This window comes from Sus scrofa, chromosome 5 (assembly GCF_054392235.1).
Source record: "Sus scrofa isolate SSC_HxYL_T2T_F1_AM1 chromosome 5, Sscrofa_HxYL_maternal_Yorkshire_Landrace_v2.0, whole genome shotgun sequence".
NCBI classification, from domain to species: domain Eukaryota; kingdom Metazoa; phylum Chordata; class Mammalia; order Artiodactyla; family Suidae; genus Sus; species Sus scrofa.
The window spans coordinates 19,799,936-19,868,816 of NC_139387.1; the positions used below are offsets into that span (position 1 = coordinate 19,799,936).

At 55.4% G+C, this 68,881-nt stretch overlaps 2 protein-coding genes and 2 pseudogenes across 5 annotated transcripts; 3 read left to right on the forward strand and 1 right to left on the reverse strand.

Annotated features, from left to right (window-relative positions):
* The first annotated feature begins 1,763 nt into the window (after positions 1 to 1,763).
* On the forward strand, positions 1,764 to 30,625 carry NR4A1 (nuclear receptor subfamily 4, group A, member 1; annotated as a pseudogene).
* Positions 30,626 to 40,317: 9,692 nt separating this feature from the next.
* On the reverse strand, positions 40,318 to 42,952 carry LOC146403184 (uncharacterized; annotated as a pseudogene).
* Positions 40,566 to 48,186, forward strand: ATG101 (autophagy related 101). 3 transcript variants are annotated; one of them, XM_021091675.2, is made up of 4 exons: positions 40,566 to 40,646; positions 40,902 to 41,029; positions 43,662 to 44,023; positions 47,349 to 48,186. In XM_021091675.2, the coding sequence occupies exons 3-4, from the start codon at positions 43,772 to 43,774 to the stop codon at positions 47,751 to 47,753; spliced, it is 657 nt and encodes a 218-aa protein (XP_020947334.1). In that variant the 5' UTR covers positions 40,566 to 40,646; positions 40,902 to 41,029; positions 43,662 to 43,771; the 3' UTR covers positions 47,754 to 48,186. The 3 variants fall into 3 exon arrangements, with proteins under 3 accessions (XP_020947334.1, XP_020947333.1, XP_084881164.1); XM_021091674.2 differs by having other exon boundaries at positions 43,694 to 44,023; XM_085025038.1 differs by lacking the exon at positions 43,662 to 44,023.
* A 1,845-nt stretch (positions 48,187 to 50,031) lies between these two features.
* On the forward strand, positions 50,032 to 54,044 carry SMIM41 (small integral membrane protein 41). Of its 2 annotated transcripts, none has more exons than XM_085025039.1 (2): positions 50,032 to 50,465; positions 53,046 to 54,044. In XM_085025039.1, exon 1 carries the CDS (start codon positions 50,055 to 50,057, stop codon positions 50,352 to 50,354), a length of 300 nt encoding a protein of 99 aa, XP_084881165.1. In that variant the 5' UTR covers positions 50,032 to 50,054; the 3' UTR covers positions 50,355 to 50,465; positions 53,046 to 54,044. The 2 variants fall into 2 exon arrangements, 1 of the variants encoding a protein (XP_084881165.1); XR_014845398.1 differs by lacking the exon at positions 50,032 to 50,465 and adding an exon at positions 50,796 to 51,017 and having other exon boundaries at positions 53,046 to 53,417.
* The last annotated feature ends 14,837 nt before the right edge of the window (positions 54,045 to 68,881 follow it).

Sequence of the window (68,881 nt, forward strand, 5' to 3'; positions counted from 1 at the left end):
CCTCTTTGTCTCTCCAGGCCCTCCCCTGAGGGTTGTCACTGGTAACCAGAGCTGGATCGTCTGGTAAGAGCCGAGGAGCAGCGTCGCTTGGCAACCTGGAGAGCACACAAGATCCAGCTAATCTGGGCTGCTCTGGCAGGCCAGTCCCCTCGCAGCCTCCAGGGCACCTGCCTGCAGGTTAGCAGCAGACCCCCAGAGAAGGGTGCTTAAAAACGTCTACCTGGAGTTCTGGTTGTGGCTCAGCAGGTTATGAACCTGACTAGTGTCCATGAGGACACAGGTTTGATCCCTGCCCTTGACCAGTAGGTTAAGGATCTGGCATTGCCATGAGCTGTGGTGTAGGCTGCAGACTCAGCTAGGATCCCGAATTGCTGTGGCTGTGGCCTAGGCTGGCAGCTGTAGCTCTGATTTGACCCCTAGCCTGGGAACTGCCATATGCGGCAGGAGTGGTCCTTAAAAAAGCCAAAAAAAAAAAAAAAAGTCTATTTCCACTTCAGCAAACCCCAAGTTCTAGGCAAGTTCAAGGAGACCCTAAGGACTGGGCAGGGAGGACCCTTTTTCTCCCCACCCTCCTTCCCCTCCCTCCCTCCCTGTCCCTTTCCTCATTCTTGAGCCCTTTCTTCCTTCACAAAACAGTGAAAAATCTGCAGACCTCTGGGGAGCGGGGTCCTAGCTCTGTTGCAAGCTGTGAAATTTGGGGTAAATCCCTTCACCTCTCTGAACTTCAGACTCTAATCCAGGAGGCAGTCACTAGCAGTTCAGTGCCTAGACTTGAGGCCACACCAGCCTGGATACAAATCGTTGCTCTGCTATTTCTCAGCCATGTGGCATCAGGCATGTTATTTAGCTTCTTGGAGCCCCGGTTCCCCAAATACTAAAGAGAACCCACCTGAGGGCTGTTGAAAGAAGGAAGAAGAGACAAAGCAAGGAAAGTGCTTTGCTCAGTGTCTGGCACATGCCCTCTGCGATGCTCTTTCTCACCTCTGGCCTTTCCCACATACCGTTTCCTCCCCCTGGAACACTCCCCACCATGCTCCACCTCAAAAATATTCCTCACTAGAAAACTTACTTCCTGGGGAAGGAGAAAAAGTATTTCCCTTATCCACCACCATCCCTCCTAAATTACAGTTCCTCATTAAATAACTCGTAGGCATACTGCAGTTCATTTTCTCTTATTTGCAAGGTGGCTGAACAGCAGTTTCCACAACTGGGCTTGTAAGCCACGGCGTGGGGACAGGGGCTATGTCTGTTTTGTTCTTTGCTGTGTCCCCAGAGAGAGGGTAGACCCAGATGGTCTCCAAAGCACGGTCCAGCTTTCTGTAACTCTATGTTTCTTCTTTCTTCCTCCTCTTCGTCTCCAAGTTGACCTAAATAATTTTTGCATCATTTCTTAGGTTCACTGAATCTCCAAGAAGCAGGGTCTAACAGGAAAGATAGCTCAAGAATTCTTAATTACACTCTATTCTTCAGAGAAGTGGCTGAACCAGATTTGGGATGGAAAATCCCAAACCAGCTTCTCTACGGATTTCGCGGCCCCCTTCCTTCCTCAGCCTGGGACCCTCATTCTGGCAGAGAAGTCTGTTTGCAGTACCAAATCCAAAGGAAGAGAACGCCCTCTGGCTTATTTGCATACTCTCGTGCTATTGGTTGGAAGGGAGGCACGGTAGCCAATGGTTTGCAGCGGTGTTTACCCAGTCGCGGCTCCTGGCCGTCCTGTGATGTAATGGAATCCTGGCTGGGCCGCGCGCGACTCACTCCCGTCCGCCTCGTGACGTAGCGGCTTCCCCGGGCCCCACCCGGCGCAGCCGGGTCGGGCCCAGGGCAGCTCGGCCGCCCCCGGGAACGCAGCGTGGGGCACTGCCGAGGCCACACCGCTGCAGCGGGGTCCTGTTCCATCCGGCCTAGCATTCCGGTCCGGGCCCCTCAGGGAGGGCCCGCTGGGCCAGATCTGATCTCTGGCGACGTGGAGAGAATCTGGAAGCAGACAGCAGAGGATTACCAAACTCGATTCCTCTGGGAGTGGATTACTGTCCTCTCACATCGTAAATCACGCTGTTCTCTAACGTTTTGCATTTGTTTACAACGAGCCTGTTTGATTTTGTAATTTAAAAAATAAGTTACAGAGGATTCCTGTTTGTTTTTTAATAAAGAGCCTGGCTTAGATTTAGGGGAAATCTTGGTATTAATGCCAGCTCTGTCACTTCCAACCTGGTGACTTTGGCCACTTTTTGGTGCTGGCCCTGCCGGCCTTCCATGGCAACTAGGGAAGAAAAATGTGGAGGCACTTTGAAAAGCACCCAGCAGGGCCCCTCCCATCCTTATGTAATTTAGGTCATGTATTCCCATCGGAGAGGTGTCCATGGAAGGGCATGATCCCTGCCTGGGACAGCCCCAGGAAGGCCCTGTTTTGTGCCCCCATTTTTTTTTTTTTTTTTTGCCTTTTAATTGCTCCTAAACCTGGGGGTGGTGGGGGGACCCCAGCCAGCTATTTCTCAGGATGAGGAAGGGAACCACAAAGGGAATCCCCTCCATAGCCCCTCTTCTCATTGAGGGCTGAGACCTAAACTGGGGAGCCCCTTCAGGGCCCACATGGGCTGGGGAACCCCCATGCCTCAGGGTGGTGGTGGTGAGAGGGCCTGACTGGGTGGAGTTGGATCATGGGTTTCTACTACTTTGAGATGGAAGGTCATGTGGGGAAGAGCTCTGAGGATCTGGCTGAATGTCCTTGTGCTAAGACTTTCCACCCCAGGATCCCAATTCTGCGCCCACCTCATTACCTGTGAACCCCCCCCCTCTTTTTTTGGCCTCCCCTTGGCGTATGGAGTTCCCAGGGCAGGGATCAGATCAGAACCAAGCCACAATTGCAAACTGCACCACAACTGCACCAACACCGGACCCTTAATCCACTGTGCTGGGACCTGGGGCCAAACCTGTGTCCCAGGGCTCCAAAGACACCGCAGATTCTGGTGTGCCACAGCGGGAACTCCACACCTGTGAGCTTTGAGGCTTCTCCGTGGGATGCACTCCCTTCTCTCCTCCTTGCTGGGTCCTGTCTCTCCCTTCACAATGTGTCCATGTTCTCTTCCAGGAAGTCCTCTCGGATTAACCCTTTAGATTCCACCCTAATGCCAGCTTGAGGCCTCTTGGAGGCTGCCTCTTGGGTCTTCTGGCAATGTGTTCATCATTAGTGTTGGGTCCTGCCTCCCCGTCAGACTGGGACCCAGCTTTCTGTGGAAAGATCTTGTCCTTCTCCCTTAGGAATTTCCCAGAAAGTGGAACAGCCCTGGCCAGGGTCTCTGTTTTCCCATCTAGTCCTAGCTCTTGCGCTTCTCTCCCCTCAGTGTTCCCATCTGGAATATAAGCTGTGTGGAAGTTCCTAGAATCTGTATGGGAAAGAGGAGGGGCTAGGTTAGGAAGGAACAAGATGGGTAGAAATTAGAGCGCTGGTCTGCAGGCAGAAGATCGGGGCTATAGTCCTGGCTTGGCCACTGACTAACTGGGTCGAGACAAGAAGGATGCCGAAATTTGCTGGACATCTGTAATGACATAATGAGATGACATAGCCTTCATCTGTGCAGCTCCTCAAGCTCCCGGATAAACATACCAGCTGGAAAAAGCCAGAGTGAGTACTTTCATGTGCAGCTTCAAGACAAGGTCCCCAACCCTGTCTTCCCCAAGACTTCCTATGTGGAAATGGTGGGCCTGCTACTACATGTCACACTCCTTGCTACATTTTTTTTTAGTGGCTGCACCTGCGGCATATGGAAGTTCCCAGGCGAGGGGTTGAATCAGAGTTGTAGCTGCAGGTCTACACCACAGCCATGCAACACCGGATCTAAGTCGCATCTGTGACCTACCTCACAGCTTGCAGCAATGCCAGATCCTTCACCCACTGAGCAAAGCCAGAGATCGAACCCGAATCCTCATGGATACTATGTTGTGTTCTTAACCCACCGAACCACAACAGGAACTCCCCTGGCTGCACTCTCCTATCTGCTATCAAAGATACACTCTTCACAATTGGGCAAGATGAGTATATTGTTGTCCTCTTTGTGGTTTTTTAAAATGCAGATTCATGGGCCCAACCCACAAACTAATCAGAATCTCTAGGGAGTTAGGAATCTGCACTTTTTTATTTGGCTGCTCCTGAGGCTCGTGGACGTCTCCGGGCCAGGGATCGAACCAGAGCCACAGCAGCGACCCAAGCCACTGCAGTGATAACACCAAATCTTCAACCTGGTGTGCCACAAGGGAACTCCTCAGTCTCATGTTTCTTTTTATTTATTATTTATTATTATTATTAATTTTTTTTGGTCTTTTTCCCTTTTCTAGAGCCGCTCCCACAGTATATGGAGGTTCCCAGGCTAGGGGTCGAATCAGAGCTGTAGCCGCCAGCCTACACCAGAGCCACAGCAACTCGGGATCTGAGCCGCGTCTGCAACCTACACCACAACTCACGGCAACGCTGGATCCTCAACCCACTGAGCGAGGCCAGGGACCGAACCCGCAACCTCATGGTTCCTAGTCGGATTTGTTAACCACTGCACCACGACGGGAACTCCTCAGCTTCATGTTTCAAATGAAGAAACTGAAGCCCAGAGAAGGCAAGTTTCCTCAAGTCACACAGTTGGAGATGGTTAGAACCAGTGTCAGTCCTAGGCCTCTTGAGCCTGTGTTTCTTCTGCCACCTCACTCTGCCACCGCGAGCCACGCAGGTGTGTGTGCTTTTTAGCATTACATATTTTAATGTATATTTTATTTCATTATAAAACAGGAGAATATATAATAAAGCTAAGTTGTACTAAAGTATTTATAGACGGGAGAGACCTCTGTGGGCTGGAAGCCTTCATGGAAAAACTGGTAACTGAGCCTTTTAAAAATTTTTATCCTTCCTGTCCAAATAAATGTATTTCTCCTACACAGACAAATATTTTTAAAATGTATTTCAAAAGTTAGATTTCTGGAAAAAGACAAAGAGGAAGTGGAGGCAGCGGCTTCTTTAGGAAGCCCATTTGGAAGGAACTCCTGGGATAGGAAGGAGAGGAAGGTGGTGGGGAGGGAAAGAGCCAGATTCATGGCCCCCCACCCCCACCCCTAACCCCACCTTGCAACGAAGCCTTGGTTTCTTCATTTCTACGTTGGCCTGATGTTTGAATCTAGGAAAGAAATGTAAAAATTCTAAGAAGATGATTTTGAGACAAATCAGATTCTTGGGATTGTTTTGAAGCAGGAGAGAGAGAGGGGCTTCTGAGTCGCAGCAGGAATTTAGGACAGGTCCAGGAAAGGATTTCCGGGGGTGGGCAGGGGGGTGGGGAGAGGAATGTGGCCCCTGGAATGAGGGCTGAGTGGGGGTGTCGGGCCTCTTTTGGAGAGTTTTGAATGCAGAAGAGATTCTTTGCTGCGTGGGGCCTGGCCTGGGTGCTGGGCTTGATTAGCAGGCTCATAATTTTTTTTTTTTTTTTTTTTTGGTCTTTTTAGGGCTGAATCTGCGGCATGTGGAGGTTCCCAGGCTAGGGGTTGAATTCGAGCTGCAGCTGCCGGCCTGTGCCACAGCCACAGCAACTCAGGATCCAGGCCTCATCTGCGACCTACACCACAGCTCACATCAATGCCAGATCCTTAACCCACTGAGTGAGGCCAGGGATCCAACCCACGTCCTCATGGATGCTAGCTGGGTTTGTTACCGCTGAGCCCCAAGGGGAACTCCATCATGCTCATAATTTAAGGTGGCTCCAAAAATAGGTAGGGGCTGGTGGCCAGGGCCACAGAGCACAGGACTGAGTCCTGCCTGATGGGTATTTCCCAAGGGCCTTGCCTGCCTGGCAGTAGGGGAGCAGACACTGTAACCCCAACCCCACTCTGCCAGCCCCCAGCTCCACTCCTGTGGCCTTGGCCTGGCCTCCCTGAACTGGCCACTCCTAAGTAGGCTTCTGTTGGGGGAGAAGGATTTATTTGCTCAAGACAAATATCATTCTCCCGTTTCCAAAGAGTGTTCCAGTCAGATGGGAAAGGACTCTCACCCCTAGAAGGTCCTTACTGGAGAGGCCTGTGCTTGGTTGGAGTCTATGGTCAACAGAGAGTGGGCCACTCAGGGCTTCCTGGCTGCTGTGCGGTGCTTCTGTGTATTTCCTGCACCAAGCGCTCCTGTGGATGGGGCAAGTCAGATTCCTAGAGGAAAGCTAGGAAAGAGGAGAAAGTAACAAGTGCCTACTGGATACAAGGCATATTCATGGTCCTTGAGTCCTCCTGACTTCTGGTAACTGAAAAGGTGGATAATATCATGACCCTCATTTTATTGGTTAGGCAATGGAGGCTCAGAGGGCTTAAGTGACTTGCCGTTCGTCACACAGTAGTGTGACCTGGGAGCAGCTGCCTCTGGGAATGCTTCTCTCCAGGAGAAATTTCACCCTCCCAGGAAGTCCTGGTTCTCTGGACAGGCTACCTTGTGTGAAAGCCGGACATCCTGCTGGCTGGGCGCCTTGTCCTCGTGGCATATAGGCCAAGGGATGCTGGTGGGACTCTACAGGGCTCAGAGGGCTGGGGCCCTGTCTTCTGCAACCAGCCTAATTGCTGTGTGACTTTGAGTCGCTGCCGAGCCTCTCTGGGCCTCACTTTTTCCACCTCTTCCTCAGGGGAAGCCCCGGGTAAATTTATTTATAACCGAGCTCCAGGTTTGCTGCCTCGGAAGGTGTTAGCAAGGCCACAGACCTCACCTGAAAACAGCTCCGCTCCCCCGGCCGCAGCGGGGCGGGTTATGTAACGGGGTGCGCGGCGAGGGTTGGGGAGGGGGGCCCTAGGGGCGGGGCGCTCGCGGCTATTCCGGGCGCCGCTATTTTTAGCCCCATTGATGAGGCTGCGTCGGCCGCCGCCGCCGGGATTCCGGAGACGTCAATGGGCGCGCGTCACGGTCCCCGCCCGCCCGCCCGCCGGGGGAGGCGCGCCCGGGGCTGGGACAGCGGCGCGGGCGGCTGCGGGCTGAGGGGGCGGGGGGCGCGGCCGCGGCCGGAACTGGGGGGCGGGGGGCTCCCCGGGGGCGGGGGGCGCGGGGCCGCGGCGGCGCGGCCGCAGGAGCGCGAGGTGGCGGCGGCGGCGTCACCGTGGGGGCCCCCGCGACCCCCAGCCGCCCGGCGATGGGGGACCCCACCGCCGCCGAGGCCCTCTCCGGAAGGCGGGGCCGGAGAGGCCAGGTGAGGGGGTCGGGGGGGGCGCTGGGGGGACCCTGGGAGAGGCCCGGGGGCGGTGGGGTCTGCGCCGGGGTGGGGCTGGGGTCGCGCCCGGAGTCCCGCTTGGAAACCGGGAGAGGGGGGGCGGGCGAGGGCAGGGACCGGATTCCCGGCGGAACCGGCTAGCTCCGACTCAGCCCCCGAGGGCGGCGGCCCGTGCTCTCTCGCCCCAGCCCGCCAAGGGTGGGGTTTGGCCCGTGAGGGGCGCTGGAGGTGGCCAGGCGGGAGAAATTCCTTCCATTTCGCCGCCGGCTGCGGGGAACGGGTTCCAGGAGTTCGGGAGCTCGTCTGCCAGGACGCCGAGCCGGGAGGGACCAGCATTGCCCGCTGCAACCCCTTCGTGGGACTGAGCCGAGAAACCCAGCCGGAGAGAGGCTAGACGGTGGAGTCAGGAGCGGGTCTCGTGGAGTCGGGGGCAGACCGGGGATAAGAAATGCTGCAGAAGTGGCATTTACGTGGTTTCCGCTGGGGCATTAATTGGGGTTTGGGGCTGGTACTAGGGGTGTGCTGGGCAGAGATAGGTGAGTTCACCACAGTTATGCCCGAGAGGTGATGATGGATTAGGGGCCTGATAACAGCCTGGCAGGAGGCTCCAGTGCTGGCTTCAGGCTTGGTCCTAGACCCACTCCAAGTGACTTGGATGAAGATTTGAAAGGGAAGCCTGCCTACTCTTTGTTGTGACCTAGAGCTGAGAGGAATGACAATGACAAGCGTATGGTATGATCAAGCCAAGATTCCAATCTCTGGCAGCCAGGCAGAAGGATGGACCAAGCCGAACAGGATGAATGTAACTGATTATAAATGTTAAGGCCTGGGCCGGAATTAAGAAAGTTAGCTGGGAGTTCTCGTCATGGTGCAGTGGGTTAACAAATCCGACTAGGAACCATGAGGTTGCGGGTTCGGTCCCTGCCCTTGCTCAGTGGGTTAAGGATCTGGCGTTGCCGTGAGCTGTGGTGTAGGTTGCAGACGCGGCTCAGATCCAGCGTTGCTGTGGCTCTGGCGTAGGCCAGTGGCTACAGCTCCGATTCGACTCCTAGCCTGGGAACCTCCATATGCCGCAGGAGCGGCCCAAAGAAATAGCAAAAAGACAAAAAAAAAAAAAAAAAAAAAAAAAAAAAAGAAAGTTAGCTGAGGGGTTCCCATTGTGGCTCAGTGGAAATGAATCTGACTAGTAACCGTGAGGACTCGGGTTTGATCCCTGGCCTCACTCAGTGGATTAAGGATCTGGCGCTGCAGTGAGCTGTGGTGTGGGTTACGGGTGGGGCTCGGATCTGGCATTGCTGTGGCTGTGGCATAGGCCAGCAGCTACAGCTCTGATTAGACCCCTAGCCTAGAAATTTCCATATGCTGTGGGTGTGGCCCTTAAAAAAAACAAGAAGAAGAAAATTAGCCGAGAAGTTCAACCCAGTACCCTAGGCCCCAGAGCTTCCCACTCACTCTCTGGTATTGACTGTCAGACTGCTCTGTGTGCATTAAGCATGTCCAGGAAGGGAAGGGTGATGCCTGGCCTTGGGCTTTCTGGGTTCTAATCCCAGCTTTGTCACTTCTTAGCTGTGTGGCCTTGGGCAGATCGCTTAACATTTCTGTGCCTTAGTTTCTTCCTTGATAAAATGTTCATAACCTCCTAATCTCTTCCTTATAGTATTGAGAGGCTGAAATGAGAACATGAGTGCAAAGTGCTTAGTAAGATTTTTAGCACATGGTGTTCAACAGCTATTAGCTGCTGTTTTATCGTTTTGTTTGTTTGTTTTTGTCTTTTTAGGGCAGCACACACAGCATATGGAAGCTCCCAGGCTAGGGGTCGAATCAGAGCTGTAACTGCTGGCCTACACCACAGCCACAGCAACACCGGATCCAGTCTGGGTCTACGGCCTACTCCACAGCTCATGGCAACACCGGATCCTTAACCCACTGAGAGGGGCCAGGGATCAAACCTGCCCCCTGGATGCTAGGTGGGTTCGTTACCCCTGAGCCACAATGGGAACTCCTGTTATTGTTGCTCATAGTAATATGCCCATTTTGCGGTGGGGACCTTGGCCAGTGCAGAGTTTATGCCATCAGGAAGCCACCAGGGCTGTAGAGAGACCATGATCTGTCAGCCATGTCCTGTTGCAAAGAGTTTAGTTAAGAAAAGACTCACACGCTTCATAGAAGGGAAGAGAAGGAGATTCCAGAGGGCCCATGCAGGGCCTGCCTACGCTTTGTTGTGACCTAGAGCCGAGAGGAATGACAATAACAAGCGTATGGTATGATCGAGCCAAGATTCCAATCTCTGGCAGCCAGGCAGAAGGATGGACCAAGCCGAACAGGATGAATGTAACTGATTATAAATGTTAAGGCCTGGGCTGGAATTAAGAAAGTCAGCTGAGGAGTTCCCATCCTGTTACATCAACATATTTTGATTTTAAGGAAGAACCCTCAGACTTTGGGTCTGCCCCCAGATGGAAGGGACAGCTCCTTAGCTGCAGTGTCCTCCCTACCTCCTTCCAAGGGACAGGCTGACCCTCCCCCCAACTCCGTTCTGATGCAGGCATGTGTGAGGCCCCCTCTCCCCCACTCCACAAGTGCTTACTGAGCACCTGCTGGTGCCGAGCTCTGGTTTAGAGACGGGACTTTGCAGCGACGGAGACAAACAGATGAACGCATCCGTCCCATGGAGATAATCAAAAGACGCTGATGTAACAGGGCGGGAGTGGAGGAGAGATGGGCATGCAAACCTGACTGATGAGAAGGAGCTGGCCATCTTATGGCAGTGACTTTCCGGGCAGAGGGAACAGCCTATGCAGAGGCTCTGAGTGGGGAAAGAAAGCCCATGGGCCTGGAGGACCGCGAAGATGGGGAGCAGGAGCCCAAAGTCTGGGCTGATGCTCCCACTGCATTTGCGGGGGCATCACTTTCTCCTCCACCAAGCCCACGCAGCCCACACGGTCTGTCCTCTGCATAGCGTTGATTGTAACTGACCTTGACTCGCTCCCCCCCTGTAACCTCCCGGGGCCTGGGGATCTTGGTTGGCTCCTTGGATCTCCCACTGTTTGTGGCTCACTGTCTGGCTCACAGCAGGCTCCCTGTACATGCTTGTGAAATGAGTGTTGAGCAGGGAATTTTGATCTGGGACAGCAGATGGGATCAGATTCCTGTTCTAAGATGTTATGAATCACTTTCTTGGCACCAACGGGAACCCCGGTTCTGGCCCCTGTTCTCAGATACAGGTGCAGGAGACCGGGGCCCTCAGGTTGGGCTTGACCGTGGTGGGGGGTGTTGGGCCCTCCCACCCCTTCCCCTTCAGCTGAGGGCTGGAAGGGAGAAAAGAGAAGGTTGGTGGGGGCGGGGGACAACGTCCTGACTGCAGACCGCTTCTGGCGTATGGCAAGGTGACAGTGTCATTCTGGGAAGCAGGTGTCGGCGTGGGCTGGGCTAGGTTTGAAGCCTTCTCTTTGGGATTGGAAGCCCTCCAGATGGTCCACATCGCCTTCCGCTCCTACGCTGCCTGCTCCCCATCATGCCCACTGGGACATCGGAGTGCTGGTAGCTCTGTAAGCGGAGCATCTGGGTACCACAGGCCAGAGGAGCTCCCCTTAGCCTGTGAAGCCTGGGTCAGAGGTCAGGAGGGCGAAGGAGTCCATCACCCACCCTCTGGGGCCTCCTCCTCCTCACTCCCTGTACCTCCCACCATGGCAACATCTGCTTCTCTTTTCCCAGACCTCATCTCAGCCTGAAGGGCAGCCTGCTAACCAGGGAAGACCAAGCCTTGGCTGGTAATGCCCTCACCTTGGGGCCCAGTCGTAAAAGGAGAGGGCTGAAAAAGGGTGGACAAAGGAAAGGAGAGGTGTGGATGGCCCTGGCTGAAGGTTTTGGCACCAGCAGGGTCAGGGGGGAGCGTGAAGAGGGTGGAGGACTGGCACACACAGGTGGGCCAGGTGCCCAGAAGTGGCTCAGACTAGGAGTTAGCTTTTATGTATTCTTTTTCAGTTTCTCCTAGTAACGATGGCATTTATGTGAATCCAGCACTGTTCTAAGTTCTTTACACGTATGAACTCATTTTAAGCCTGATGATAACCTTATGGTTGTTAATTTTAGAGATGTCAGTTCCAGATTGTCATTTTCACAGATGAAGCACAGAGAGGTTATATAACTTGCCCAGAGTTGCAGGTGATGGAGCCAGGATTTGATCCCAGGCAACAGGGTCCAGCATCCCCTAGATCAGAGTTCCTAGGCACAAACTGTTTGTGACTGGAATCCCTTCACAGAGGGTTTCCTGAGCATCCCCACTGCTCAACTGGAAGGCTGGGCTGGGGAGTTCCCATTGTGGCTCAGTGGGTTAAGAACCCAGCTAGTAACCATGACGATGTGGGTTTGATCCCTGGCCTTGCTCAGTGGGTTAAGGATCCGGCATTGCTGTGAGCTGTGCAGACGTGGCTCGGATCCCGTGTTGCTGTGGCTGTGGTGTAGGCCAGCAGCTATAGCTCTGATTCGACCCCTAGCCTGGGCACTTCCATATGCCACAGATTCAGTCCTAAAAAAAAAAAAAAAAAAAGGGGGTGCTGGGCTGCCTGGAGATGGGGGCATGGAGCCCCTGCCTGTGAGGGCCTCTGAGGCTTTGGGAGCCAAGCCGGAGCCCCTTAAGGAGAGAGAGGTATTCTGCTATGTGCTCACAATAGCTCTCTTTTCTCTGCCTGCCACTGGGTCCTTTTGTGCACATCAAGGAGCCCCCCACCTCCCCCCCACCAGGATGGGGCATGAAGCTGAGGGACTGGATGATAGCATGTGCCTCCAGGGCCCTGAGAAGCCCCAGATACTGTCTGCAGCTCCAGGCCACACCCCGTGTCCCCAGGCATGGGGCCTCAGCCTGTGACACCCAGCTCAGGGAGGTTCTTGGGCTGGCCTGTCCACCCTTCTGGCCTGGGTCCTGCTTCTGTTCCCATTGCTGTGTTTTCTGGCTCTGCTGTGTCTCCAGGGACTGTCCCCGCTGGCTGGTTTCTCCTCTCTCACACGAACTCTCCCTCTGTAGGCCTCCACCATGGACAGAGGCCAGCCCGACCCCTCCCTGGTGTCGGCTCCTTCTGCCAGGCCCCGAAGGCTCAAGAGATGGCTGAGTATTGTTCAACATCTGTGGGTCTGTCCTGAGTGGTAAGTGCCCTGCTTTTCGTACCCCACCCCCGTGTCCCCAAAGCAGGTGGGGTTGGGGGGCAGAAGTGGGTGCCGAGCTGCCTGAAGCGGATGTGGTTTGGGGGATGGAGGGGGGAAGCCCTGCAGAGGTGGTAGCAACGAGCTGCTTGCTGGGGCAGCGGGGCGGGGTGGGTGGCCTGCGGGAGATCTGATTTCTTCCGTGGTGGGGGTACTACGGGGGCGGGGAAGAGGGAAGCCTGACTTTCTCAGCAGGACAGGCTGGGGGGCTCTGGGCCTGGGTGACATGGGTTTGTGGGGGATGACAGGGGCTCCCAGGGCAGCTTGTGCCTGGTTCCCGGAAGCTGATGGGCTGGGGTTGGGGAGCTCAAGTCCAAGCTGGGAGTGTAGCGGGGCAGATCGGGGGGATGGGAAGCTGGCTTGTTCCTGGAGTGTAGACACTGCACCAGGGGAGTGCATGAAGGGACAGCTGGAACCACCCCATTCCTCCCTGAAAGGGTGGCGACTCCCCCCCTCCTCATGGTGGGCCTCCTGTGGGGTCTGGTTTGGGGAGCTGCCTCTGTGAACCGGGAAGACTTTGCTGACAAAGGGCCGAGACAGGCCCTCCGCTCTTCATCCAACATCCCTGCGTGGGAAACTCTAGCCCAGCTCCTCCTCTCAAGAAACTGAGTTACAGAGGGGAAAAGGGACCTCTCAAGGTCCCACAGTGAGGATGTGTAGATCCAAGCGCAGAACCCAGGACTCCTGGATTCCGGGCAAGCCCAGAGGCCTGGTCAGGGGGTGGCGGACACACCCTCCTTGTGCGAAGTTGTCCCCAGAGAAGGCACAAGCTGATCGGGGGGGATGGGGGGAGTGGGATCCTACCAGGCCTTTGCCGGGGGCCTTGAGCCACTGGGCGACGGTGCCACAGTCCTGCTTTCCATGTGCGAGACAGCTGGAGTCCGGCCTGGCACCCCGGGCAGGGGCCCAGTGATTCCCTTTCTCTTTCCCCAGAACAGAGAGCCATCTCTGAGCCACAGCCCCCTCAGGCCTCGAGGGGTCCTCGGATGGAGGAGGAGCTTGTTCCGTGTCCCCTGCTCCGCGCCCCCGACCCCCCGCGAACACTGTTGCCTGGCACGGGGTTGGTGTTCAGGGTGCAGAGTCCCAGAGAGGCGCCTGGGATGGGGAGGGCGGGCTGTCCAGCCCTCTGCGCCTGGAGGGAAGAGGAAAAGCCCTGGGAGGCAGGCCTCCCGTGCTGGTGCTGGGTGTGCACCTGCCCTCCTGCTGGCAGCAGGCCCGTGCCACCGCCCCCGCTCGGCGGGGGCAGGGAGGGGAACTACTGTAAGGGGGAGAGGCAGGTGCCCCTGGCCAGCAGGAGAGCTGAGCTCACGTGATCTGAAGCACGTGAGTGAGGATGACAGCAGAGGGCTGGGTGTCTTTTGCTCGGCTCAGCCCCCGCCTCCACCCTCAGCTTGGTCTTCCTGAGCAACCTGGCCTTCCCTCAGGGTACACGGTGGCTCCCAAGGGCAGAATTCCTCGTGTTCAGTCCGTCGTCTGCGTGAGGGGGGTGACCGGGTGGAATTCCCATGCCGGATACACTGGCCAAGGCCACCCCGAGGGGCTGCCAGCGGGGGCCCCATGAGTGCTAGAGCTGCTGGTCTTGTGACGTGGGCACCTGTCTGCCAGGCCCGGGCACGGGCCCAGGGTCACGCTCACGCCGGGGCTCCCGTCAGCTGACTATTTTGGGCTCTTGCTGACCTGGGCCAAAGTCAGGCCTCAGCCAAGAGGGCTCCAAGGCAGCTAGCTACCCCTGTCCCCAGAGGCCAGCTCTGGTTTCGGCTATATAAACAGAGGAGGACCCGCCGGCTTGGAGGCAGCTCCATGTCCTGAGCCCACGCAGCTGGTGCACCGCCTGGGCCGGCCAGACAGGCTGACTGGGCAGTCCCGTCTCTTCCCACAGGGCTCCCTGAGGCCACCAGGAAGAGTCCCCGGGATTCTTCCTTGGTATAGTTGTCCTGGGCCTCTGAGAGGGAAAGCAGATCGTGTGGAAGAAGCTGGTGAGTCTTAGGATGGGGGACACTGAGGCACAGAGGGCCGGGCAGTTTGGATCAGTTTCATTGTGCCTGTCCGCATTGTGCTTTCTTTGACCTTGAGAGGAGGAAGGGCGGAGGAGGAAGCAAGGGTGGCCGACCCTCCGGAGGAATGACAGTAAACATTTGACTGCACTTGGGTGATGGAGGTTGGACTTGGGCCAGTTGGTGATTGCGGACCAGGAGACGTGATGCCATCTCTCTCCTTCCCCTGAGATTTGCAACAGGGTCTTCCAGCCTCGTCTCCCATCAACCTGGCCTGGACCAGGCCCTGGTCTGCTCAGGCTGGGGAGGGATGCTGGAGCTGGCTGGGTGTCAGTCAGGTCCCTCCGCACTGGTCCCTGAGTAGGGTCCCTGATCCCCCAGCTGGTTGGGGCAGATCGACGTCCCTGAGCCCTCAGCCCCTGTTCTTGCCTGGCTTCCCGGCTGGGTTGGTGCCTGAGAAGTCGGGCTGGAGCGAAGTCTGGCGAGTCCGCCAAGCAGCTTGCCACAAACACGCTCCCGGGAGCCAGGCCAGGGGCTTGGGCCGGCATGGAATAAGCGGAGCTCCTTACGTGGGAGGCTTCTCGGTTCTCGAAAAAATTTTTTCCCTTTCTGAACGTGAGTCTCTAAATGAATCCAGAGCCTGTGACTAAAAATACTTTAACAATAGGAAAATGCATCAGTCTTTCCGGCTGGGGCTCGTTATCAGAGGGTTTTTATTTTGGAATTTGAAATTTTGCCCAAGGAGGCTGGGCGGAGACCTTGGGCAGGGGCAGGAGGATTTGGTGGGTTGCTGATGGTGGTGGGAGACCCTCCAAGGGTGGGGGAGAGGGGAGCTGGCCAGGAGCTGAGCAGACTGAAGGGCACGGAGGAGGTTTGAGGAGGGTTTACATGAGCTGCGGGCCAACCCTTCCCAAAGGAACTCTGTGATCTTGACTGCGTTTTCCAGCTCTGTCTGGATGTTCTTCCTGAAGTCTGACCTTATTCCTTTATGCTGTAGGTTGATTCCTTCTGGCCTAGAGGGGGCTGAGGGTTGAGAAATGACTGGGCTGAAAATGACCTCTGTGGAGAGAGGCCTGACCTCCTTAATTAACCAGCTTTCTTCAGAGTAGCAATTGAGCACTTGCTGCATACAGCCTGGAATTTTCCTGGTGCTGGGTGGAGCCACATCTCTGGTCATATCTCATTTCCTTTCACTCAGCCCTGGAGAGGGAGAGTTGAAGATGGGGGGTATTATTTATCTCTGGTTCTTTTTTTTTTTTTTTTTTTTTTGTCTTTTTCTTTTTAGGGCTGCATATGGAAGTTCCCAGGCTAGGAGTCGAATGAGAGCTACACAGCCACAGCAACAGGGGATCCGAGCCACATCTGTGACCTACATCACAGCTCACGGCAACACGGGATCCTCCTTAACCTACTGAGTGAGGCCAGGGATCGAACCTCTGTCCTGTGGATACTAGTCGGGTTCGTTACCGCTGAGCCACGACAGGACCTCCTATCTCTGGATCTTGAAGAAAAGGGGTGCTGGCTCCCCAGCTGAGCTGACCGATGTGGCCATTCCCTGCTCACCCCAGCACCTGCTGCAGGTCCCTAGAGTCCTGGCCCCCAGACAGTGTTCCCGTCTCTCTGTTGAGCCTCCCCCTCTGTTCCCGAATTGAATTCTTTTCTCAACAGCACCATGGGGACTTGTGATCTTGTCAGCTCTGGGCAGATGAGGAAACGTCCTGGAGAGGGCAAGGGACCGGCCCCGGGTCACACAGCAGGCCTGCTGGCTCCCAGTCAGCGGTCAGCGATGCCTCTGAGAGTTCCTTTATCTTTTGCCTCTGTTGGGGGCTGGGGGTGAGAGACGGAGGGTGGTGGCTGACCTGCCGGTGTCCTTGGGAGCCTGTTTCCTGGGAGGTAACAACACGTGTGGTCATGGCAGGGCCTGGGCATGGGCCAGGCATTGAGGCCTGGGCCTGACCCTGCATCTCCGGTTCCCAGATCTGCCTGTGGAAGCCCCCCTGAGGCAGTAGGCAGAGCTTCCCTGCCCACAGCACAAATCCCCCTGCCCGCTGTCAGGACAGGAAGAGGAAGTGGCTGGGTCAAGGCTGGTGGCAGGTCCTGGGGCTTAGGAGGGGAAGCTCCCAGGCCCCTTCTCAGGGAGAGGGGGCGACGCTCACTCCCTCTGCCCACCACCAGGGAAGGGCGTGGAGGCCCATGGGTGGGGATGGTCTTGGTGAAAGTAGGGCAAGTTCCTGCCCTCTGCTCAGTAGGGGCGGGGGCCAGTCTGAGGGGGGTGGGGGCAGCGTGGGAAAGGGCTGTGCGGTTCCACTTCCTCCATCTCCTATTTATCCTCTCTCTTGGCTGGAGGACTGGCTGGGGGACAGTGGTGCACTCTGGCTGCCCATTTGGGGCCTGCCCCGGGCTACTTACTGTTGGGATTCCTAAGGGGGCCCCCTGCTAAGGCGGGGGAGACGGGGCCCTGCTCTCATGGTCACACATGCGTCGTGGGGGGAGGGATGGTTTGAGCAGCCATAAGATTTGACAAACAGGGGCCAAGGCCTAGCCAGTGGTTCAGAAAACCTCCTGCAAGACGACCCCTCTCTAACGTCAGAGACCGCAGCCTCTCCTAACTGTAGCTGTGCTCTGAGTAAGTGTTGATATAACAAATACATAATGAGAAACAGCCACTGTTTCTCTGTGACTGCAGGAACACACTTGAATGAGTTCGTACCCAGTAAATTCCAGCCACATCTGCATCCTTTTGAATAAATATGTCTCTCCCATTTAGGCGTGGCTATTTTGTAAATCAGTTTTTATTTCCAAAAGTGTAACATACAAAAAAACATACAAATCATAGATGCCAAATCTTTTTTTTTTTTTTTTTTTTTTTTTGCCATTTCTTGGGCTGCTCCCACAGCATATGGAGGTTCCCAGGCTAGGGATCTAATTGGAGCCTACACCACAGCCACAGCAACATCAGATTTGAGTTGTGCCTGTGACCTACACCACAGCTCACGGCAATGCCGGATCCTTAACCCACTGAGCAAGGCCAGGGATCAAACCCACAACCTCATGGTTCCTAGTCAGATTCGTTAACCACTGAGCCATGACAGGAACTCCCCAAATCTTAAGAGCATATAGTTTAATGACTTTTCCATGGTACACACACCCAGGTGACCAGACTAGGAGCTGGGATGTTTCCAGTCCCTTCAAAGACCCCTCTCGTAGGCACTGCTGTTTTCAGTATACAGGCCACGTGTACACCTGGCTCTGTGGTGCACTTATAAGCATCAAGGCTCAGGGGGCCAGAAGCCACAGCTCTGGAGTTCAGAGGTGAGGCCATTGGATCCAGCACAGAACTGGCAGTCAGGGGAGTCTGAGTCCTGGCCCCCGAGCCTCCATCTCCACATTTATAAAACATGGGTGGTGGAGTTCTCTTGTGGCACAGAGGTTTAAGGCTCCAGCATTGTCATTGCAGCAGCCTGGGATGCTGCTCTGGTTCGGGTTTGATCCCTGGCCTAGAAACTTCCACATGCCACAGGCACAGCCAAAAAAAAGTGCGGCTCCTAATTCCAAACATAGAAAGTTAGGGAGAGGCTTAGGTAGAAGAATCCATGTTAAGTGCCCTGGGCTGAGGTCTGACCTTTGAGCCGTATTCCCCACTCCCCCCACTCCCATACTATCTGGTGAAAAGGTGCTTATTATTATTATTATTATTTATTTATTTGTCTTTTTGCCTTTTCTAGGGCTGCACCTGCGGCATATGGAGGTTCCCAGGCTAGGGGTGGAATTGGAGCTGTAGCCACCGGCCTATGCCAGAGCCACAGCAACGCGGGATCCGAGCCGCGTCTGGGACCTACACCACAGCTCACGGCCACGCCGGATCCTTAACCCACTGAGCAAGGCCAGGGATCGAACCCGCAACCTTATGGTTCCTAGTCGGATTCGTTAACCACTGCGCCACGACGGGCACTCCGAAAAGGTGCTTACTATTAACAGTTAGGCTGGTCCAGGAGGGGGGCATGAGCTGAAGTGTTGGAGGATCAGCAGGATTCATGTAGAATGAAAAGGAACAATGAGCCCAATGGGTGGTGGGAAGGTTGGTCCTGATATTGGGGCAGCGGGAGCCGGGGGTGGCGAGGGCTGATGGGTGGGCCATGCTGTGCTGCGGGAGCCTGACTTTGGGCAGCTGTCTCTGGTCTCCAGCATGACATCTTTCCTGCCCTTCCTGTGTTATCACAGCCCTGCCTTACCTTCTGGTCCTCACCTCTGGTTTTGGATACCTTTCCCATCATTACCTGTCCCTTTCCACCCCTACGCCCCCCCCCCCCCCCCACAGTGAGCTCTTCACTCTGACCTTGCTCTCAAAGGCTGGACTTAAGAGTCTCCATCCAACCTTGGACCAGCTTATGGTCTAGGCCTCCCAACGTTTGCATCAGTTATGCTTTTTCAAGAGTTTCACTCGAGTTCCAGTACTGAACCCAACTAGTGTCCATGAGGATGTGGGTTCGATCCCTGGCCTCTGTCAGTGGGTTAAGGATCTGGCATTGTTGGGAGCTGTGGTGTAGATCGCAGACGGGACTCAGATCCCACCTGACTGTGGCTGTGGTGTATATGCCATAGGTGTGGCCCTAAAAAGCAAAAGAGTTTCACCTTAGCTGGATTCGGCTTTCCTCAGAGCCCCAGGCCACCCTCGCTGGAGGGCATGTGGACAGCAGGTACGAAGCTCCGTCTCCTCTCTCCCCTCTCTCCTCTGCTCCGTGGCTGGATTCCCACAGAGGGACTCTGCCTTTTTCTCCTTACCTATTTTCAGAGTGTAGCAGCTTTGGAGCCCTCAGCATCCCCGCTCCAGGTGGCAGCTGTAGTTGCCTCTCCCACCCTCTGCCTTTGAGGCAGCAAGACAACAGCCTCCAAACCTGCAGTCTCCCAGGGAGGTGGGGCCTGGGCTGCAGGCGCAGATCTGGAGGTTAGATGCTGAGATGTGGAGATTTAGGCCAGGGACCTGGACAGCTCCTCCCCACACTTGTGTTCCCTGAAGCCTCCCCACGGAAGGGTAAGATGGTCTGTGTTGCTTTCTACGTATGGAAAGTGGTGGTGGGGAAGAAGCAGGGCGCCAGGGCTCAGGGCTGCCTCAGCTCTCAGAGAGCTGTTAAGGCTAAAGCTAATACACTTGTTTTTGCTGGTGAGGGTTGGACGTAAGAGCATGGAGCTGGCTGTTGGAATTTCTTTTACTTTTTTTTTTTTTTGTCTTTTTAGGGCTGCACCCATGGCATATGGAGGTTCCAAGGTGAGGGGTCCAGTTGGAGCTGTAGCCACCGGCTTAGGCCAGAGTCACAGGAATATGGGATCCAAGCTGCGTCTGCAACCTACACCACAGCTCACGGTGATGCCGGATCCTTAAGCCACTGAGCGAGATCAGGGATCGAACCCGTGTCCTCACGGATACTTGTTGGGTTCGTTACCGCTGAGCCAGGACGGGAACTCCTAGAATTGTTTTTATTTTCTGAGGAAGACCCTGCTGGGGTGGGGGAGGCATCACAGGGCAGGGTGGGGGGACTGGGTGACTTGGTGGTGCTACCGAGTGAGGTGCAGCTCCTCTGGGAGCCCTTGGGTCTTAATCTGCAAAATGGGAGGGCGTGGGGGGGGATTCATTCTATTAGTGGTTTCAAACCATTTGTTAGGTGTGGCATCCTTTTTTCCCAAGTACAATCTTATGCCCAAGACAAAGAAAAACAAAACTTTGGCTAAAGTGGGGTAGGGATCTTGGATGGGTCCCATTCACATCATCTTACCCACCCTTCGCCCAAGTGGCCGTGAAGGGTCTGTGGGAGATGGTCAAGGCACGGCCAGAGCTCTCATGCTAGGCTCTGACTGGGTCGCTGAATGAGACAGGTGTTCGGCAAAGACCGCTCCATCCATGGTGGACTGTAGGCTTTGGAAAGAGGGTAGACCAGCTGGTTAAGGAGCAGTTTCTTCTTTCTTTCTTACTTTTTTTTTTTTTTCCTCCCCTTTTTGGCTGCCCCTGGGCATATGGAGTTCCCCAACCAGGGATCAGATCAGAGTCTCAGTTTCGACCTAAGCCACAACTGTGGCAATGCCAGATCCTTAACTCATTGTGCCGGGCCAGGGATCAAACCTAGGTCCCAGCGCGCCCAAGATGCTGCTGATCCCATTGTGCCACAGTGGGAACTTCAAGGGGCAGTTTCTTAACATGTGTGAGCCAGGAGAAGGGGAAGTGGCTGGCCTCGCTCAGCTGGTCTGCTGCCTTGAGGCACCAGTGAGACCTGGGTCGTAGCTGGTAATAGGAATGGCAGATCCAAGAGATGTTTCAAAATAGAATTTCAGGAAAAAGTGAAAAGTTGCCTGTGGGGCATCGGCAGAGATGGGGTGGCAGGCAGGTAATGCAGAGATGGCAGGCTCGGTCTGGACCTGGTAAAGTTGGAGGTGCTGGTGGGACCTTGGAGTGGGCAGAAGTGAGGGCTGGAGAACAGGGAGGGTGTGGGAAACCTGAGATGGAGGTGAGAGTGAAAGTAAGGAGCAGGAAGTGGTGCCTCCAGGGTAGAGGGAAGTGCTGTGGGGTGACCAGGGTGGGTGAGAGTGGGGTCCCTCGCCCAAGCTCTGTTGACAGGAGAGAGGGGGAAGGGTGGACAGAGGGGCTCTCTTCTCCTGCACGTTAGCCTTTCTTCCTCTCTTACCTAAGGGCTCCCTCCGCAGGCTTGGGCAGAATGGGGGTTGGAGGGGTGACAGCCAGATCTGGGGAGGCTGCAGGGGGCAGGTGGGAGACACTCTCCGCAGGTGCTAGAGGTGAGGTGGGAGGGTGGGAACTCCCTGATGATGGACAGAAGAGGGTATGAGGAGATCCCCTAGAGATGTAGTCAGTGGCCCTGGGTTCCACCCCAGTGTGCCACCACCTTGTGGTGTGACCTTGAGCAAGTGCCATTATTTCTCTCAGCCTGTTTATTTATAAAATGGGGAAGAGTCGGCACAAATTCGAAAAGACTTCTCAGGCTCCACCCGGTACTGAAATTCGGTAATTTCCCAACTAGAGTGCTTTCACCCTGGCAGGGACTGGGGAGGGTAGTGGCGAGAATTCAAGTTCAGCTGTGAAGCACAGCCCAGTGGCCCATCTTGGGCTTAACGAACCCCTGCCTTCTAAAAGGTATGAGAAACTGGGGGGAAGGGAATGAGTGGGGGGAGGGTAGCGTGGTGTCGGACTGAGCTCCCCGGGGCAATCTCAGCCCCAGACCCTGCTAGGGGAGACGGGGCAAGTGCACTGGCAGCGCTTTGTGCTAAGGTGGGGGCGCGCGTGTCCCTGGGGTCCGTCCCGGAGTTGGCCGCCCCAGCCTGAAGCCCTCCCGGGCTGCCTCGCAGGTCAGTGGGCACCCAAGGCCGGCAGGAAGGGTTGGGGAGGGTGCAAAGGCGGAGCCGGGCGCCGCGGTGGCTCCGGGAGCAGCCAGGGGGTGAGGAGATCCTCGTCCGGGGAAGCCCTGCGGCCGCGGCGCTAGAGCGCCCTCTTCTCGGTCTCTGACCCTCGGGCCGTTTATTTTGGCCCCGGGGGCTCGGGCCGGGGCCGGGGTCCCGCTAGGGTAGCCTCCAGAGTTGGCGAGCTGCTATTTTTAGCCGGCGCGGCGGGCGCGAGGGGACTATTTATAGATCAAACAATCCGCGCTCCCTGCGTCAATGGAACCCCGCGTGCGTCAAGCGCGTAGACATTCCAGGCCCCCCCCTCGCCCCGCCCCCTCGGGCTCCCCGGCCCCGCGCCTCCCCCTGGCCGCCTCCCGCCGGAACCGCGCCGCCCCCCGCGCCCTTGTATGGCCACAGCTCGCCGGCGTGCGTCAGTGGCGCCCCCGCCCCTCCCCGTGCGTCACGGAGCGCTTAAGAGCAGGGTCCCGCGCGGCCGGGAGTCCCAGTGGTGGAGGCTGCGAAAGTTGGGGGAGTGTGCAGGACCGCGGGAGCGCACGCGGGACCAGGCTGCGACGTGGGGCGCCGGTCCCGGGCAGGGGGAGCAGGAGCTGGCCGGGTAGGTGACTCCCGGGGAGCGTGCACCTCAGCAGGGGCTCTCTGTTTTGTTTTCTGGGAGTTTTGCATGAAGGAGATGGGTGTTCGCGCGGGCAGAAATAATGTATTAGGGTCAGCATGAAGGAGGGCGGGTGTAAGATGCAGCTCTGATGTTGCCGGTTAGTAGTTGGAAGGGAATGAGGAGCCAGATCAGACTGGAGTCTTCTTGGCCAGCGGGCAGGGGCTGTGGGGGGGGGGGTGTACGTGGGCGGGTGTCTGTGCAAGGTGGAAGCCATGGAGGGCTAGATTGGCGCCAGCAGTGGGGGACTTGTTCAGTAGGAGGCTGGCCAGAGTTCAGTCTGTTAGGGTCCCTTAGGCGGCACAGGGCACCTGGGACTTATGGGCAGAAGGGGGTCTCAGTACGGTGGGGGAGAAGGTGCACAGAGCTTGGGCTGTTGGGGTCTGACTCCTACCAGGATTGGATTTCCCAAAGGGTCTCTTTCCTTCCCAGCTTGTCTCTGCCCCTGGTTTTCTTAACACTTTAAAGGCTGTGGCTTGGTTTGTAAGGATCCTGAGCTGGAAGTTTCTGCCTGAACTGTCTTAGATTGCCCAAGTAAATGGCCAGCATTGGTGGCTGAACTCTGGAGGGTGTGCTGTTGTGAGTTGGAATAAAAGAGTCTTATTAGGGGCAGGAGCAGTTTCTGGAAGCATAGGGAAGATTGTTTTTACTGTTGTGTAGCTTGGGTCTGTGTGTGTGTGTGTGTGTGTGTGTGTGTGTGTGTGGGAGAGAGAGAGGAAGAGAGGTGGAAACCCTGGTCCTTGGGGATCCTTGATAGGAGTTGCTTATGTTGGAGTCTCTGGTGTGGTACCACCTAGGGGATACCCCCCCCCCTTAGTCTCTGTTAGATCATTCAGGTAGGGTGCAGCCTAAGGCTTGTTCAGCACAACAGGTGCAAACCACATTGTTGCCAGGACCTGCCTGAAGCCGGATTCTCCTTGCTCCCTCCTTCAACCCCGCCTCTTCCTCCTCCTTGTGCCCCCCCACCCCCGTGCCCCCAGGCTAGATGTAAGTCCATATCTTGTGTCATTAAGTACCTGTATGAAGACAGGAGTGGGGCAGGGGGAGTTTGGTGAGGATTGATCCAGATGTGGGACGTCCAAGTGGAGAAATGGGATTTGAATCAGGCTGGAACGCCCAGCCCTGCGAAGCCGCTGCCTCTCCTCCTCCACCCCAAACCCATCCCTGCCCAGGCTGTCACAGGCAGACTAGCACAGGCAGACGTGGCCACCCTTATCTCTTGCAGGTGCTCTGTGCCTATGGACGGGCGTCACTGGGAGGGTGGGGCCAGAGTTTCTAGGGGCTCTGTTGTCTGGGTTGGTTGTGGGAGTGTCAGGCCAGGGGTGGAGCTGCCTGTCCAGAGAGAAAGGAGGTGGAAGTGAGGCTACAACCAGAGGACTCCCTGGGCTCTTGGCCAGGAGGTGATGCCAGCTTTTGCCCCCTCCTGCTGTCACCCTTGATTATAGCGCGCTCTGTCCCAGGCTGCTTTCTTACCCAGCCTTCCTCCCTGACTGTGAGGCCAGGGTCATACAGACCCCCAGCAAGGAGGTAGGAAGGGGAACTGTCTCACAGCCTCCTCTGTGTTAGTTTTTGGCTCATTCGCAAACCTAAGGATCCCGCCGAATGATGCTCTCTCTGCTCCCTCAGGCTCCTCAGGACCAGGGGGGTGTCACCCCCTTTGCCTGAGCTCCTGGACTCTTCAGGGCACAGAACTCTTTAGTGGAGGGACCCAGGCTGCCATCCGCCCACCAGCAGGCTCCTTCCCCTCCTTGCATAGCCACCTCAAGTCTTCTGCTGGACTCTCATAAAAATAACAGGCAGAAATGTTTTGGGGGTAGCAAAGAAATTCCTCTTCAGGACTGTCTATTCTCCTGCAAGTCCAGGGGGCTGCTTCTCCTTCTTCATGCCCCCACTCCAGCACGTGGCCTTTAAAGGTCTGGAGTCAGGTCACCCGATCCCTCGGGGAGCTGGGGACCGGGTAAGGAGGCCAGGCTCCCGTCCGTCCTCTTTGCTTCTGGGAGCATCCCAGGCAGCGCGGAGTGGATGCCCATCCCCAGATGGCGGGACGGGGGTGCGTGTGGGATCTGCAGCCTTTGCTCAGTATGGAAGGTGGGGGCGGGGATGGGGGGGGAAGGCTCATTGCCGCTTAGGCTGCTTTCTCAGGCGGCCTGGGCCTTCACCCCCAGCTCCTCTTCCATTTGGAGGATGTCCCTCTGCCCAGCCAGTGAGGGGGGAGGAAGAGGGGGGTTTTGCCGAGGCTGGGCTACGCCTGGGAATATTCCCAGAAGTGCCAGGTTGGAGGAACAACATATCTGCTCCTGGGACAGGGCTTGGGCTTGGCCGCGCCGCCTCTCCCACCCACCCTTCTCCCAGCCCCGACTCGTGCGTTACCCACTGAGGGAGGGGCGGGGGGCTGGAGGAACACAGCTCTCCCCTGTTCCAGCAGAGAAATGCTGGCCGGCCGCCTTCCCTAGGGTTCCCAGGCTGCCCGGGGTGTGGCTGGCCTTCTGACTGAGCCCACTCTTGCTGGGCCGCTGCCCAGGGGCTTTGTGACAATGGAGGTCGAGATGGCGCTCTGGCGGGAGGCCAGGATTCCAGGGTTCGGTGGGGGGCCATGGCCCTAATGCCTCGGTGTCCCATGTCTGGCTGGGATTCCTGCCACCTGGCTGCTCAGGGGCCTGTACTTGGAGGCGAGGCTTCAGGCGTCTCTTACTGACTCCCCCTCCCCCCACCGTGGCCTCTTCCCTCCCCAGAGATGCCCTGTATCCAAGCCCAATATGGGACACCAGCACCAAGCCCAGGATCCCGTGACCACCTGGCAAGTGACCCCCTGACCCCCGAGCTCAGCAAGCCCACCATGGACCTGGCCAGCCCCGAGGTGGCCCCCGCCGTCCCCACCGCCCTGCCGAGCTTCAGCACCTTCATGGACGGCTACGCAGGGGAGTTTGACACCTTCCTCTACCAGCTGCCGGGCACAGCCCAGCCGTGCTCCTCGGCCTCCTCCTCGGCCTCCTCCACGTCCTCATCGTCGGCCACCTCCCCCGCCTCGGCTTCATTCAAGTTCGAGGACTTCCAGGTGTACGGCTGCTATCCCGGCACCCTCAGCGGCCCGCTGGATGAGACCCTGTCCTCCAGCGGCTCTGACTACTACGGCAGTCCCTGCTCAGCCCCGTCCCCGTCCACACCCAGCTTCCAGCCGCCCCAGCTCTCCCCCTGGGATGGCTCCTTCGGCCCCTTCTCGCCCAGCCAGACTTATGAAGGCCTGCGGGCATGGACAGAGCAGCTGCCCAAGGCTTCTGGGCCCCCCCAGCCACCGGCCTTCTTTTCCTTCAGCCCCCCGACCGGCCCCAGCCCCAGCCTGGCCCAAAGCCCCCTAAAGCTGTTCCCCTCGCAGACCACCCACCAGCTGGGGGAGGGAGAGAGCTATTCCATGCCAACAGCTTTCCCAGGCCTGGTGCCCACGTCTCCACACCTGGATGGTTCCGGGATGCTGGATGCGCCCGTGACCTCAGCCAAGGCCCGGAGTGGGGCTCCAGGTGGAGGCGAGGGCCGCTGTGCCGTGTGCGGGGACAACGCTTCGTGCCAGCATTATGGCGTCCGCACCTGCGAGGGCTGCAAGGGCTTCTTCAAGGTACTGGGCTGCCCTGGGTGTAGCTTTTTATGAGAAGCGGGGCAGGCTGTTCTCTCCCTCCAGCGGGGTCTGTGGTGGTTTTCCCTTGGGTTTTCCTCCCAACAAGTCCTGCTTTTTGGAAGAGGGCAGGCCTGCCAGGTGGGCTACTGTCCTGGCCACCCATAGCTGACAGGGGCTGGGACCTTTCATGCTGGGACAAACGGAGGCACGCAGGGCCCGTGGGGCTGTAGAGAGATGGAGGAAGGGGTGAGATCTAGGCAGAAGGTGCAGGCTCCAGGGGCACCCAGGAGGGGAAACTAATGGCTAGCCTCTGGTTTCCCTCTGCTCCCCCCGCCCCCCACACTCAAGGTCCTGGTGGGAAGGGGGGCCCCAGGCACTCGTGTTCCTGGCGCAAGATGAAAGGATCTGGGAAGAGGGCTTGGTGCTTGAGGGCTGGGGGTGGACTTGGGAACAGGCTGTGTGTTTGTCCCAGCACTGGGTGCCTGCTTCGCTTCCCGTCCCTACCCCCAGCCTCCGCCCCTGCCCTCTGGTGTCTGCTCTGGGGAAGGGGCGGGCAGCCGCAGGCCTGTTAAGAAGGACGGGTGTCTGGCTTGCTGGGGAGCCCCTAGCCCCTCATCTTGTGTCCTGGGGTCTTCCTCTTGGGGCGGAACCCTCCCCCAATGTCCCCAAGACTTTTTTTCTTCCTCCCCCCCACCCCTCCATATCTCCCTCCCCTGCCACCCAAATGTTAGAAAAATAGCTGTGAACAGAGAGCGCTTTTGTTTGTGATGGCAGTAGGATCTGGACGGTCCCCTCCCCTGGGCTCCCCCCACCCCCACCCGCCACTCTGACAGCTTGTTCCGTGTTTCCCCCCCCCCCACTCCAGCGCACAGTACAGAAAAATGCCAAGTACATCTGCCTGGCTAACAAGGACTGCCCTGTGGACAAGAGGCGGCGAAACCGCTGCCAGTTCTGCCGCTTCCAGAAGTGCCTGGCTGTGGGCATGGTGAAGGAAGGTGGGTGGCTGGAACAGGCCCAGGGGGACAAGAGGTGGGCCTGAGAGGGGCCGGGCCGGCAGAGTCCCCCAGACATCTGTCATGGTGGGCTGCAGGGAGGGCACGCCTGGGCTTTATTTCCACCCCCCCATCCTGTCCATCCGCCTGCCCGGTGGTGGGGTAGGTCCCTGCTGCATTCCCTGGGTCTCAGGGGCTCAAGTCCTTGAACTCAGCGGTGCCTCCCGGTGCCTCCTGGGCTGAGTATCCCTTTCCTGGCTCCCTTCCTCTCGTCCTCACTCCTGCCCATGTCTCTGCAGTTGTCCGGACAGACAGCCTGAAAGGCCGGCGCGGGCGGCTCCCTTCAAAGCCCAAGCAGTCCCCGGATGCCTCGCCAGCCAATCTCCTCACCTCCCTGGTCCGGGCGCACCTGGACTCAGGGCCCAGCACTTCCAAACTGGACTATTCCCAGGTGAGGCCTGCTCGCTCCCCGGGCCGCGCTTTCCTCCACGTTAGATGAGCCCCCCACCCCCCGGGGCCACAAATCCGAAGAAGAGCAGTCCCTGCTGACCAGCTGGAAAACTGTGCCCCTTTGGGCGGTGGCCAATTAGAAAAATACGCTCCTTCCAGCAGCCGCAGCCCTGGGTTAATGTGCCAGAGTTGGCAAGCAAGTGTGGGTGGAATCTCTGCTCTGCTCTCACCCCCCGGATCTGGCATCCAAGGGCGTGACATGGCTGTACGTGGTGGCCTTGGTGCGGGGCTTTTCCTGGGGTCTGACCCCGCCGGGCTGCCTTCTAGTTCCAGGAGCTGGTGCTGCCCCACTTCGGGAAGGAGGACGCCGGGGATGTGCAGCAGTTCTATGACCTGCTCTCGGGTTCCCTGGAGGTTATCCGCAAGTGGGCTGAGAAGGTTCCCGGCTTTGCCGAGCTGTCCCCCAGTGACCAGGACCTGCTGCTGGAGTCGGCCTTCCTGGAGCTCTTCATTCTCCGTTTGGCCTACCGGTGAGCCCCCCTCCGCTGTCTGCTCAGCCCCGGCCCTGCCACCCTGCCACCCTGCCCTTGAGCTCCCCTGACCGCCGCCCGTGTCCCTGCCCACCAGGTCTAAGCCGGCTGAGGGGAAGCTCATCTTCTGCTCAGGCCTGGTGCTGCACCGGCTGCAGTGCGCCCGCGGCTTTGGGGACTGGATCGACAGCATCCTGGCCTTCTCTCGGTCCCTGCACAGCTTGGTTGTCGATGTCCCTGCCTTTGCCTGCCTCTCCGCGCTCGTCCTCATCACAGGTGAGTGGCCAGCCTGGGAAAGGTGGCACTGCCTGGGCCCCCACGCTGTGAAGCGAGGGTAACCAGGTGCAGGGAGGGGCGAGCGCAGTTCAGGGCAACACAGCTGGTAGGCGACAGAGCCGGGGTCCAGGCCCAGCTGCGCTGGCTTGGCGTTGCAGGGAATGATCCCAGACTCACCAAGATCCGGACCCTGTTGCTGTCGCATGTGGCCTAAGATTTGGGTTTGCTTTTAAACATCTTACTGAATTATGTTGCCTACAGAAATATTTGCAAACTAAGCATATGCACATAAACAGCACCTAGATCAAGAAGCAGACATGACCAGAACCCCAGAAGCCCTCCTTGTGCCCCCGTTCAGCCATCAGCTCCCCAAGACTAGCTGCTGCCCTGATTGCTGACAGCACAGATTAGCTGTGTGCTTTATGTAAATATAATTATACAGGATGGAGTTTGTGGTGATAAATGTGGAGCTTTTCAGGTCTTCTTTTTTTAGGGCCACACCCGAGGCATATGGAAGTTCCCAGGCTAGGGCTCAAATCGGAGCTACAGCTGCCGGCCTACACCACAGCCACAGCAACGCCAGACCTGAGCCACATGTTTGACCTACACCACAGCTCACAGTAACGCCAGATCCCTGACCCACTGAGTGAGGACAGGGATCAAACCCACATCCTCACGGATGCTAGTCAGCAGATTTGTTTCCTCTGGGTCACAACGAGAACTCCCCCCCCCCTTTTTTTTTAACAACAACAACAACAAAACACGCCAGAATCTAGGAGTTCCTGTTGTGGCTCAACAGGTTAAGAACCCGGCATTGACTCTGTGAGGATGCAGGTTCTATCCCTGGCCTTGCTCAGTGGTTTAAGGATCTAGCATTGCCACAAGCTGCACAAGCTGTGGCGCTGGCTGCAGCTGTAGCTCCAATTCTACGCCTAGCCTGGGAACTTCAGAATCTATCCTCATCTCTCTCTCTCTCTCTCTCTTTTTTTTTTTTTTTTTTAACTTAAATTGTACTGGCTACATAGGTCAGCAAACTGTAGGACAAAATCTGAGGCACTCTAGGCTATAGAGAAAGGGGTGGGTTTTGAGGCCAGCTCTCCCTGGAGATGCCCTCTGAAACACTGCTGCTCAAACCCAGGGCTTCTCACACCAGAGAAAACCCAAAACCCCAAAAAACACCACTGGCCTAGTCGGTCAGGGTTTTATCTCCTTTTTTGTGACCTTAGGCAAGTCATTTAACCTCTCTGGGCCTCACATTCTCACTTGAATGAGGACAGTGAGCGCCACTGCCTTGCGAGGCTGCTGTTGGGGCTCAGAAATGGGCTCACGGGTGCTTTTGCCGAGTGCAGAGGGGGTGGGGGACGGTCAGCAGTTTTGGGGCTGAGGGGGATGGCCAGGTCTCCTGGGGCCACTGGCCCTCAACTGTGCGGCTAATCTGGCACCTTCCCCGCAGACCGGCATGGGCTGCAGGAGCCACGGCGGGTGGAGGAGCTGCAGAACCGCATCGCCAGCTGCCTGAAGGAACACGTCTCGGCCGAGGCGGGCGAGCCCCAGCCGGCCAGCTGCCTGTCCCGCCTGCTGGGCAAGCTGCCCGAGCTGCGGACCCTGTGCACCCAGGGCCTGCAGCGCATCTTCTACCTCAAGTTGGAGGACTTGGTGCCCCCTCCGCCCATCGTCGACAAGATCTTTATGGACACGCTGCCCTTCTGACCCCGGCCCGGGAGCAGACGTGCGCCGTGTGTGTGCACGCGCGTGCGCCACCCCATGTGCCTTTAGCCCATGGCCCACGGACCCCTGGAGCATCACCCTGGCCTGGGCCTGAGCTGCAGACTGGCCGCCCCCTCCCCAGCTTGCTCTGGGAAGTGGGCCGGAAGCTCACGCCCTGGGGGTGGGGAGGTGCATCCACAGGGGTGACCCTGACTCTTTGTCTTACGCCCCAGCCCAGCCCTGGCCTTCATGTTTTTTGTAAGATAAACCGTTTTTAACACACACACCGCCCGTGCTGTAAATAAGCCGAATGCTGCTGTAAATACAGGAAGGAAGAGGTTGAGGTGGGAGTGGGGGTCGGGAGGGAGGGAGGGAGAGATGGGACCCCCCCCCCCCCGTTCCCCCGCTGGGCCAGCTGTTCCCAGCCTCCTCCTGTTTGCTCCCTCTTCTCGCCCCCTTCCACGTGTACATAAACTCACTCTAGGAGGAAGACAAATGACAGATTCTGACATTTATATTTGTGTATTTTCCTGGATTTATAGTATGTGACTTTTCTGATTAATATATTTAATATATTGAATAAAAAATAGACTTGTAGCTGAAGCTGAGATATCCTGTCTATCTCTGGCACCCTCCCCCCATACCACCCCTGACCGTAATTACTCAAGAGACAGAGGCGGCCCCCCAGGAATCTTGAGGTTACCAACATGAGCGAATAGGCCTCAGTTCACCCATTTGTAAAAGGTGGAAGCAGCAGCACCTGCTTCATGGGGTTGTTACGCAAAACACTAAAGGAGTTTCTGATGTGGAGAAACCCTCCGGTCAGCGGGCCGGGCTCCTGGGTGGGGCCTGCCCTGGAGGCTGATTCTTCCCCGGCTAAGAGCCCTGACTTTGGCTGTGAGTTCCTAACCTGGGGCGATGGACTCTGACTGGGCTCCCACATCTATGAAACGGGGAGGGGCCACACGCACCCCACGTGGCGGCTGGCATGGCGGGGGTGCGGGTGTGGTGCTCGGCACAGGGCTGGCATCGGCAGCCAGGATGGTGGTAGCAGCTGCTGTGATCAGTGTAAGTTTTTTCCCATCCTCATTTCAACATTCCTCCCCCATGCCCTGCCCCCAGCAACTGGATCCGGTTACGGTCCCCCTTGCCCTCCTTAGCGAGAAGACTGTCCTGAGGTCCCTACCTGTGCCCAAATGCCCTCCATGTAGGTTCTCCAACCCCCAAGCCCATCACATGCTTAGCTGGCTTGAGATGCAATTCCTAGGCTCTACCCCAGAGATTCAGATTTGCCCGGGGTAGGGCTATGGAGCTCTGCTTTTACCGGGCACCCAGGTTCTTGCGAGGCTGCTTGTCTGGGGGCCCCTCTCTCGGAAATGTGGAAAGAGATTGACCCTAACCTGAGGCCCAAGGGAGCTGGCTGCCATGCAGTGTCCGGGCCCCTTCACTACACTCCGTGCTCTTCCAGCCACATCATGACCCAGGCGGATCCTCGACCAGGGACCTCTGAACCTCCACCTCTTCAGCCCCTAGGAATTGGTTAGATGAGGGCAGCCCCTGCCTGATGGAAGTTGAACAGAATAGGGCTGGAGTTCCCTTTGTGGCTCAGTGGGGTCAAACCCAACTAGCATCCACAAGGATGTGCGTTTGATCCCCGGCCTCACTCAGTGGGTTAAGGATCCCATGTCACCTTGAGCTGTGGTGTCGGTTGCAGATGCAGCTCAGATCCCACGTTGCTGTGGCTGTGGTGTAAGCCGGCAGCTGTATCTCTGTTTTGACTCCTAGCCTGGGAACCTCCATATGCCTTGGTCCTAAAAAAAAAAAAAATAGGGCTCTGCTCCTCAGTAAGACAGAATCAAGGGCCTCCCCTGGTGCTCGCACCCCAGCTTGCATTTTGTTCCCCAACCACTTGTGCTCACTTGGGTTCTGGGAAGATAGCCCAGCTCCAAGTCTTCTTTCCTGAGCCACAGCAGTGACAAATGCCAGGTCCTTAGCCCTCTGAGCCACCAGGGAACTCCAGCCCCAGGTCTTCTGAAGGTGGGCTGGGGAGTCCTGGGCCCGGTGCCTGGTGACCCACCCCACCACCAGCAGAGTGTAGACATCTGAGCATGCATCCCTGGCACCTCCACCAGAGCCCCTGAGTGAGCCTTTGTCACGGCACCAGTGCCTGGCCAGGTCGGGGTAGAGGTGGGGTGGTTGGGAGATCTGCTTCTGTTCTCAGGCCCGCCTCCAGCTCCAGGTTGCTCTCTGGGAAGCCCCTCTTCCGTGCTGGGCCTTGGTTTCCTGTCTCCTCCTGGGGCAGGAGGCGAGGCTGGTGGCAGTGCTCTGGCCAAGTCCCCCACCAGCCTTGGCCGGGCTGAGTCTCTCTGCTTTTGGGTTACCCTTGGGCACAGACCGATACAGAGCATGGGCCAGGCCTCTGGGGAAGGCAAAATATGCTTGAGGAGGGGCCAGGGTGAGGAGTGGGGTAGGGCGGTGGAGAACTTGGTCCGTCTGGATGTCTAGTGATGAAAGGGGCCACCACATAGTATGCTCCATCACTCCCTAGTTCTTTTCATGTATTTGTTATTTCTAACCCTTGATATCACCCCATGAGGAAAGTGCACAACACAGCAGACTGGGGAGTTCCCGCTGTGGCTCAGCAGTAACAAGCCCAACTAGTATCCAGGAGGATGTGGGTTTGATCCCTGGCCTTGCTCAGTGGGTTAAGGATCTGGCATTGCCGTGAGCTGTGGTGTAGGTTGCGAACACGGCTCAGATCCCACATTGCTGTGACTGTGGTGTAGGCCAGCAGCTGTAGCTCCGATTGGACCCCTAGCCTGGAAACCTCCATATGCCGCAGAAGGGGCCCTAAAAAACAAACAAACAAACAAACAAAAACCACACAGCATAGAGACAAAGGGAAAGGGCTCCAGCAGCAGAGAGCCTAGGGCTGTAAATCGTGGCTCCTGCTCTCATGAGGTGTGGAATTTGGGGCAAATTACTTCCTTTCTGGGCCTCAGTTTCTTCTGCTAGAAATGGGGAAATTAGTTGTACCTATTTCCCATAGTTGCTGCAATGATTACATGAATGGATGTCTAAAAAGTGTTCCCAACAGTGCCTGAGCAAGCACTCAATAAATAATAGCTATTGTTTTACTAAAGAGGAGAATTCATTTCAGAGGAAAGGAAATGACTTTTCCAAGGTCACTTGACTTCTAAGTGACTGAGCTGGGCGGGTCTAACCGTGTAAGCACCAGGTCTCCCTGTCCAGGGCCTTGTAAATAAAAGAAGCTCCATTGTTGGTGGCTTCTTTCCAGGACTCTGGATTGGGGTACAGTGGGGGGCTGATGCCCCAGCCCCACCCTGCCCCGCCCCGCCCCGCCCCAGGGCTGGAGCCTGGAAGCTGGCCCTTTCTTTCTAACCAGCAACTGGAAGAACTGGCCTCGGAGTCTTGCTTGGGACCAGGACGGGGAGGGCGAACAAGGGGGCATTGAGTCTGGTGGGGCCTCACAATGACCGCTCTGTCCCTGTGGCCCGGGGGCTGGGCCGTTTCCGACGGGGACAATAGTCAAAAGGCAGTGACGCCGGCAGGGCCTGGAATCCCAGGCGGGATTTTCCAAGGCCTCAAAGCCTGCTGTTTGTCCTCACAGGAGACCCAGGAAGCCTGCCTCCCCGTCTCCCCCACCCACCCACGCTGGGCCCCGCGCCCAGAGGCCCTGGCCCCCTCCCCAGCCCAGAGGTGCCACGGTGACTGGTGCCATGGCTCTGAAATCTAGGGTCTGATGGGGGTTCTCCACCCTAGGGGTCTGATGACCCTTCCTTGGGGCCTGGGACCCCTGGACGTGGTTAAGGAGGGAGAGGACGAGGGTTGGCCTCAAGGAGGCAGAGAAGCTTCTTCTTTTTTTTTTTTTTGTTGGTCTTTTTAGGGCCACACCCATAGCATACAGAAGTTCCCAGGCTAGATCCTGATCCTGAATTGGAGCTGCAGCTGCTGGCCTACACCACAGCCACAGCAACACAGGATCTGAGCCACATCTGCGACCCACACCACAGCTCATGGCAACACCAGATCCTTAACCCACTGAGCGAGGCCAGGGGTCAAACCCGCATCCTCATGGATACTAGTTGGGTTCGTTACTGCTGAGCCACAGCGGGAACTCCTGGAGAAGCTTCTGGAGGTCATAGGCAACCACTTGGTGCTTGGGCTGTAAGGTACCGCACAGTTAGCTTTGAGTATCTGGTACCACCCAGTCACTGTGCTGTGTGGTCGCTGGCTCTGTGGCTGCAGAGGGAAGCCCGAGAGAGCCTATCAGAGACAGGTGGCTGCTGGGTGGTGGCTGGATGGTCCGAGAGTCTAATGACATCCTTCGAGGTCATGAGGCAGCTGTGTTGGGCCTGATCAGGTTGAAGGCAGTGCTGGGTCCCCTCATGTGAGAGCTGGGCCTGGGGATGCCCAGGGCATTTTAGCTTAAATCTGGATGTGCTGGAGCCCTGCCAAGCCCCTGACTTCAGCAGTGACGGCAGGGCTGCCGGGCCTTCTCAGAACATGAGTCTGAAGGGGTGAGCCTCTGTCCATCTGCCTTGCCGCCCTATCTGGACCTGGCCTTGCAGCCCCACGGCTCAGCCGGCAGCAGCTCGGCGCTCCCTGAAGCCCCAAACTTCTGCTTCTCTCTGCTCAGACCACTGCCAGTCCTGCTCTGGCCCCGGGCTGGGGGCTGTTTGGGTAAGGGCCTGGGCTGCCTAGTGGGACTCAGAAACCTCCAGGCCACCGTGGTCTAGGAAGCAAGGAGTGAGGCAACCCTCCTGCACCCCCCAGCTGGGAATATTCTGAGGGTAGGAGGCACATTCCAGGGTCCCCAGCTGGACTCAGAGCTGCCTGAGGGCTACGAGGCCCTGGAAGCCCTGGCCTTGGTGTCTGCCTTCTGCCCCCCACCCCTGGGCCCATGCTCCAGCCAGCCTGCCCCCCATCCTGGCTCCCCTTTGCCTCCTGCTGGGCCCTGATCCTGCCAGGCCAGGGGGGGGCCACTTGAGGTCTCCTCAAGGTCTTACCCTGGTGCTGGCTCAGGACCATAAATCATGCTGGCGTGGCTGTGGGGACTGGGGGTGGCAGCTGGGCCGGGGAGGGGAGTGGGGGGGGCCTGTCTTGGTACATGCTGCGTTAGCAGGGAGCAGTGCCCAGCTGCGAGCCGGCAGGAGGGCGGGCGGGCCGGCAGGCGGGGTGCTGACTGTCTTTGCTTTCGTCCAAGCACATCAGATGGAAGGGCCCCCACCCAGGAAGCCCAGCCTTGGGGGAGTCCACGTAGGAGACCTGGACCCCAGCCCAGGTAACTGGGGGACCACGAGGATAGATACAGAAGTGACGCCGCCCGACAGGAAATCCAGGACAGAAAAGCCGGCCCCCCCCAGGAGTAGGTGGAGAGACGCCCTTCCCAGGGTGGGTCAATAGCCCTCTCCTTTGGCACAGAGAGTCTCAAAAGCAGAATCCTCTGCCTCAAAGAACAACAGATCCGTGCATACCTCCCCAAGGAGCAGAGGCTCAGACCTTGCAGGAAGGAGAGCCTGACCCCCTCACCCCCTCGGGACAGACACAGAAATAAAGCCCCACCCCAACTTGGCCTGAGAGAAAAACACGTAGATTTTTTTTGGAGAAAGAGGCACATCACCCTTCCACAGCCTGGAGGGACAGAGCTCCCCCCTCCCCGCCCCCCCCGGGGCCCTGCGGAGCCCAGGGGAACGGGCAGGAGGTGTGCCACCTCCCACCCAGCCTGGGTCTGGGGGCTGCCTGGTGAAGCTGGGCTGGGAGGCAGCTCTTTCTCACGCTCCCTGCCACTCTCTCGTCCGCCCAGCCATTTCCTTTGCCTTGGAAAAAGGGGGGCTGGGAGACACATCCCAGAAAGAGTGGGAGGTGGAGGAGCCCCTGCCCAGGATCCCGGGGGGTGGGGGCAGATGTCAGAAGGGGACAGCTGGTCCTCACCACCCCCGCGGTCTTGGCTCTGGTGAGTGGGTCAGCAGGCAGGGTGCCGGCTACCCAGCCAAGCCGGCCACGGTCAGGAGCCCCCAGCCTGACGTCAGTCCCACTCATTGTTGCTGCTGGGGCTTGAGTCACTCCCTGTGACGCACTGGGGTCAGCCCTGGAGCGCTAGGGGTGGCCCGCGGGGCCAGCTTCAGGGCTGAGCTCTCCCCTGGGCGCACTAGGATGGGGTGGGGCCATTCGAGGCCACACTCCCCACGCAGAGCCAGCTGCCTACTCCCAAGGTCTTGGGTTGGCCTTCAAGGTCCCTTCGCGGAGGACCTTCGCCAGTCGCCTGTCTGCCTGGCTGGCTGTGGCTCTGGCTGAGAAGTCAGCTCCCTCCGTCCTGATCTCTCCGGCCTCAGAACTCTCAGTGTGCACCTTCCGCCCTGGGTGAGACCTCTCCTCCAGCTGCTTTCTTTCCCCTTCTCCAGAAAAATCTCCTGTAGCCCCACTTCTTCCTGGAATTGCCAACCCCTCTTCCTGGCTACCTCCTCAGGTTGCCATCCTGCAGGCATCCCGGTTTTCTGCTGCTGGTGCCCAGTCACCTCTCGACCTGATGAGAGCAGAGCTTGGGACTCCTATTGACTCTGAATGTGTCACTTTCTATTCCAAGCCACGAGCATGTTTCTGGGATGGCAGCTGTAACTTCCATCCTGGCCCCCACTAGCCCTTGCAAAACCTGCTGCCATTTTTTTTTTTTTTTTTTTTGGCTGCACCCACAGCATGAGAAAGTTCTGGGGCCACAGCAGCAACCTGAAGCTAAATTCTTTTTCTTTTTTCTTGTCTTTTTGCCTTTTCGAGGGCTGCACCCACGGCATATGGAGGTTCCCAGGCTAGGGGTTGAATTGGAGCTGTTGCTGCCAGCCTACACCACAGCCACAGCAACACCAACACCAGATCCGAGCCGTGTCTGCAATCTACACCACAGCTCATGGCAATGCCAGATCCTCAACCCACTGAGCGAGGCCAGGGATCAAACCTGCAACCTCATGGTTCCTAGTCAGATTCGTTAACCACTGAGCCATGACGGGAACTCCCAAAACTAAATTCTTAAACCACTGTGCTGCAAGGGAAATTCCCCTGCTGCCCTTTTAATATCATTTGCTGTGTTTTCTTGAGCAGGTGCAACCCCTGGTTCTGTTAAACTCTGAGCTCCCAGAGGGCCAGGACTGTGATTTGTCCTCTTTGGTAGGACATGTAGACAGCGACACATGTGTGGCCCAAATAAATGATTACATCTTGGTCACCAGGAGTAGTGGCATAGGGCGGGAGAATTCATTCCACGCAGCCTCATCTTTTTTTTGGCCCAGACCCTCCCTGGCAGAACTACCCAGAGGGGTGTCAGACTCAGGGTTGGAGTTGCAATAACAGCCCGGTAGCAGCTTGGGGAGGTGTGAAGAGGCAAGGATTGGCCAACATTTGGGCCTGGGATAAGAGGGGTAAGGGAGCTTGGCCTTATCCTCAGGCAGGAAAGGCTCCACAGACAGGGTGAGGTTTGGAGGGAAGAGAGTGGGTAAAAAGACTAGCAGAAAGAGGAAAAAGTAGCTGTGTGGTCTTGGCAAGTGTATTAGTCAGGGTTCTCCAGAGAAGTGGAACCAACAGGAGGGAAATATGTACAAAGAGATTTTTTTTTTAATTTTTATTTTTTAGGGCTGCACCTTTGGCATATGGAAGTTCCCAGGCTAGAGGACAAATCAGAGCTGAAGCAGCTGGCCTTCGCCAGAGCCACAGCAACCCTAGTTCTGAGCTCACATCTGTGACGTACACCATGGCTCCTAGCAAGGCCAGATCCTTAACCCACTGAGCGAGGCCAGGGATTGAACCCACATCCTCGTGGATACTAGTCAGGTTCATTACTGCTGAGCCACCATAAATAAAGAGATTTCTTATGAAGAAGTGGCTCATGTGATTAGGGCGCTGACAGGCCTCAAGATTTGCAGTCAGCAAGCTGGAGACCCAGGGGGCTGATGGGGTGGCTCCAAATGCCAGAGAGCTCCAGCCCAGGAAGAGCAGATAGTTCAGGTCCAGTCTGGAAGCAGGAAGACAACTGACATCCCAACTTGAAAGGAGTCAGGGAGGGTCAGAATCTTTTATTCTATCCAGGCCTTCAACTGATTGGATGTGGCCCACCCACATGGGGAAGGTAATCTGCTTTACTAAGTCTATGATTCAACTTTCAATCTCTTCCCGAAACACCCTCACAGACACACTCAGAATAATGTTTGACCAAATGTCTGGGCGTTCCTGTGGCACAGTCAAGTTGACATGTAAAGTTAGCCATCACAGGAGTTTTTGTCTTTTTTTTTTTTAGGGTCGCACCTGTGGCCTATGGAGGTTCCCAGGCTAGGGGTCAAATCAGAGCTGCAGCTGCCGGCCTACACCACAGCCACAGCAAAGCAGGATCCAAGCTGCATCTGCCACCTACACCATAGCTCACAGCAACCCTGGATCCTCAACCCACTGAGTGAGGCTAGGAATTGAACCCACAACCTCATGGTTCCTGGTTGGATTTGTTTCCACTGCACCACAATGGGAACTCCCGGGAGTTCCCGTTGTGGCTCAATAGTAACAAACCCGGCGAGTGTCCATGAGGATGTGGGTTTGATCCCTGGCCCTACTCAGTCAGTTGAGGATCTGGCATTGCTGGGAGCTGTGCTATAGGTCACAGACATGGCTTGGATCTGGTGTTGCTGTGGCTGTGGTGTAGGTTGGCAGCTGCAGCTCTGATTTGACCCCTAGCCCGGGAATTTCCATATGTCACCGGTGCAGCCTTAAAAGGCAGAAAAAAAAAAAAAAAAAAAAAAAGCCATCACGGCATGTCTCTACATGTCACTGAGCCTCAGTTTCATTACTTGTAAACTGGGGGGAAATTGTACTTATTTTTAAAGGCAGTTGGAAAAATCAATACACAAGTGCATATGACATGCTGGTGTAGTGCCTGGTAAAACTGAGTGACTGGTAGTGATGACTATGAGATTGTCAGTCCAGTGGCAGCGAAGGGCCCTGAGATCCGTTTTTCAGGGGACAGAGGTTAGTCATTTTCCTCACTCACTGGAAATAAGTGAAAGTTGGGCTCCGTTTCCTCCTCCCCATCCCCAGGCTTGGTTCTAACATCCCTGGGTCCCACTTCTTTGGCTCCTCACAGATCCTCTCCTCTCGGTTTTTTTATTCTGATTCCCTTCTGGTTAAGCCCAGGGTCCAAAAGAGAATGCTGGTCTGTCAGTTGGCGGCTTTCTACTTCCCCAGGCCCCATTTATGGAGGAACTCAGAAAGGATGAATGACATCGAGGCACACACAGAGGCAATGGCAGAATTACAGCTTTTTTTTTTTTTTTTTTTTTGTCTTTTTGCCATTTCTTGGGCCGCTCCCACGGCATATGGAGGTTCCCAGGCTAGGGGTCGAATCGGAGCTGTAGCCACTGGCCTACGCCAGAGCCACAGCAAAGCGGGATCCGAGCCGCATCTGCAACCTACACCACAGCTCACGGCAACGCCGGATCCTTAACCCACTGAGCAAGGGCAGGGACCGAACCTGCAACCTCATGGTTCCTAGTCGGATTCGTTAATCACTGCGCCATGACGGGAACTCCAGCTTTTTTTTTTTTTTTTTTTTTTTTGGCCATTTTTAGGGCCGTTCCCACGGCATACGGAGGTTCCCAGGCTAGGGGTTGAATCGGAGCTGTAGCTGCCGGCCTACGCCAGAGCCACAGCAACGCAGGATCTGAGCTGCGTCTGCGACCTGCACCATAGCTCATGACAACGCCGGATCCTTAACCCACTGAGCAAGGCCAGGGATCGAACCCGAAACCTCATGGTTCCTAGTCGGATTCGTTAACCACTGAGCCACGACGGGAACTCCAGAATTACAGCTTTATAAGAAGAACTTTCACCAGATTGGTCATAGCAGAGCACCAAGAAGTGGAGATAACAGAGTAAGGTGAAGCCCCTTTGTCCAGCATCTTTGTGGAGCCAGGGGATCTTGTGTGTCACGCATATTGAACAAGGTAAAATGTTGCCATCCACTCAGCGTGATGCACAGCACACTGGCCTGAGCTCAGCTCCAGGACATCCCTTCGAATGGCATGCCCCTCGTCTTGGGGGATTAGTGCCCCTTTCCAGACCTCTGACCCAGAGCAGGGGACCAAGTCTCCGTACCCCAGGGGCTCGCCGCCGATGACTCCTCCCAGCCTAGGGAGGCAGCACAGACTCAATAGGCCTCTCTTGCCCTCTCTTCTCTATGGCGGAAGTGGGATGTTCTAGCCGAAACGCAATTTTCTCGGAGGTAGGAGTGAATGGACTCGTCCAAATGCGGGGGGGATACGTCTCATTATCAAATCTTAAAACCCAAGAGATAATGCAGAAAAAGATAGCCTTCAAATTATAGATCATAAAATAGCTCTATTGTCCGCTGTTGTCGAGGTGGAACGATAATCTTAGCTATCTTGCTGTCTGGGCTCAGAGAGGCGTGCTTGCGCCCCCGCCGGAGGCCGACGGAGCAGATGGGACCGGCCCGGCTTGCAGGGGCCCGGTCAGGTCTTCCGGCGCCGGCATCACCGCCTGCCGAGGGGATTTGGCGTCTGCCGCCCGGGCTTTTGCTTGGTCCGCGGGCCTCGGACGGGGATTCGGAGAGGTAGGGGACCCTTCCAGCTGTCTGCCCTCTTCTCCTGTGCGAGCGCGGGCGCACCTCGAACTCCCGGGCCTGGCCAGGCTGGGCGCGGGGCACCGCTTCCGAGACCTGGAGGAGTTCTCTCCTCCCGCGTCCCTGGACGGTAGAGGTTCGAGGGGAGTGGCGGTGGGACAGACGCGACTCGGGCGGGAAGTCTTTCTTGCCTTTGGCCGGGGCCTTTTGATGCGGAGACGAATAACTTTGTGTTTTTGCTTTCAGCTTATCTCTTGGCGGCTCTTCCCGCGCACGGGAATTGCGGCGTACCTGCGGAGGGCGTACCTGCGCGTGAGGAGGAGGAAGGGCAAGATCCAGCCTGAGTGACCCGCGCTCCGGCCTGTCCGCACAAGGTAAGGATGGCGTGGTCTGGACTTAAGCCTGGCCCAGAGAAGGCATCAGTCGGCCTCTGCCCCTGTGCTCTGCAGACCGGGGAACTGGGGAGACTGGAGGGAAGAAGAGCTTCTCAGGCCCTGCCTTGGAGAAATCCTCTGCTCGCCGTGGTTGGGGGTTAAGGGATCAGACAAGCTCTGTGCAGACCAAAGGTGGCTGAGAACTGACTCCCTGAAGGAGTGGAGTCAAATTGCACTGAGGTTGAAGGAAGAGTTTAGGTTTGGGGCAGAAACGAAGAGATGTATGGCCTGTTGGGAGGTTTGTGGGGGATACAAGAGGGGGAAATTGTGGAAGAAAGAGGAGCTGGACCAGAGCTGCGAGTCTTTAGCTGGGCAGCTGCTGGGTGGAGTTAAACTAGAGGGCCGAAACAGCAAGAGAGTCCTGCTCATCCTAAGCGTGTAGAAGAAACCAAACCAGCAACCATTTCCGGGTCAGGATGAATGGAGCAGTTCCTTTGTATTGGAACCATGTACTGAGATTCCAGTGATGAGTAGGATACAGTCCCTGACCTCAAGGAATTGTCTGCCTAGTTGGAGAGATGAGATGAATACCTGTGGAAAAATACCTGATAGTATAGGTAGCTGTGGGCTGGTTACCAAGGGAAAGACAGAGCCAGCTTGATCTCCGAGCAGTCCACGGACTGCTGCCCTGGGTTTGGGGGCAAAGAGACAAACAAGTATACTTTGAAGAGAGCTTCCAGACTCGGAGGAGGTAAGATATGGTGTCAAGTTGGCGTGTTTATGGGGATTGGAGACTTAACATGTGGAAGGGGTGAGAGGGTGATGGAAGAGTTGCCTCTGAATATCTGAAAGGCTCCTTTGTGGAAACGGGGAGGGGGACTTATTCCGCGTGGCTCTTGATACCAAAATTGAGATGGTTTGAAGCACTGAGAGATGGATTCCTTCAATAGGAGGAATCACTGAGTAGAACTTTGAAAACACGGAATGGCCTTCTGGGAGAGGTAGTGAATTCCCTGTCAGGGGAGGTATGTAAACCAAACCCTCTCCACTAAGAAATTTGACTGTTCTCTGTCCTTCTGGGTCGATAGCTTAGTCCCTGATGAAGTTCTGGTGCTCAGGTTTGTTCTTTCCTTCCCACTCCCTCTGCCAGTCCTGTCACCAGTCCTGTCCTGTCGCCTGGCATCATCTCTCAGCAATGACAATGTCATAATTATAGCAGCTAATACTTTCTGTTTCCTAATTGCCAGAAACTGCTTTAGGGGCTTTACTGATGCTCACGGATCCAATCCTGGAGACAACCCTTTCAGAGTAGCTATTGATAATATCATCTCTCCCCCTTTAAAAAAATGTTTAGTGAAGTATTTACAAGGTTATGTCAACATGTCCCCTTTTTATAATAGACTAGGGAGACTGAGGCACCTAGGGGTTAGGCAGCTTGCTCAGGATCGCACAGTGAGCAGTTGGCCGAGCTAGGATCCTTTTGTTTTTCGCTTTTTCTTTTAGGGCCGCACCTGCGGCATATGGAAGTTCCAGGCTAGGGGTCGAATTGGAGCTACAGCTCTGGCCTATACCACAGCCACAGCAATTTGAGATCTGAGCCACATCTGCGACCTACACCACAGCTCACAGCAACGCTGGGTCCTTAACCCACTGAGTGAGGCCAGGGATTGAACCCACATCCTCATGGATCCTAGTTGGGTTTGTTACCGCTGAGCTGCAACGGGAACTCCCAGAGCTGGGGTTCTAACCTGCTGCTCTTTGCTGCTATTCTACTGTGTTTTACTTGTGTTTTATTTAATTCTCACAATGATCCAAACTTACAGGTAAGGAAATAGACTCCAAGAGATTGAGTGATTTGCTTTAGGTCACAGAGCAAGATTCAAACCCAGGACCATTGGACGTGAAAACCCTCACCTTCTGCATTTCACTCTCCCATATCCCACTGGGCTCTGTCTCTAACTGTCACTATGGTAACGGCCTCTAACTGGACTCCTTGCCCAGCCTTTCTGCCTTAAATTGGCAAGATTTTACTTCGGAGTCTGGATAGCCCTGGAAACATGTGAGATTTGGTGTCTGTCTTTCCGCCAGGTTTTCAAGTCCAGTCTTCTTAGCTTTCACTGACTTCTCAGAGCTGCCTGTGACCCCAAAATAGTGACAAGCCATTCTCTGCCTGTCAGCCAGAGTTAATTTTCGGATGCTCAGATTCAGTCTTGGACAGTGATGCACTGACTCTTCACTGCCCTAGGGACAGAGTCCAGATGCCTTCATCTGGTCATTCAAGGTCCCAAGAAATCAGAGTCCAGGCTTCCTTTTTTTCTTGCTCCCACCGGTAGTCTCAGCCCTACGGTAAGCTTGGCCTCCCTGCCTTTCCTCCATCCTGGCAGCTTCTCAAGTGCAGGGACGGACAGGTGTTGCACAGGGAGCATTTGCTGGAAACGGCAATGAGTACCGTCCTGGAATTCAAGCCTTGGCCGGTGTGTGGACTAGTCCTTTTGATGCTCTCCCCCTCGCTGCTCCCGGGAGACTAAGGTTGTCTGCCAGTGGCTGCTGCCACAAAGCGGAGAAGGACTGTGGCGGCAGGGGCTGGGCCGGGCCTGGGAGGGGAACAGGTGACACTAGGGTCATTCAGAAGGTGTCGGCATTCTGCCCTGGCTCCTCTTGCAGGGTAGCCCCCCTGGGAGGGGGTGAAGCTCCCCGTCTGTATTTGTGTTCCCGGCCCCAGCGTGGGCCACTGGCTACAAGATGAACTGTCGCTCGGAGGTGCTGGAGGTGTCCGTGGAGGGGCGGCAGGTGGAGGAGGCCATGCTGGCCGTGCTGCACACGGTGCTCCTGCACCGCAGCACAGGCAAGTTCCACTATAAGAAGGAGGGCACCTACTCCATCGGCACTGTGGGCACCCAGGATGTCGACTGCGACTTCATCGACTTCACCTACGTGCGCGTCTCCTCCGAGGAGCTGGACCGCGCTCTGCGCAAGGTGGTCGGAGAGTTCAGGGTAAGCGGGGGAGCAGTGGGCTGCAGGGGGCCCCCCTGAGCGCCCCTCCTCCTGCTCACCTACCCTTCCTGGGTGTGCGTGTTAGGTTCAAAGGAATAGGCGAGTTCAGAGCTCCTGTGGGTGAGGAGGGTTTGGGCTTGGGGGAGGTGAGGGAGCCTCGTAAAAACACAAGGAAGGAGCCGTCGTGGCTCAGTGGTAACGACTTGTATCCATGAGGACATGGGTTCGATCCCTGGCCTTGCTCAGTGGGTTAAGAATCCGGCATTGCCATGAGCTGTGTCTGTCACAGGTGCTGCTTGGATCCTGCGTTGCTGTGGCTGTGGTGCAGGCTGGCAGCTGTGGCTCCGACTTGACCCCTAGCCTGGGGACCTCCATGTGCCGCAGGTGCGGCCCTAAAAAGATAAAAAACAAAACAAAACACACAAACACAAGGAGGGAGAGCAGGACGCCCTGGCAGCCTTGGCGGTCAGGGCCCCTGGGGTGAGCATCGTCCTACCCTGCCCCGTGCTCTTGACCTTCTCTCTCTCTCCTGACACCTTCTCTCCGCCTCTGCTTCCAGTTTTGGACCCTTCCCACATGCAGCGCCCTGGGAGGCAGGGTGGCTGGGCTCAGGGACTTGCCATCCAAGTGGAGCGTCCCTTGGGGAGTGTGGCACGTGTTTGTGTGCGCCTGTGAGGGCGAGGAGAAGGGTGGAAGGGACACACCAGGCTGCTAATGTTGGTTGCCTCAGGAGGGAGGAATGAGAGTGTGAGTTTTAATTTTGGTTTCATTCAGTGTTGCAGTGCACTCTTTTTATTTATTTTTTTTCCATTAGAGCTGGTTTACAGTGTTCTGTCAATTTTCTACTGCACAGCAAGGTGACCCAGTCGCACATACATGTACACATCCTTTTTTCTCATATTATCATGTTCCATCATAAGTGACTAGATGTAGTTCCCAGTGCTGTACAGCAGGATTTCATTGCTCATCTATTCCAGAGGCAATAGTCTGCATCTATTAATCTCAAATTCGTAGTCCATCCCACTTCCTCCCCCTCCCCCTCAGCAACCACAAGTCTGTTCTCCATGTCCATGATTTTCTTTTCTGTGGAAAGGTTCATTTGTGCCATATTTTAATTCCAGATATAAGTGATATCGTATGGTATTTGTCTCTCTCTTTCTGACTAACTTCACTTAGTATGAGAATCTCTAGTTCCACCCATGTTGCTGCAAATGGCATTATTTTGTTCTTTTTTATGGCTGAGTAGTATTCCATTGTGTATATGTACCGCTGCTTCCTAATTCATTCCTCTGTCATGGACATCTAGGTTGTTTCCATGTCTTGGCCATTGTGAATAGTGCTGCATCACTCTTTCAATGAGCGCATATTTTCAAATTGTAAAGAAACAAAGGGAATTTCTTTGAAGGTACCCTCCCTGGGGTTGGAGGCAGATGGTGTCTATCTGACTTCCATTCCATAGACGTGTAGAGACACCCTGCCCTGTGCCGGGTATGGTGTGATCTCTGCAGGGTGTGGACCCTCTCCAGGCCACACTGGGCACGTCTGTCTCCCAGCCCCTCAGTCCCTCCAAGCCCAGAAAGGACACATTCATAAGAGTTTCCCAGTCCCCCTTCAAGGGAGGCAGTGGTACTCAGCCCTCTGTCCCCCAGATGCCTGTGAGCACGTGGAGCATAGTAGTTGAGCCAGGCTCCCCCACCTAGCAGGTGTGTGACTTTGGGCAAGTGACTCACCTCCTCCCAGCCCTCGGTTTCACTGTGTATAAAATTGGAATGCTGAAGTTCCCGTCATGGCTCAGTGGTTAACGAATCCGACTAGGAACCATGAGGTTGCAGGTTCGATCCCTGGCCTCGCTCAGTGGGTTGAGGATCTGGCGTTGCCGTGAACTGTGGTATAGGTTGCAGACGCTGCTTGGATCCTGCGTTGCTGTGGCTGTGGTGTAGGCTGGCAGCTGTAGCTACAGTTCGACCTCTAGTCTGGGAACCTCCATATGCCACAGGTGCAGCCCTAAAAAAAACAGAAAAAACCCCCAAGAACCCAAAAAAACAATTGGAATGATAATCATACCCACCTCATAGGGTATTTGCACCGTGAGGATTCAATGAGTCACGTATGTCAAGTACTTTGACAGCTGGTGCAGAGGAGCATTACAAAGTGGTAGCCATTCTTACTGAGCTTGGTTTGGCCATGAAGGAGAGACTTAATCCCTGGGGGGCAGATTAGGACTTGAGGGAGGTGTCCTTAGCCTCTGAGTTGGCCGTGACTCACATGGAAATGTGCTTTAGGGTCTCGGCTGCACTGGAGGAGGAGCGTGGGGCCAGCGTGCCCCATGGGGGGATAGGCGGAATTGCTGGACCCCGTGGCCCCATTTGCTTCTCAGAGGAGAGAGGGAGAAGCAGCCAGGTCTCGTCTGTCCTTCCCCTCCCGTCCCCCTTCTGTGCCTTGGCTTCTTTCTATTCAAGGATCACTGGGCTTTTCTTTAGAGACTATGAGTTTAGCTTGTCATCAAGTGACTGAAGTAGGATTGGGCTTAACTGGCCGTGGAGAAGGCAGATAGCGCTTGCCTGGAGAGGAGATGTTGTTGAGAAGGTGGTTTTGGAGAATGTTTTGAAGCGTGAGAGCCAAAGGGGAGGGGTTGTGGAAGGAGAAGGAGGGCCCTTCCAGTGAAGGTAAAAAGCAAGGGTTTTGAAATCAGACCATCTGGATTCAGACCTGGTGCCATCATCTACTAGCCTGTGACTTTAGCAAGACAGCTTGCCAACGACTCTGAGCCTCCCTCTGCCTCAGTTAAAATGCAGGCGATGTACCTGCCGCGCAGAGTTGCTGAGAGGACGGAGCAAGATCGTGTGTGTACAGTGCCTGGCCCAGAACAGTGCTTGGAAAGGTCCCTTCTGAGCAAAGCTGGAGGAGTTGGGCCAGCAGACAGCTTTTGTCAGTTTGCTTGAACCACTCAACTTTATGCCGACACTTTGCTCTCACTTCACACAAATCTTTTGCTCTCTGATCTCATTCCTTGCCCTCCCGAAGGACCAGTGAAGCTAGGAAAACAATTCCTTGGGGCGTCAGAAGCAGGCTTTCACAGGGTGAGAAGCCCTCAGAGGCCTTGGCCTGCTCACTTTTTTTTTTTTTTAATGGCCACACCCACAGTATATGGGGGTTCCCAGGCCAGGGATTGAATGGAGCCACAGTTGTGGCAGTGCCAGATTCTTTAACCCACTGTGCGGGCCGAGGGTCAAACCCACACCCGAGCCACTGCAGTTGGATTCTTAACCCACCATGCCACAGTGGGAGCTCCTAGGCCTGCTCACTCTTGCTCCTCCTTCCCCAGGATGCTCTGCGCAACTCCGGGGGCGATGGGCTGGGGCAGATGTCCCTGGAGTTTTATCAGAAGAAGAAGTCTCGCTGGCCGTTCTCAGATGAGTGCATCCCCTGGGAAGTGTGGACAGTCAAGGTGCACGTGGTGGCCCTGGCTACGGAGCAGGAGCGGCAGATCTGCCGGGAGAAGGTGGGCGAGAAGCTCTGCGAGAAGATCATCAACATCGTGGAGGTGATGAACCGGCATGAGTACCTGCCCAAGATGCCCACGCAGTCCGAGGTGGACAACGTGTTCGACACGGGCCTGCGGGACGTGCAGCCCTACCTCTACAAGATCTCCTTCCAGATCACCGATGCCCTGGGCTCCTCGGTCACCACCACCATGCGCAGGCTCATCAAAGACACCCTGGCCCTCTAGGCCTTGCCGGGGGCCTTGGGTGCTCCTCGATGGCTTGTGGACTTAGGCTTCTGGGGATGGTTCTCTTAGGCCCTTGGGGCCCTGGAACCTGCTCTGGGTCCTTGACGCGACTTGGAAGGTTGGCCCCTGGCTTCCTTGTTTGTGGTTGCCAGACTCTGGTCATCCTCTTAACTTTCACTGGCAGTCAAGTCCGGCCTGCACCGTCTCTCCACACCCCTGGTGGGGTCCCCTTTCCTTCATTGTACAGAGGAGCCATCACTAGGATGGTGAATAAAGGTGAGAATGTGAGTTTGGCTGGAGCCATCTCTGCCTGGGCTGGTGTCGCCCTGAAACGTGAACACCTGGCAGACCTGTGACGACACAGGTGTGTGTTGAGGCCATTGTTCCACGATGCCGGGGTGGGAGGATGGGATTAAAGGTAGATTAAAGCTGACGGATTTTGTACTTTGTTGGACATTCTCATAAGCAGTTGTGACCATGGTCAGGCCCGTGAATGAGGATGCAGATCAGGATCTGCTGCCTTTGGATATGACCGCGCTATTTCGCCTCCCTCCCCAAGGAAGCTGTGACGTCCCCGCAGTTTATACTCTCTGGTTTTGCCTCGGACAGCGCCACAGCATCTCTCCTCTGTCTCATAGAGACACACAGCCCCTTCCTGCACTAGAAAGCTCAGGGTTAGGACATGATAACTCATGTGAATTTCTAGGCAAGTGTGCTCAAAATCAGTGAACCCCAGTGTGTGCTTTTCATTGTTTGATTCTTCCATGTTTTCTTTCTTTTTGCTTTTTTGGCTCTGCCCGCCACATACCAAAATTCCCAGGCTAGGGATTGAACCTGCCCCACAACAGTGGCCCGTGCCATTGCAGTGACAACACCAGTGCCTTAACCTGCTGGGCCACAAGACAACTCCTGTTCTTGCGTATTTTACAACGTTTTGGGTTACATCGGGGCCAGTTCTAACCAGACTGGTGTGGAACCCTGGGCGCTAAGGGAAAAATAAGCTGGGGGTCTTGTCCATGGTCCTGGAGCAGGTAGGTCCTAGGATGGTCAGGAAGCGTTTGAATGTTTTTCTCATTCCAGGCTGCTTTTGGCCATGTGCTGTTTCATGAGGGCTTTTGTGATGTCCTGCCCTTGACCTGTGGGGCATTGGGAGGAGGTTGGAGAACTCAGGTACTCTTCAGGGGTTTGGAGATGGGGAAGGTCTATTCTCAGCAAGTCCTTGATGTGTGTGTGAGCCTACCTGGCCTGTTGCAGTTTGGGGGCCTTTTCCTCCTAGAGGCCATCAGCTCATCCCTTCTGACATGTTTTGAGTGACTTTGTTTTGAACAGAGCTCAGGGTTGCTAAAGGAATTTTCAGGAGACCTAGGTGGGAGGGTCTTTCTCCCATCCCAGCCTCCCCGGACTTTCTACTTTTCTGCAGCCAGACTGCTCCTGGCTTGGCTGTGGGACACCCAGTTAGCAGCAAGCTCCCCTTAGTGGACAGTTCAGAAACATCTCCATCCCTTTTGGCAACTGTGATTTCCCACAGGTAGGGGACTGGTTTACTCAAGATCAGGACAGGGGCCCCGAAGACTCAAATCTACGCCTTCCCCTTGGTCTGTAACTCTCCTTGACCTCCGGGGTCTGAGTAAAGGAATGGGGGACAGGCTTTGAAGTCCCCTTGCCCTCCATCTTGCTGCCTTGGGACCAAGGAGCACTGGCTTGCTTGTCCAACCCCAGGAGGCTCCCAAGAGGGATGATGGGTGAGGAAGGCTATGCATCACTAAGGTTTTGGAGGCTACTTATTTGTCTCCTGTCCAAGTGGCCCCCTGGGCCCCCTAGGCCACCTAGCAGTATTGACCTTTGGCCAGGGGACAGAAAGTCCGGGAGTGGGGATGGCCCTTGCTTGCTCTGTGACCCACTTAATGGGGGCAGTACCCTAGCCAGCACCTGGGCTGCCTCCTGGAAGGTCTTCTCAGGGTTCTGAGGGGGGCTAACCCCTGACCTTCCTTGTCAAGTGGGAGGGAGAGCCCTGGGGACGGGACTCCTGGGTTTGGCTGGTTGGGTTCCTGGGCCGGATTTGCGTGTGTGGGCCATTGGACCGTTGGACAGAGACAAGTACACCCGCCCTGGGATTCGCCCATAGCTGTACCCCGGCCCTAGCCCTTTGTCTAGGAAGGGCCCGAGCTCTCTGCGCAAGGGGCGGGGGCGCAGGGCGCCTGGGATCCGCCCCCCTCCCCGACTCAGCCACCGCCCACCCGCTGGCCTGGGCTTCGGCACATCTGGCGATCCCAAGCACATCTGGGCAGCCGGCGCCAAAGCATGAACGGCTCGCAGACGGGCGTCACAGCCCGAGCCGCCTGGCTGAGCTCCTGCTGCAACCAGTCGGGGGTGCCGCCGCCGCCGGCGCCGCCGGAGCCCCCCGAGGGGCCGCGCGCCGTGCAGGCGGCGGTGCTGGGCGTGCTGTCCCTGCTCGTGCTCTGCGGGATCCTGTTCCTGGGCGCCGGCCTCTTGCTCCGCGCCCAGGGCCTGACAGCGCTGCTGGCCCGAGAGCTGCGCGCGTCCCGGGAGACCGAGCCCGGTGGCGCCAGCGGAGGCGACGACGACGAGGACGACTCCTAGGCGCCCGGCTGCGTTCGGGGGTCGCCTCCTCCGAGCTGCCCGCAGGCTCCGTGCTCGATATTAAGGGAGCGGCCCCCGACGCCCTTCTGAGTTGCGGGCGCGAATGCACAGGTGAGAATCTGCACAGGTGAACGCCTCAGCGCTGCGGGTCTGGGGGCGCAGGGGCAGCAAGGTCCGCATTGACCGGACTCTGGGCGCAGCCACAGACCCAGCTTTTCAGCGACTCCCTCTGGAAGCCCCCGGGGTGAGGGCCTGCGGCTACCCCAGGTGTGCGGGATCTGAGGGAAGAGGCCGCCCTTGCCTCCCTCTCCCCGTCGTCTCTCCTGCGTCTCTGGCGCCCCCACCCGTGGTCTTTTTCCAGGTCACTGTAACTGGGAGAGTGGGAGGCAGGGCGGATCAAAGAGGAGAGAGTCTGGAGGAGCCACAGGGTGCCGTGAGTCCTTTTTCCTTCCACCCACGCCACCCTGCTTGGCTCCAGCCCCACCCACCTAGCCAAGGTCCGTCTTGGTATCAACCACTGCCCTTCCCACCGGGAGGCTGAGAGCCGCGGCCAGAGAAACTCACGACAACCCAGGCCCCTGGCTTCTGCTTCCTCCCCTCCTCTCCTTCCCGGGAGCAGGCTTTGAGCGACATTCCTCACCGTGGCCACCGTCTTGACAGCAGGTGCGGGAGTGTGGGTCGGGTTTTAGGACAGAACCTGGATGACCCTGGGGGATGGGGAGGGGACCTCCTCCCCCAGCTCCCAATCAGGTCGGGGGAACACATGTGGCCCAGGGCAAGGAGCTTTGGGATGTGTGTGGGGGGCGTAGGTGACAAAGTTCCTAACAGCCGGAGGGCCTCAGGAGCACGATGCTCTGGGGAGCTGGGACTGAGGATTCCCAGCTGCGGGGGCTCCATCTGACCCCTCCTGCCTCTGTCTCTCCAAAGACGGGAACCATCTGGAAGGAAGGGCCTGGGTGGCCTAAAGACAAGGTAATTCTAGGCCAAGGCTGCCTAGGGCAGAGCCGAAAGGGTTGGCGATGGAAGCCTTTGTCTGTGCCTCCTCCTCTATTCAGCTTTGTCCCTGGGGGCTCCCTGGCGGTTTGTGTGGGCGGGGCTGCTGACTGGGGGTGCCCCTGACCCCTTTTGCCCCTCCCCCTCTGGATCCCCTCCCCTGCCTGCCCTGGCAGAGGCAGGGTCCCAGCTTCCCTCAGGAAGGGAGTGAGTGCGAGCGTGTGAGCAGGGGCTGGGAGGGGAAGGGGACAGAGTGGGCAGGGTGCAGCTAAGCAGCTGTGAAGCTGACGACGTGTGATCCTGCGCAGAGCAGCCCAGGATTTGGTGCTAATCCCGGGCAGCTGTGCCACGCTGGCCTTGCTGAGCTGTGGACTTCTCACCTCCCGCATGCTGCCCCCACCCCCTGGGAGAGAGGGCTGGCCAGGGCGGTGAGGGGGGCGTGCGTGCGTGCGTGCGTGCGTGCGTGCGTGTCTCTTTGGTGTGTCCTGGGGAAGGGTCACCCACCCCCTTGCCCCGTACATTTGGCTGCTTTTCTGTCCTTCCTCCCTTCTCTCTGTCCTGTGCTCTTTTCTCCTTCCCCGGCTGGGATGGAGTCTCCATGTCTACTGGGAACCCTTCATTTTACAAATGGGGAAACTCAGAAGAAAGTGACACGCGCAAGTGAATGACAGCTAGACCCTGGGACTCCTGATGGACTCCGCACTCAGGGAGGAGGGGCATAGCCCCTGAGTGGCAAGGACCCCTTGGGCTGCCCCTTTTGCTCTGTCCTCCCTTTCCCCCCATTTCTCAACCACTCTTGGCGATGCGGATGCAAAATATGGCTGCTCTTCCCAAAAGAATGAATCTTCACATACACACATTTGGAATATGGTTTCCAGGACTGGAACCCCAGCTCCTCCACCCTTATCCTGTCCCTATTTCCTAGTGGCCTTGGTAGACACCTTCTTGCTGCTGGGAATGGCCATCCAGATGCCACAGCAACTCCCCAGCCAGCCAGGCTCAGCTTTCCTGGCCTGAACCTAAGGGTTGGGGGTCAGTTCAGAGGGTCCACTGGAATATACATCTTTGGGAAAAAATCCAAGTGGACAGAGCAGAGAGATTAGAGGTTGAGGTGTTGACCTGGATTGGCCTTTGGGTTCCAGTCTTGGCGGTGTTAGGAGTGTAGAGAGATTTGATAGTGGGAAGGGCTGTGCCCCCAGCATCATGGTGTCTGCTCACACCCAGGCAGGAGTGTGGGGTGGAGGATGGAAAAGGGGGGTAGGCAAAGGCTTTCTTCAACTTCCTGCCTTTGCTGTCTCTTCAGCTCGGTGCTTGGAGAGCTGGTCCATGGCATGTGCTGGGGACCTCAGTGTTCCTGCAGGAAGATACTGAGATGTTTGCTATGGAACTCTGACCCTGGTCAAGGCTGTCAGACTTGAGTGGGGAGGAAAAGAATTTAGAAAATTGAGAAAAGGGCGCTGCTGTCACATCATCTCTCAGGCTCCGTCTGGGAGTGAGAGGTGGGGGGATGGCTTTGGGACTGAGTGCCATGGAGTGAGGCCAGGCATCTGGACCCCAGAAACTCCATTAAGCTGCATTGTCCTTGGTGGAAAGGCTGGGAGCACAGACAGGTGGACAGCTTGCCTTAACCTTCCTCTAGCCCCGGAGTCTCACTCCGAACTCCCTTCCCAGCAAAGACGGGGCGGCTATCTGTTACAGATTCCCGAGCCTCGCGTGTTCTGCCTCCCAGAGAGGTCTCCTTCCAGCCCATCGGCCGCACAGGGAACTCCTGCGACCTTCGATCCCTGCATGGTGCAGATGACAGCCTGGGAGAAACTTGGATTGTGCTGAGACCTCAGCCTGGGATCCTTGCACTCAGCTGCTGCCTCTGATTGGCTCCAACCATCCTCCTGAAGTGCTCATGGAGTGGGTCTGGGAGGTCAGCGCTCCCGGAATGAGTGGTCCCCGGGGCAACTGCTGTGTGTCCTGGGTACGGAAGAGGACACACCCTCCAGGATGCTCAGTATAGTAGATGTTGACCAGGCCCCCTGTCTGCTGGACCTCTGAGGACACAAGCACAGCCCCTGTCCCCATCTATGGTGCAGGGTAGCTGTGGTCTGACAGACCAGTGACTTGTCCCTGCTGAGGGCCGTGGGTACTGTCCCCCATTTGGAGGTCTTGGGTGCTCCAGCAATGCCCTGCCATTGCCCCATCACTTCCTGTGGCTTGTTATTAAATATGCTGGTAATGCTAGTTTGGGTATACAGTCTATGTCTCCAGCTCTTGACTCTTGGGATTAGTGGTAATCCCGGGACCCACTCCAGTTTGGACTGTTTCTGGCAGATCCTGAAATAGCAACTCCGGCCACGGCCCCTCTCCCCTGGTCTCTCCTCAGTGCTGGCTGTTCCTCTTCCACACCCAGATCCAAATCATTCCAAGGGTGGGTAGCGACTCTCACGCCGACACTCGACTGCCCCCCTGTGGCCAGTGTGCACAAGAACATCTCTTCATTCCGCTGATGTATTAGCCTCTGAAACCCATAGCCTGGTGGGGGAGCTTGTGCCTTGATAATGGATTTTGTAGTATGCGCACTAAATTCTATATTGTAAGCCTTCCTGAGCCTGTCTCTTCATCTGTAAAATGTCATGAGGCAACAATATCATGAGGATGAAATATATTATGTGCTTGTCTATAGATAAAAGGCTTTCTACACTGTAATTATATGACATTATTTTTTTCTCTGAACCTGGCTGGCCATCCCCAGTGAAGAAAGGTAGAACCACCCACCCTTTTCCTGGGAACACTTCATTTATTCCTTTTTTTCCTTTTTTCTTTTCTTTTCCTTTCTTTCTTTCTTTCTTTCTTTTTTTTTTTTTTTTGAGCTGTACCTGCCGTATATGGAAGTTCCCTGGCTAGGAGTCAAATGGGAGCTGCAGCTGCCTGCCACAGCCACAGCCACAGCACAGCAACACCAGATTCCAACCACATCTGCAGCACTGCAGCTCGTGGCAACACTGGATTCTTAACCCACTGAACAAGGCCAGAAATCGAACCCGCATCTTCATGGGTACTAGCTGGGTTTTTAACCCACTGAGCCACAGTGGGAATTCCCTCCATGAGTGTTTATTGAGAGACTGCTCTGTGCCATGCAGGCTCTGGGGTTGAGAAGAATGAGACAGGGACCCTGATCTCAAGGAGCTCACCGTCCAGTAAAGAGCTCCCAAAACTAAAGTTAATATAGCAGACAAAGATGGAATTCCCACTGTGTTGCAACAGGACTGGTGGCTTCTTGGGAGTGCTGGGTCATGGGTTCGATTCCCGGCCCGGCACAGTAGGTTAAGGATCTAGCGTTGCTGTGGCTTAGATCACAACTATGGCTCGGATCTGATCCCTGGCCTGGGAACTCCATATACTGTGGAGTGGCAAAAAAAAAAAAAAAAAAAAAAAAAGAATAATAAAGGTAACGAAGACCATTAGAAGGGCCCAGTGTCGACAGAGCCAAGAGAGTGACCGGCTCAGCTTGTAGAGGAAGTGGTACCGAGGCATTCAGGAGGGGAAGATGGGGAGGAAGAACCTTCTGGGCAGAGGTGCAGAGGGGCAAGGGGCTGACGGTCCCCTGGGAGCAGGTGGGTAGAGCAGGGTGTGACAGCACGTGGGACCAGAGGGGTGGCCGTGGGGGTGGAATTTACCCCGGGGGCAGTGAGGTGTCTGGAGGGTTTAAGCCGGGAAGTGACATGGTAAGATCTGGATCTTAGGGAACTGGGGGTAGGTCTGTGGCTGGGAGGAGGCTGGAGGTAGAGCCACAGCAAGGGGGCTGTGGTCAAAACCGGCAAAAATGATGGCGGCCTGAACTAGGATGGAAAGCAAAGGGGCAGATCCCGGTGATGCTTGGGATTCAGGCTTTGATCACTAGTTGGATGTGAGAGATGAGGGGGAGGGGGTCGGGGAGAATGAAAGCCCAGCTCCTGGCCTGAGTGGCTGGGGGTGGCGGTGCCTGCCACCTACGGAGGGGTGGTGTTATCAGTTAGGACTTTTTTGGTCTGAATTTACAGGAAACCTGAAAGATATTTGGCTTGAGCAGAGGGGAATTTATCCGTCTGTGTATCTGCAAGGCTGAGGGGGTAGTTCTGGCCTCGGGCCCGCTGTGACTCAGGTCTGGCAGTGAGCACAGGCCTGGTCCCTCTGCCTCCTGTGGCTTGGTCTGCAGCCTCTGTGGGCCTCTGGCAGGGTGGTCTAGTGGTTGGAGCAGGACTTGGGATCACAGGACTGGGTTTGAATGCCCACCATCTTCCTTAGCCATGTGACCTGGGCAAGATGCTTAACCCTCTGTGGCTCAAATCCTTCCTCTCTCAAGTGGGGAAAAGTGGGGCTGAGCTAGGGCCTCTTTTGTTAGGATGACATGAGAGCCGCACGTGTGTAGAGAGCCTGGCACGGTAAGTGTGCGTGTGTCAGTCTCAGCCTCCATGTGAGGCAGGATGTTGGCTTTGTGGTCTCTCAGGTTCACATCTATCAGGAATGGGGTGGGGGTCATCTCCCAGGTCTCAGGCCAAACCCGGGGAGCAACTGTAACTGGGTGCTAACCCTGAAGTACTGTGCTGCGGTTGGAATGTTCTAGGCCTCCATCACATACTCTACTCAGACAGCCCAAACCACAGGGCCTAACGGAGGGGGTCATCTCCTCACCAGATCTAAGCCCGTTTCAGTCCTTGGGAGAACAGAGGGTGGGTGTCCCGAAAACTGACCCGTGGCTGTTGTAGGCTGGGGGCAGGGGGCGGGGGTGCGCAGGCAGAATGGGTGGCTGATGGGTCCGGTTCTGGTGTGTCAAGTTTGAAGCACATCCAAGGTGGGCAATTAGTGTATGGGACTGGGACTCAGAAGAGAGACTTGGGCCCTCGTGTGGCTAGAGACAGATGGAGCTGTGGGAAGGGACCAGGTTGGGATGAGAAGGGAGGAAGCTCAGTGGGCCACCACTTAAAGGCAGGACACAAGAGGAGCTGGCAAGGCCGCAGAGGAGGGTCGCCCAGGGAGGTGGGAGGGAAGCCGGGAGTGGGCTATCTTGGGAGCCAGGGAATGATGGATTTTGAAACTGGGGGTAGCAAGGAGTTTCTGTGCTCCCCACCCTCAGGTTTTGGTGTGCTGGGATGGGGCCTGCAGGCTGAGATGTGGAGGGAGGGGGTGCAGGAGGCTTCTTGCTACATAAGGCAACCCCGGGCCTTTAACCCACTGAGGGAGGCTAGAAATCGAACCTGCATCCTCATGGATACTAGTCAGATTCATTTCCACTGAGGCACGACAGGAAGTCCAGGGTGGGCTTTTTTTTTCTACAGTTTACTCCTTTGTAAGTGTGAATGCTCAACACACACACACACACACACACACACACACACACACACATACACACACCCCTCATCTTCCTTGGAAGCTTCGCTTTCAAGCTGCAGCCTCTTCTGCGAGGCCTGCCTCCTGCCGGCAGGGCTGAGGCTTCAGCCGAGTTGCCCACACCCACGGCTGCTCGGCTGCTCGGTTAACCTCGACACAGCGCCCAACTGCTCCTCTCCCGAAGCCCCTCCTTCAGAGGCTTCAGGGTCACACCTTCGGTTCTTCCGCCCTGCGCTTTCCAGCATTTGCACTGGTCTCTACTTCCTCCCCATCCGTCGGCGCCTCCCCGCCCCCACTTCCTTCTCCAGGTCAGACTCCGCAGCCGGTGACCCCAGTCCCTCTCGCCCCTTGCCTGACCTCAGTCCTCCAGGGGAGCCCTCCTGGTAGAACCTCGGCCCTGGATGGCTGCTGGGTGCCCCCAAAGAACATCGCGCCCCGGGCGGACGGATGGCCCCAAGAATGGTCACCAGACCCCACAGGACCCTCTCTGCTTTGGGCAGCTCTCTCCCGCCCATTTGCCGAATTCCTGCAAACCACGCCCACTCTCACCTCTGCCCCGCCCCCACTCTCACCTCTGCCCCGCCCCCAGCCCCTCCCTCCCTCTGCTCAGATGCCTTATCTCCTACTTCTCACCGAAAGGGGGCGTCCTGGGGCAAGAATCCCTCCGCTCTGTCTCCAGACCTCTGGAGGCAGGGGCTTTCCACGGGTCCCTGAGAAAGGACCCCCTCTGATTCCTCTGCGCCCCACCCCCTTCACTTTAGTTTCCTTAATGCTCCTTTAACCACTCCTTCTCTGCTGGCTCCAACTTCACACGCTCGGGTTTCTTCCACCTTAAAATAGCCGTCCTCTGCACCCAAGGCTCCTCCAGTTACTAATCCGTGTCTTGTCTCGTCTTTGCAGCCAAACTTCTCCAAAGTTATCCACGCGTGCTTGTCCCGCGTCCTCACCCCTCCATCCTCTCCAGTGTGGCTTCTGTCTACTCTGGCGGCACTGGCGAGTCAGGATCCACCCGGAGTGAATTCTTGAACCTGCTTTTACAGTTCTTCTCTCAGCGGCTCCTGGCCGCTCATACCTCTGCCGACCTCTCCCTCCTCTTCACAGCTGTCCCCATGGTGGCTTCCGTGACAGGTGCAGAAGAAGCTCAGTGAGGTGGAGAGGCGAGGCTGAGAACTGGGCTCCAGCATGATACTGAGTCCGCCCTCTCTGGGTCCCTAACCCTCTCCCTCCTAGTGAAGAGGGGCAAGGATTACACCCACCTAGGGAAACTGAGATGATTGATGTAGACTTTGTCGGGCCGCGGGGGGGGGGTGCTGTCCCCCCACCCGGAGCCAGCCTGGGTTGAATCCAAGCTCCCCAGCTCCCAGCTGTGTGGGGTGGGGTGTTTTGCTTTGCCTCCTCCCTGTCTCCCCTCTCCCTGAGGGTCCTGTACTAGCACCTCCTGTAAACTTGCCCAAAGCTTGCATGCCCAAGGTGTCAGGATGGTCTGAAGACTTTCTCTTACCCTGCATTTTTTTTTTTTTTTTGCCTATTTAGGGCCACCCTCGTGGCATATGGGAATTCCCAGAAAAGGGGTCGAATTGGAGCTGTAGCTGTCAGCCTACACCACAGCCACAGCCATGTGGGACCCGAACCACCTCTGTGACCTACATCATAGCTCACAGCAACGCCGGATCCTTAACCTACCAAGCAAGGCCAGGGATCGAACCTGCGTCCTCATGGACGCTATTTGGGTTCATTACCACTGAGCCATGAGGGGAACTCCTTACCCTGCCTTCTTGCCCTGGGTGTTCTCTGCCTCTCCTGGAGCTTAAATCGCCGTCTCCATGCCATGGCTCTGAAAGCTGCAGCCCTAGCCTAGCCTGGCTTCCAAACAACGTCATCTTAATGCATTGGTCCGTCTGGCAATGACTGACTCAGCAGTCGCTGGAAAGTACCTGGTATATGAGACCAAGACACCCCTGCCACGGAGCCTACCTTCTGGTAGGAGGGGGCCTCTGATGGACGAGTGAACAAATAGGTTGCAGGCAATAACACAACAGGGCAGCGGGGTGGGGGTGGTCAGGGAAAGCTTCTCCGAGGAGGCGGCATCTGGGTGGAGACCTGGCCAGGAGGCGGACCCAGCCCGGCCAAGGGCTGGGGCACAGTGTTCCTGCCGGAGGGACAATGGGTCAAAAGGTCCCGCTGTGGGAATGAGATTGGAGCGTCTAAGGGACCAAAAGGAGGCTGGTGCGGCAGGAGCTTAATGAGCGACAGGGAGAGCGACGAGACAGGAGAAAGCACAGCATCCTCACTCCTGGCCTGTCTGCTCCCAGGGCCTGGTACCACCTCCTCCCAAGCCGTTGTCCTCCAGGCACCCCTTCCTTCCCCTGCGCGGCCCCTGCACAGCCCGTCCATCGCCACACATGGCGCATTCTATCTCTGAGAAAGCTTCACTCCATCTCCACCCCTGGCTTCGGCTCTCACCCAGCCCCCACGTCCATCCGTGCTCCTCGGCCCACCCACTCTCCATGGGCGCCGGAGTGGTCTTTTATTTTTATTTTATTTTATTTTGGCTTTTTAGGGCCACCCCTGCAGCATATGGAAGTACCCAGGCTAGAGATCGAATTGGAGCTGTCGCTGCCACCACAGTCACAGCAACGCAAGGATCTGAGCCGCACCTGTGACCTACACCACAGCTCATGGCAAAGCTGGATCCTTAACCCACTGAGTGAGGCCAGGGATCGAACCTGAGTCCTCCTGGATACTAGCATACTAGTCAGATTCCTTTCCGCTGAGCCATGATGGGAACTCCTTGACATCTTTTTTCTTTCTTTTTTTTTTTCCTTTCTTTTTAGGGCTGAATCTGCGGCATATGGTAGTTCCCAGGCTAGGGGTTGAATCTGAGCGGCAGATTCTGGCCTACACCACAGCCAGAGCAATGCTAGATCCGAGCTTCTTCTGAGACCTATGGCACAGCTCCAGGCAACACGGGATCATTAACCTACTGAGCGTGGCCAGGGAATCAAACCTGCATCCTCTTGGATACTGGTCAGGTACTTAACCTGCTGAGCCACAATAGGAACTCCACCTGCTCGACCTCTTCACAGTCTCTTAACCTGAACTGACTGGCCTTGACCTCCTCCCACCCTGCTCCAAATCTATTTCACTGGCTCAGCCTCTGCCCCCGCCAGACCTGCTGGTGAAGGAGGCTGCTCCCCCACCCTGGCCCCAGGCTCTTTCTTGACTCTCATTTATTCTCACTTCTCTGACTGTAACAGTCTATCTGGGAGGCAACTGCACCCAAGACAGCCAGTCCCAACACTGGCCCAGATGGAGGAGTTCCAGGTAATGCCCAGGTTCAAGGGTACATGCGGGTAGCTCAGGTAGGGTGGATGGCAGGTGACTGGAGGTGCATGAAAGGGTTATACCTGCTTCACAGAAGGTCCCCAGGGGTGGGGAGGGAGAGGTAGGTTGGCAGCCACACACCAGTCTTCAGTGGGGACTGAGGGATGCTAGGTTTCATTCATTCCACCAGTTGTAAAGCACTTAGTCTGTGCCAGGCACTGCTCCAGACACTGAGGATGCCTCCGTGAGGTGAGGGAAATAATAAGCTATACACATAATTTAAAATAGAGGAGGATATCAGTGTTCCCGTTGTGGCTCAGCGGAAATGAACCTGACTAGTATCCATGAGGATGCGGGTTCCATCCTTGGCCTTGCTCAGTGGGTTAAGGTTCCAGAGTTGCCTTGAGCTTTTGTGTAGGTTGCAGACACAGCTCGGGTCTGGTGTTGCTGTGACTGTGGTATAGGCCAGCAGCTGTAGCTCCGATTCACTGATTCAACCCCTAGCCTGCGAACTTCCATATGCTGCAGCTATGGTCCTGAAAAGCAAAAAAAAAAAAAAAAAAAAAAGGGTATCAAATGAACCTATCTACAAAACAGAAACAGACCCTCAGATGTAGACAGCAGCTTGTGGTTGCCAAGGGGGAGGGAGGAGGGAGAGAGATGGACGGGAAGTTTGGGGTTAGAAGATGCAAACTATTACATTTAGAATGGATAAGCAGGAATTCCCCCTGTGGCTCAGTGGTAACAAATCTGACTAGTATCCATGAAGATGAAAGTTTGATCCCTGGCCTCAGTCAGCGGGTTACAGATTTGGCGTGGCAGTGAGATTCGGTGTAGGTTGCAGATGTGGCTTGGATCCCAAATTGCTGTGGCTGTGGTGTAGGCCGGCAGCTACAGCTCTGATTGGTCCCCTAGCCTGGGATCCTCCATATGCCGCAGGTGCGGCCCTAAAGAAAAAGAAAAAGAAAGAAAAACAAAGCAGGGAAACAGGGAGGGTACAGGGAGGACGGTGTAGGGGGAAGGTCGAACTGTTCAGTGAGGTCCTTGGGAAGGTGATGTTTGAGATAAGATCAGAGTGAGAAAGAACGAGAGAGGTGGGAAAAGCCTTCCCGGCAGCACAACAGCAAGAGCCGGGAGCCTGAGGAAGGCGCCCACCCCTGTGGTCAAGAGCAACCGCAGGGAGGCCCAGGGAAGGGTAGGGCCATGAGGAGAGCGGAGGTCAGGACGCCCCCAGGCTCTCAGTCCTGCGGGGGAGAAGGAGTGAGAGGCTGCAGCCCACCAGGTCTTCCATGGAGACCCAGGACGTGTACCCGCCTTGCACATTTTCCCAGGAAACCACCCAAGAATGGGTTCTACTCAAGCAGAGGGCAACCCAGAAATGACGGCGCAGGCCGTGGGGGTGTCCCGGGAGAGAGGGACCCCTGGGCGGTGGGCTCACAAGCTCTCAGGTCTCAGCATCTGCTGGCTGACCGCCCTTCTCATCCAAGAATCCTCAGATGGCCAGCCAGGGGCACAGCTTCTGCTTTAATACTATCCTTGTCCCTGGCTGCCACCCTCCCCTGGCCCAGATCACACTGAACTTTGCTGGAAGATGTATTTTAGCAAAGGATCACGTTAGAGTTCCAAGCCGTGCAGGTGACATGACAGAACATACCCGGTCCATTGTACCAGTGAGGGTCCCTAACGTTTTCTCCTCACTGTCCCCTCTGTGGTCCTCTCGCAGTCCCCTTGCCTCCAGTAGATCTTGCCTCCCCCCGCCTTAGGTGGCCGAGATCGGGGTGTCTGCAGGCGGGGCCTCTGCTGTCTCTGCAGGGGGAGATCCCGGGGCTCCAGCCCCACCCCTATTTCTCTGCCAGGGTCCCTCCCACCCCCGCCTGGACTTCTCACCCCTATGGCGGTAGTTCCTCATGCACAGTTAGTGGCCCCTGTGAACGCTCCTGTTTTCATGACTTTGAACCCCTTCTTTGCAAAACAAACACCTGGCTAAAGGTAGATTTACCTCCTTCTTGCAGTGGCTGTCATGACGAGAGCCACCATGATAGCTGGAACCTTCTCTGCCTGAGCCATCTGCTCAAATGTCAGCTCCAATAGGACAGGAATTTTTACTGTTCCGTTCACCGCACGCAGAGGGCGAGGAGGAAATAGATTCTGGAATGAAAGGCTTAGTCCCTTAAATTTTTTCTTTCATCACAGGGTGGGGTGGAGGGAGAGACTCACTGCATCCTAGTCCCTTAGTTCTCGACAGTGGAAGATTGTGTGAGCTCCCAGGAATGTGCTAGAACCTGTCTGAAGCACCTTGGAGTCGGATCATATGATACATTGCTGGCATGGGTGGAAGCTTTAGAGAAATGACAGCAAAACTGAAGAGGGACAGTTGGCAGATACTGTCATGCTCATCTTTTGGATTTAGATTTAGCAAGAATGAGGTGCTTTTCTTTTCTTTTCTTTTTTCTTTTTTTCTTTTTTTTTTTTTTGGCCGCCCTGCCCGCAGCATATGGAGTTCCAGAGCTAGGGCTCAGATCTGAGCTATAGTTGCCACCTAAACTACAGCTGCCGCAATGCTGGATCCTTAACCCATTATGTCAGGCCAGGGATCCCAAGAGGCCACCAATCCCACTGCGCCATAGCAGGAACTCCAAGGATGAGGTTTTGTGAGGAAATCGAATAACTCCAAAATGCTTTCAATCCTGTCTGTCCTTTAGATATCACTCTTCATGGGCCTGCCAAAAAAAAAAAAAAAAAAAAAAAAGGCTCATTTTTTTTTTCCTCTGTATGCAAGCAGGGCTGTGTGATGATTGGCTGAGGGCTGGAACAGTGCGATCCAGCACCTGGGAGCATGCGCGGGCCAGGGGCTGCGGAAGCGGTGGGAGCAGAAGCAGTCACTTCAAAGGCACAGGTGGCAGGCGAAGGGAACATCGTGCTGCCTGCTGGGTCCTGAATTTGAATGTCTGTTTCCTTTTAAAATGTCTTTATCAGACGCCAAATGTTACAGGAATTGTAGGAGAATGAATTAAAAGTAGAAACAATATTTTGTCCTTTGTCCTTTGAGAGAAATAATGACTATTTCAGAACCATTTGGTGGAGAGCAGGGGCTGACACATCCCCTCCCCTAGTGGCTAAGGTGGTGTTTCTTTCCTTCTTTCTTCTTTTTACCACTACTGCATCTGCAGCATATGCGATTTCCCGGGTTAGGGGTCACATCCGAGCTGCAGCTGAGGCCTAGCCACAGCCACAGCAATGTGGAATGCGAACTGTGTCTGCAAGCTATGCCACAGCCACGGCCACATGGGATCCTTAACCCCCTGAGTGAGGCCAGGGATCCAACCTGCATCCTCACGGACACTACGTCGGGTTCTTAACCCTCTGAGCCACAACGAGAACTCCTTTTTTCTTTTGGCCATGTTCGTGGCATGTGGAAGTTCCCAGGCCAGGGATCGAATGTGCATACCAGCAGCGACACAGGCTGCTGCAGAGATAATGCTGGATCCTTAACCTGCTGCACCACAAGGGGATGCCAAGGCAGTGGTTCTTAAAGTGGGTTCCATGGTCCTTTAGCCTCAAGGAACTTTAATGGGCATTACTTGAAAATAAGGTTCTGGAGTTCCCGTCGTGGCGAAGTGGTTAACGAATCCGACTAGGAACCATGAGGTTGCGGGTTCGGTCCCTGGCCTCACTCAGTGGGTTAAGGATTCAGCGTTACGGTGAGCTGTGGTGTAGGTTGCAGACGGCGGCTCGGATCCCGCGTTGCTGTGGCTCCGGCGTAGGCCAGGGGCTACAGCTCCGATTCGACCCCTAGCCTGGGAACCTCCATATGTCGAGGGAGCGGCCCAAGAAATAGCAAAAAGACAAAAAAAAAAAAAAAAAAAAAAAGACTGGGGGGGAAAAGAAGTAAAACATAAATTAAAAAAGAAAAGAAAAGAAAAGAAAAGAAGGTTCTGTGGTCTAATAAATATGGGGAATATTGCATTAAGCAAAGTTAAAGAGCTTTCTTCACTGCAGTTCTTGGAAGAGACATTACCACACCAATGTTATGGTGAATCTAAGAGGAGCCCAGAGCACTTCCCAGCAGATCTGACCAAAGACCTCTTTTTCCCCCCTCTTCTCCTTCTTCTCCTCCTCCTCCTTCTTCCTCTTCATCTCCTTCTCCTTCTTCTTCTTCTTTTAAAGGAACATCCCGTGGGACCACCATTCCAACCAGTGTGCTTTGGGGAAACATTTAAAACCTTCCCTTTGGAGGAGAAGAAAAACTTTGGGAAAAAAACATAAATCATTTCAGATTGCGCATTTTCCTTACTTTGTCAGAAAAACAGTATAAAATTAATTTTATTTCCAAGGACTGTAATGCCACATTACTAAATTTAAATTCACTTTTTTTCCCCAAAGAGAGTTTTAAAAAACATATTTCGGAACTACTACTTATGTGAAACAAATCTCTGCTCGGAGCAATGGCCAAATATGTACAAGAATTTTATACTGGATGCAAATGTGGTTCCAGAATTTCAATTAGCCACAACAATTTTACCCAAAGTTCACCACGCTCCATGGTTCCTGCGACGCAATAGATCTTGGCTGGCTTCCTTTCAACACGATTGTCAAGAGGGAAGCCCACTCCTGGAAGAGCTATTTTGTTTGCTTTGGTTTGATCAATCTTGACAGCCGGTCAGCAACTTTGTTGCCTAAAATGAACTCACCCAGAGACTGGGGTCAGCGGCCTGGCCTGTTGGCTGAGGAGTAGGGACCGGGGGCCAAGGTGCGGGAGCTCGAAGGCCTGATGGGCTGGCTCTGTGGGGAAGTTGGCTGCATTGCTTGAGAGACTGGGAATGTTTTGTTAGACTACTCTGAGTGTACCTGGGTATGTTCTGATCTTGTTACATACTCTGCACTTTAAGTTCTGAGCTGTCACTCTGGCTGCTGTGGTTATGGCTGAGGGTTGTCCTGTTGACTCTGGCTAGATTAAAAGAGTGGAAATTAAGAGATTCTTTTTTTTTTTCTCTTTCTTTCTTCCTTCCTTGTGGCCACACCTGTGGCATATGGAAGTTTCTGAGCTAGGGGTTGAATCAGAGCTGTAGCTGCCAGCCTACACCACAGCCACACCGGATCCAAGCCGAATCTGTGAACCATGCTGCAGCTTGTGGCAACTCAGGATCCTTAATTCACTGATTGAGGCCAGGGATTGAACCTGAATCCTCATGGACACTATGTCGGGTTCTTAACCTGCTGAGCAACAATGGAAGCTCCAAGATATTCCTGATGAAAGGAGAGGCAGAGTCACATTGTAAAGGGGCCTGTGAGATGGGGGCATTATTCTGAGTTTCTTTCGAATCTACCAAAGATGCTATTAGAGCTGGTCAAATACAGTGCCCACAAGGGCCAGGCGGGAAATGCAGGGTGTCCTCTACGGAAAGGGGGCTAAGCACCCTGAGGTGACTGTTGCGTGAGGGATTCAGGCCTGATGGTGTCAGATCTTCTGATTATTCAAGAGGAGATGGAAATCCAGATTTTTATCTAAATTCTACCGATTTTTTTTTTTTTTTGGTGCTTTTTTTAGGGCTGCACATGCATCATATGAAAACTCCCAGGCTAGGAGTTGAATCGGAGCTACATCTGCCAGCCTATGCCACAGCCACAGCAACAAAACCTGCATCCTCATGGATACGAGTCGGATTCATTTCTGCTGAGCCACAAGGGGAACTCGCCTACTGATTTTAAAACGCAGGCTCCATTAAAACATGGTGTAAGCCAATACCAACTTCCATTGCGGCCGAAGCTGGTCCATGGGCTGCCAGTTCCTGACCACTGGTGGCTGACAAATCCCTGTCTCCAGCTGTAATTCTCTTCCAGTCACCAGAGCCACGTACAGAACTGCCTATCAGATGCCTCCTTCGGGATGTCCCAAGGCATCTCGATTTCCACTTGCCCAAAACTGAGCTCGTCGTCTCTTCCACGCTTGTTCATCCTGGGTTCCTGTTCTCAGTGGTGATGGAGCAAGCTTCTCATCATCGAGGTCACCCTGGGGTGGGGGTGGGGAGTTCTCCTAGGCTCCCTCTCAACCTCCAGCCTCTGTGCCCTCCTTTCTACTTTCTTCCCGCTGGCCTCGGGCCCTTATCCTTTCTCACCCGGACCATCTCCACAGCCTCCTAACTGGTGTTCCTGCCTCCAAATCTTCTCCCTTCCAGTCCTTCCTCTGGAGCTGCACTGTCCAGCACCAGAACTGCTAGCCACCTGTGGCTATTTTTTTTTTTTTTGGTCTTTTTATCTTTTTAGGGCCACACCCATAGCATATGGAGGTTCCCAGGCTAGGGGTCCAATTGGAGCCATAGCCACCAGCCTGTGCCAGAGCCACAGCAATGCCAGAGCTGAGCCACATCTGCGACTTACACCAGAGCTCATGGCAATGCCGGATCCTTGACCCACTGATCGAGGCCAGGGACCTCATGGTTCCTTGTCAGATTCGTTTCCATAGCGCCACAATGGGAATGCCTGGCTCTTTATTTATTTATTTTCCCACTAAGAATTATTATTTTTATTGCGCTTAATGTGTTGGTTCCTACAAAGAAGATATTATTAACAAAACCCAAATATGAAGAAAATTTCCAAGTTTATCTTAAGTTTATCCCATGCGCGACATAGGAAAACCCCTCTTAAGAGAAATGGCATTGCAAAAGAGGCAAAGAATCTTTTTCTTTTTCAAATAAAAATATGCATCCTGTTTCTAAACATTTTCCATAGTATTTGACAGTTTATTAAAATGAACCTTTTCCTCCATATGGATTTTATCCAACTTTCTTTTTTTAAATTAAATTAATTTTATTTTAAAATTTTTATTCTTTTTAAAATTATTTCCCCAATACAATTTTTTTTCCTACTGTACAGCATGGTGACCCAGTCACACATACATGCACACACTCTATTTTCTCACATTATCATGCTCCATCATGAGTGTCTAGATATAGTTCCCAGTGCTACACAGCAGGATCTCATTGCTAATCCATTCCAAAGGCAATAGTTTGCATCTATTAACCCCAAGCTCCCATTCCACCCCACTCCCTCCCTCTCCCCCTTGGCAACCACAAGTCTATTCTCCACATCCATGATATTCTTTTCTGTGGAAAGGTTCATTTGTGCCGTATATTCCAGATATAAGTGATAGCATCATCATTATTATATATTATAATACATTAATTATTATATTATAATAATTATAATTAATATGATAATTATATTATAATTATTAAATTATAATATTTATATAACTATTGTATAATACAATATAATATAATAATTATATGTTATTCCAGATATAAGTGATATCATATGGTATTTGTCTTTCTCTATCTGACTTAACTTCGCTCAGTATGAGAGTCTCTAGTTCCATCCATGTTACGGCAAACTGGCTATTTAAATTAATTAAAATCAAATAGAATTTTAAATTTCAGTTCTTTAGCCTTAGCAGCCGCATTGCAAGTGCTCTGTAGCCATATGCGGCTGGTGGCTTCCATACCTGCAGCGAGGATACAGAACATTTCCGTCCTGGCACAAAATTCTATCGGATGGCACGTTGCCCTGGGATCACGTTACTACCTAAAACCTCCCTGGGTGTCTGTTTCCCTCTGGATAAAGTCCACACTCCTTAACTTGGTTTACACCTCCACCCCATCCAGGTGCACCTGTGCAGCTGCACCTCCCATCTTGTCCCCATATGCACCCTCTGTTCCACCCCCCCCCCCCGTAGTTCCCTGCCTATATTGACTCTCTCCTGCCTTCACGCCTGGGCACCCTTGGTCTTGCAGCCTGGAGCTCCTTGTTTACCTGCGTAACCTTTGGTTTAGTTTGAATGTTGCTCTTTTGGGGGTTCTGTAGAGCCCACCCCAGGCCCCCCACAACTGCCTGTGTCACACTCAGATAGCACAGCTGTTCAATAGCATGCCTCACTTTGGTGACAGTTTGTCTGTCTCTGAGTCCAGCTGTGCTTCCTTCCTGTCTGCACTCCTCGCATCTGGCCCAGTAGGTTGCCCCAGGGATTGGGTTTGGGGGAGGGGTCAGGAGAGACTGGGGAACACCATCCTGAGAAGCACCCCGGAGTTCACAAGAGGCTTTTATCTGCAAGGACACACCTCACCCATCCTGGGCCGGGCAGGAGAAGGGTCTTATCAGCTCAACCAGCTGAGGAAGGATGGACCTCAGGGCTCGTTTGATGGAGGCTCAACCTGGGGAGTCTGTGGTCTCTCTCCAAGTAGACGTGGTGCAGCACGTAACCTGAGACGTGCGCCCCCGTGTGGCCTAGGAAGGTACAACAGCTCCGAGGGCTCGGGCTTCCCGGACCAGGTCCTGGGAGAGAGAGAGGGCGTTTTTTTGGTGGAGGAGGCTTTCCTAGCAGGGTGAGGAAGTGACTTTCCAAGAAGCCCAACAAAACTCTCCTCATCTCATGTTCCCCTTATCATGTTACCCACACACACCACAGCCTGCGCCCCCTTACTTATGCAGTGGTGGGAGTGAGGGAGGGCCGTCAATCTTAGCTCAAACTCCCCCATCTAAGCTCCTAGGGCACCCTGAAAGTGTGATAGGGGAGTTGAAAGACTCCTCATTTCTCCACAGGGAAGCTCTGAATTTAAGAAGATAGTCCATGGGGTTCTCGTCGTGGCGCAGCAGAAACGAAACCATTAGGAAGCATGAGGTTGCAGTTCGATCCCTGGCCTCGCTCAGTGGGTTACAGATCCAGCGTTGCCCTACGCTGTGGTGTAGGTCGCAGACGTGGCTCGGATCCTGCGTTGTTGTGGCTGTGGTGTAGGCCGGCAGCTGCAGCTCGGATTCGACTGCTAACCTGGGAACCTCCATATGCCTCCATATGCTGC

What these genes read in the sequence shown, in the direction of transcription:
- ATG101 (XM_021091675.2), top strand. Translation starts at nt 43,772, where the DNA reads ATGAACTGTCGCTCGGAGGTGCTGGAGGTGTCCGTGGAGGGGCGGCAG. An exon ending in AGGTGGTCGGAGAGTTCAGG is followed by an intron (nt 44,024 to 47,348) that starts GTAAGCGGGGGA and finishes CTCCTTCCCCAG; the next exon opens with GATGCTCTGCGCAACTCCGG.
- SMIM41 (XM_085025039.1), top strand. Translation starts at nt 50,055, where the DNA reads ATGAACGGCTCGCAGACGGGCGTCACAGCCCGAGCCGCCTGGCTGAGC.